Consider the following 72089-nt stretch of genomic DNA (forward strand, 5'->3'; position numbering starts at 1 on the left):
ATCAATGCGATGTAGGATGTTTAGCTTCAAATCCATGCGATGCACAAGATTTTGCTTATAATCAATGCGATGTAGAATTTTTAGTTTCAAATCCATGCGAAACACAAGATTTAGGTTCAAATCAATGCGATGTAGACGGTTTATATCCAAATAAAAGCGAAACACATGATTTAGCTTCAAATGAATGCGATGTAGAATGATTAGCTTCAAATCAAAGGAGAAACACATGTTTTAGCTTCAAATGAATGGGATGTAGAAGTTTTAGCTTCAAATCTATGCGATGCACAATATTTAGCTTCAAATCAACGCGATGTAGAAGGTTTAGCTTCAAATCCATGCGATGCACAAGATTTAGCTTCAAATCAACGCGATGTAGAAGGTTTGGCTTTAAATAAGAGCGGAACACATGCTCTAGCTTCAAATCAATGCGATGTAGAATGAATAGCTTCAAATCCAAAGGAGAAACACATGATTTAGCTTCAAATCAATGGGATGTAGAAGGTTTAGCTTCAAATCCATGCGAAACACATGATTTAGGTTCAAATCAATGCGATGTAGAATGATTAGCTTCAAATCCATACGACACAAATGATTTAGCTACAGATACTTGAGATATAAGTGATATAGCTTCAACTGCTCGCGACACAAACGAGTTAGCTTCAAATCCACGCGAAACACATGATTTAGCTTCAAATCTATGCGATGTAGGATGTTTAGCTTCAAATCCATGCGATGCACAAGATTTTGCTTATAATCAATGCGATGTAGAATTTTTAGTTTCAAATCCATGCGAAACACAAGATTTAGGTTCAAATCAATGCGATGTAGACGGTTTAGCTCCAAATAAAAGCGAAACACATGATTTAGCTTCAAATGAATGCGATGTAGAATGATTAGCTTCAAATCCAAAGGAGAAACACATGATTTAGCTTCAAATGAATGGGATGTAGAAGTTTTAGCTTCAAATCTATGCGATGCACAAGATTTAGCTTCAAATCAACGCAATGTAGAAGGTTTAGCTTCAAATCCATGCGATGCACAAGATTTAGCTTCAAATCAACGCGATGTAGAAGGTTTGGCTTTAAATAAGAGCGGAACACATGCTTTAGCTTCAAATCAATGCGATGTAGAATGATTAGCTACAAATCCAAAGGAGAAACACATGATTTAGCTTCAAATCAATGCGATGTAGAAGGTTTAGCTTCAAATCCATGCGAAACACATGATTTAGGTTTAAATCAATGCGATGTAGAAGGTTTAGCTTCAAATCCAAGCGAAACACATGATTTGGCTCCAAATACATGCGACACAAATGATTTAGCTTCAAATACTTGCGATATAAAAGGCATAGCTTCAAATTCAGGCGAAACAAACGAGTCAGCTTCCAATCCATGCGTAACTCATGATTTAGCTTCAAATCAATGCGACGTAGAAGTTTTAGCTACAAATCCATGCGAAACAAATGATATAGCTTCAGATACTTGCTATATAAGTGATACAGCTTCAAATGTAGGAGAAACAGACGAGTCAGCTTCAAATCCATGCAAATCAGATTATTTAGCTTCAAATTAATGCAATGTGGAAGGTTCAGCTTCAAATCCATGCGAAACACAAGATTTAACTTCAAATCAATTCGAAGTACACGGCTTAAATTCGAATACATGCGAAACAAATGGTTTAGCTACAAATACTTGTGATATACGTTATTTAGATTCAGCTGCATGCGAAAAAAACGAGTTAGCTTCAAATCTAAGCGAAACACATGATTTAGCCTCAAATCAATGCGATGTAGAAGGTTTAGATTCAAATAAAAGCAAAACTCATGATTTAGCTTCAAATCAATGCGATGTAGAATGAGTAGCTTCAAATCCAAAGGAGAAACACTTGATTTAGCTTCAAATCAAAGGGATGTAGAAGGTTTAGCTTCAAATCCATGCGAAACACATGATTTAGCTTCAAATCAATGCGATGCAGAATGTTTAGATTCAAATCCATGCGACACAAATGATTTAGATACAGATACTTGAGATATAAGTGATATAGCTTCAAATGCAGACGAAACAAACGAGTTAGCACCAAATCCATGCGAACAAATGATTTAGCTTCAGATACTGGCGATATAAGTGATATAGGATCAAATGCAGTCGGAACGCACGACTTATCTTCACATCCATTCGGAACACAAGATTTAGCTGCAAATCAATGCGATGTAGAAGGTTTAGCATCAAATCCATGAGAAACAAATGATTTAGCATCAGATACTTGCGATATGTGATATAGCTTCGAATGCAGAGGAAACAAACGAGTTAGCTTCAAATACAAGCGAAACAAACGATTTAGCTTAAAATCAATGCGATGTAGAAGGTTTAGCTTCAAATAAAAGCGAAACACATGCTTTAGCTTCAAATCAATGCGATGTAGAATGATTAGCTACAAATCCAAAGGAGAAACACATGATTTAGCTTCAAATCAATGCGATGTAGAAGGTTTAGCTTCAAATCCATGCGTAACACATGATTTAGGTTTAAATCAATGCGATGTAGAAGGTTTAGCTTCAAATCCAAGCGAAACACATGATTTGGCTCCAAATACATGCGACACAAATGATTTAGCTTCAAATACTTGCGATATAAAAGGCATAGCTTCAAATTCAGGCGAAACAAACGAGTCAGCTTCCAATCCATGCGTTACTCATGATTTAGCTTAAAATCAATGCGATGTAGAAGGTTTAGCTTCAAATAAAAGCGAAACACATGCTTTAGCTTCAAATCAATGCGATGTAGGATGATTAGCTTCAAATGCAAACGACAAACACATGATTTAGCTTCAAATCAATGGGATGTAGAAAGTTTAGCTTCAAATCCATGCGAAACACATGATTTAGCTTCAAATCAATGCGATGTAGAATGATTAGATTCAAATCCATGCGACACAAATGATTTAGCTACAGATACTTGAGATATAAGTGATATAGCTTCAAATGCAGACGAAACAAACGAGTTAGAACCAAATCCATGCGAAACAAGTGATTTATCTTCAGATACTTGCGATATAAGCGATATAGCTTCGAATGCAGAGGAAACAAACGAGTTAGCTTCAAATCTAAGCGAAACACATGATTTAGCTTAAAATCAATGCGGTGTAGAAGGTTTAGCTTCAAATGAAAGCGAAACACATGCTTTAGCTTCAAATCAATGCGATGTAGAATGATTAGCATCAAATCCAAGTGAGAAACACATGATTTAGCTTCAAATCAATGGGATGTAGAAGGTTTAGCTTCAAATCCATGCGAAACACATGACTTAGGATCAAATCAATGCGATGTAGAATGTTTAGATTCAAATCCATACGACACAAATGATTTAGCATCAGATACTTGGGATAAGTGATATAGCTTCGAATGCAGATGAAACTAACGAGTTAGCTTCAAATCCAAGCGAAACACATGATTTAGCTTCAAATCAATGCGATGTAGACGGTTTAGCTTTAAATAAGAGCGGAACACATGCTTTAGCTTCAAATCAATGCGACGTAAAATGTTTAGCTTCAAATCTATTCGACACAAATGTTTTAGCTTCAAATACTTGCGATATAAATGATATAGCTTCAAATGCAGGCGATACAAACGAGAAATCTTTAAATCCATGCGAAACGAACGAGTTAGCTTCAAATCCATGCGAAACACATGATTTAGCTTGAAATCAGTGCAATGTAGAATGTTTAGCTTCAAATCCAAGCGATTCGCATGATTTAGCTTCAAATCAATGCGATGTAGAAGGTTTAGCTTCAAATCGATGCGATGTAGAAGGTTTAGCTTCAAATCCATGCGAAACAAATGATTTAGCTTCAGATACTGGCGATATTAGTGACATAGCATCAAATGAAGGCGAAACGGTGGAGTTAGCTTCAAATCCAAGCGAAACACAAGATTTAGATTGAAATCAGTGCAATGTAGAATGTTTAGCTTCAAATCCAAGCGAAACACATGATTTAGCTTCAAATCAATGCGATGTAGAAGGTTTAGCATCAAATCCAAGCGAAACACATGATTTAGCTTCAGATCAATGCGATGTAGAAGGTTTAGATTCAAATCCATGCGAAACAAATAAGTTAGCATCAGATACTTGCGATATAAGTGATATAGCTTCAAATGCAGTGGAAACAAACGAGTTAGCTTCAAATCCATGCGAAACACATGATTAAGCTGCAAATTAATGCGATGTAGAAGGTTTAGCCTCAAATCCATGCGACACAAATGACTTAACTTCAAATACTTGCGATATGAGTGATATAGCATCAAATTCAGGCGAAAGGAACGAGTTAGCTACAAATCCATGCGAAACACATGATTTAGCTTCAAATACTTGCGGTATAAGTGACATAGCATCAAATGCAGGCGAAAAGGTCGAGTTAGCTTCAAATACAAGCGAAACACATGATTTAGCTTCAAATCAATACGATGTAGAAGGTTTAGCTTAAAATCCAAGCGAAACACATGATTTAACCTCAAATCCAAGCGAAACACATGATTTAGCTTCAAATCCATGCGAAACACATGATTTAGCTTCAAATACTTGTGGTATAAGTGACATAGCATCAAATGCAGGCGAAACGGTCGAGTTAGCTTCAAATCCAAGCGAAACACATGATTTAGCTTGAAATCAGTGCAATGTGGAATGTTTAGCTTCAAATCCAAGCGATACGCATGATTTAGCTTCAAATCAATGCGATGTAGAAGGTTTAGCTTCAAATCCATGCGAAACAAATGATTTAGCTTCAGATACTGGCGATATTAGTGACATAGCTTCAAATGAAGGCGAAACGGTGGAGTTAGCTTCAAATCCATGCGAAACACATGATTAAGCTGCAAATTAATGCGATGTAGAAGGTTTAGCCTCAAATCCATGCGACACAAAAGACTTAACTTCAAATACTTGCGATATGAGTGATATAGCATCAAACTCAGGCGAAAGGAACGAGTTAGCTACAAATCCATGCAAAACATATGATTTGGCAGCAAATCAATGCGATGTAGAAGGTTTAGCTTAAAATCCATGCGAAACAATAGATTTAGCATCAGATACTTGCGAAATAAGTCATATAGCTTCAACTACATGCGAAACAAACGAGTTAGCTTCAAATCCATGCGATACACAAGATTTAGCTTCAAATCAATGCGACGTAAAATGTTTAGCTTCAAATCTATTCGACACAAATGATTTAGCTTCAAATACTTGCGATATAAATGATATAGCTTCAAATGCAGGCGATACAAACGAGAAATCTTTAAATCCATGCGAAACGAACGAGTTAGCCTCAAATCCATGCGAAACACATGATTTAGCTTCAAATCAATACGATGTAGAAGGTTTAGCTTCAAATCAATACGATGTAGAAGGTTTAGCTTCAAATCCAAGCGAAACACAAGATTTAGCTTAAAATCATTACGATTTAGAAGGTATAGCTTCAATTCCATGCGGAACATATGGTTTCGCTTCATATACTTGTGATATACATGATTTAGCTTCAACTACATGCGAAACAAACGAGTTAGCTTCAAATTCAAGCGATACACGTGATTTAGCTTCAAATCAGTGCGAATTAGAATGCTTAGCTTCAAATCCATGCGAAACGTATGATTTGGCTGCAAATCAATGCGATGTATAAGGTTTAGCTTAAAATCCATGCGAAACAATAGATTTAGCATCAGATACTTACGATATAAGTCATATAGCTTCAACTACATGCGAAACAAACGAGTTAGCTTCAAATCAATGCGACGTAAAATGTTTAGCTTCAAATGTATTCGACACAAATGATTTAGCTTCAAATACTTGCGATATAAATGATATAGCTTCAAATGCAGGCGATACAAACGAGAAATCTTTAAATCCATGCGAAACGAACGAGTTAGCTTCAAATCCATGCGAAACACATGATTAAGCTTCAAATCAATGCGATGTAGAAGGTTTAGCTACAAATACATGCGCCACAAATCATTTAGCTTCACATACGTGCGATATAAAACTGATTTGGCTTCAAATGCAGACGAAACAAACCAGTTAGCTCCAAGTCGATGCATGATTAAGCTTCAAATGCATAAGGAAGACAAGATCTAGGTTCAAATTCATGCAAAACACATGATTTAGATGCAATTTCACGCGAAACAAATGGTTTAGCTTCAGATACTTGTGAAATACATGATTTAGCATCAACTCCATGCGAAACAACCAAGTTAGCTTCAAATCCGCGCGAAACATATGATTTTGCTTCAAATCAAGGTGTAGTAGAAGGCTTAGCTTCAAATTCAAGCGAAACACATGATTTAGCTACAAATCAGTGCGATGTAGAAGGCTTAGCTTCAAATCCATGCGAATCAAATGGATTAGCTACAAATACTTGTGATATACATTATTTAGATACAACTGAATGCGAAACAAATGAGTCAGCTTCAAATCCATGCGAAACACATGATTTAGCTTCAAATCAACGCGAAGTAGAAGAGGCTTAGCTTCAAATCCATGCGAATCAAATGGATTAGCTACAAATACTTGTGATATACATTATTTAGATACAACTGAATGCGAAACAAATGAGTCAGCTTCAAATCCATGCGAAACACATGATTTAGCTGCAAATCAATGCTATGTAGAAGGCTTAGCTTCAAATCCATGCGAAACAAATGAATTAGCTTCAGATACTTGTGATATACATTATTTAGATACAACTGAATGCGAAACAAATGAGTTAGCTTCAAATCCATGCGAAACACATGATTTAGCTACAAATCAATGCGATGTAGAAGGCTTAGCTTCAAATCCATGCGAAACAAATGAATTAGCTTCAGATACTTGCAATATAAGTGATATAGCCTCAAATGCAGACGAAACAAACGATATAGCATCTAATCCATGCGAAACTAATGATTTAGCTTCAAATTAATGCGAACTAGATGCCTTAGCTTCAAATCCATGCGAAACAAATGATTTAGCTTCAAATGAATTCGATGTAGATGGTTTACCTTCAAAGCCATGAGAAACAATTGGTTTATTACTTGTGATATACATGATTTAGCTTCAACTGCATGCGCAACAAACGAGTTAGCTTCAAATCCATGTGAAACACATGATTTAGCAGCAAATAATTGCGATATGAATGATGTAGCTTCAAATACTGGCGAAACAAACGACTTAGCTTCTAATCCAAGCGAAACACATGATTTAACCTCAAATCCAAGCGAAACACATGATTTAGCTTCAAATCCATGCGAAACACATGATTTAGCTTCAAATACTTGTGGTATAAGTGACATAGCATCAAATGCAGGCGAAACGGTCGAGTTAGCTTCAAATCCAAGCGAAACACATGATTTAGCTTGAAATCAGTGCAATGTGGAATGTTTAGCTTCAAATCCAAGCGATACGCATGATTTAGCTTCAAATCAATGCGATGTAGAAGGTTTAGCTTCAAATCCATGCGAAACAAATGATTTAGCTTCAGATACTGGCGATATTAGTGACATAGCTTCAAATGAAGGCGAAACGGTGGAGTTAGCTTCAAATCCATGCGAAACACATGATTAAGCTGCAAATTAATGCGATGTAGAAGGTTTAGCCTCAAATCCATGCGACACAAAAGACTTAACTTCAAATACTTGCGATATGAGTGATATAGCATCAAACTCAGGCGAAAGGAACGAGTTAGCTACAAATCCATGCAAAACATATGATTTGGCAGCAAATCAATGCGATGTAGAAGGTTTAGCTTAAAATCCATGCGAAACAATAGATTTAGCATCAGATACTTGCGATATAAGTCATATAGCTTCAACTACATGCGAAACAAACGAGTTAGCTTCAAATCCATGCGATACACAAGATTTAGCTTCAAATCAATGCGACGTAAAATGTTTAGCTTCAAATCTATTCGACACAAATGATTTAGCTTCAAATACTTGCGATATAAATGATATAGCTTCAAATGCAGGCGATACAAACGAGAAATCTTTAAATCCATGCGAAACGAACGAGTTAGCCTCAAATCCATGCGAAACACATGATTTAGCTTCAAATCAATACGATGTAGAAGGTTTAGCTTCAAATCAATACGATGTAGAAGGTTTAGCTTCAAATCCAAGCGAAACACAAGATTTAGCTTAAAATCATTACGATGTAGAAGGTATAGCTTCAATTCCATGCGGAACATATGGTTTCGCTTCATATACTTGTGATATACATGATTTAGCTTCAACTACATGCGAAACAAACGAGTTAGCTTCAAATTCAAGCGATACACGTGATTTAGCTTCAAATCAGTGCGAATTAGAATGCTTAGCTTCAAATCCATGCGAAACGTATGATTTGGCTGCAAATCAATGCGATGTAGAAGGTTTAGCTTAAAATCCATGCGAAACAATAGATTTAGCATCAGATACTTACGATATAAGTCATATAGCTTCAACTACATGCGAAACAAACGAGTTAGCTTCAAATCAATGCGACGTAAAATGTTTAGCTTCAAATGTATTCGACACAAATGATTTAGCTTCAAATACTTGCGATATAAATGATATAGCTTCAAATGCAGGCGATACAAACGAGAAATCTTTAAATCCATGCGAAACGAACGAGTTAGCTTCAAATCCATGCGAAACACATGATTAAGCTTCAAATCAATGCGATGTAGAAGGTTTAGCTACAAATACATGCGCCACAAATCATTTAGCTTCACATACGTGCGATATAAAACTGATTTGGCTTCAAATGCAGACGAAACAAACCAGTTAGCTCCAAGTCGATGCATGATTAAGCTTCAAATGCATAAGGAAGACAAGATCTAGGTTCAAATTCATGCAAAACACATGATTTAGATGCAATTTCACGCGAAACAAATGGTTTAGCTTCAGATACTTGTGAAATACATGATTTAGCATCAACTCCATGCGAAACAACCAAGTTAGCTTCAAATCCGCGCGAAACATATGATTTTGCTTCAAATCAAGGTGTAGTAGAAGGCTTAGCTTCAAATTCAAGCGAAACACATGATTTAGCTACAAATCAGTGCGATGTAGAAGGCTTAGCTTCAAATCCATGCGAATCAAATGGATTAGCTACAAATACTTGTGATATACATTATTTAGATACAACTGAATGCGAAACAAATGAGTCAGCTTCAAATCCATGCGAAACACATGATTTAGCTTCAAATCAACGCGAAGTAGAAGAGGCTTAGCTTCAAATCCATGCGAATCAAATGGATTAGCTACAAATACTTGTGATATACATTATTTAGATACAACTGAATGCGAAACAAATGAGTCAGCTTCAAATCCATGCGAAACACATGATTTAGCTGCAAATCAATGCTATGTAGAAGGCTTAGCTTCAAATCCATGCGAAACAAATGAATTAGCTTCAGATACTTGTGATATACATTATTTAGATACAACTGAATGCGAAACAAATGAGTTAGCTTCAAATCCATGCGAAACACATGATTTAGCTACAAATCAATGCGATGTAGAAGGCTTAGCTTCAAATCCATGCGAAACAAATGAATTAGCTTCAGATACTTGCAATATAAGTGATATAGCCTCAAATGCAGACGAAACAAACGATATAGCATCTAATCCATGCGAAACTAATGATTTAGCTTCAAATTAATGCGAACTAGATGCCTTAGCTTCAAATCCATGCGAAACAAATGATTTAGCTTCAAATGAATTCGATGTAGATGGTTTACCTTCAAAGCCATGAGAAACAATTGGTTTATTACTTGTGATATACATGATTTAGCTTCAACTGCATGCGCAACAAACGAGTTAGCTTCAAATCCATGTGAAACACATGATTTAGCAGCAAATAATTGCGATATGAATGATGTAGCTTCAAATACTGGCGAAACAAACGACTTAGCTTCTAATCCAAGCGAAACACATGATTTAACCTCAAATCCAAGCGAAACACATGATTTAGCTTCAAATCCATGCGAAACACATGATTTAGCTTCAAATACTTGTGGTATAAGTGACATAGCATCAAATGCAGGCGAAACGGTCGAGTTAGCTTCAAATCCAAGCGAAACACATGATTTAGCTTGAAATCAGTGCAATGTGGAATGTTTAGCTTCAAATCCAAGCGATACGCATGATTTAGCTTCAAATCAATGCGATGTAGAAGGTTTAGCTTCAAATCCATGCGAAACAAATGATTTAGCTTCAGATACTGGCGATATTAGTGACATAGCTTCAAATGAAGGCGAAACGGTGGAGTTAGCTTCAAATCCATGCGAAACACATGATTAAGCTGCAAATTAATGCGATGCAGAAGGTTTAGCCTCAAATCCATGCGACACAAAAGACTTAACTTCAAATACTTGCGATATGAGTGATATAGCATCAAACTCAGGCGAAAGGAACGAGTTAGCTACAAATCCATGCAAAACATATGATTTGGCAGCAAATCAATGCGATGTAGAAGGTTTAGCTTAAAATCCATGCGAAACAATAGATTTAGCATCAGATACTTGCGATATAAGTCATATAGCTTCAACTACATGCGAAACAAACGAGTTAGCTTCAAATCCATGCGATACACAAGATTTAGCTTCAAATCAATGCGACGTAAAATGTTTAGCTTCAAATCTATTCGACACAAATGATTTAGCTTCAAATACTTGCGATATAAATGATATAGCTTCAAATGCAGGCGATACAAACGAGAAATCTTTAAATCCATGCGAAACGAACGAGTTAGCCTCAAATCCATGCGAAACACATGATTTAGCTTCAAATCAATACGATGTAGAAGGTTTAGCTTCAAATCCAAGCGAAACACAAGATTTAGCTTAAAATCATTACGATGTAGAAGGTATAGCTTCAATTCCATGCGGAACATATGGTTTCGCTTCATATACTTGTGATATACATGATTTAGCTTCAACTACATGCGAAACAAACGAGTTAGCTTCAAATTCAAGCGATACACGTGATTTAGCTTCAAATCAGTGCGAATTAGAATGCTTAGCTTCAAATCCATGCGAAACGTATGATTTGGCTGCAAATCAATGCGATGTAGAAGGTTTAGCTTAAAATCCATGCGAAACAATAGATTTAGCATCAGATACTTGCGATATAAGTCATATAGCTTCAACTACATGCGAAACAAACGAGTTAGCTTCAAATCAATGCGACGTAAAATGTTTAGCTTCAAATGTATTCGACACAAATGATTTAGCTTCAAATACTTGCGATATAAATGATATAGCTTCAAATGCAGGCGATACAAACGAGAAATCTTTAAATCCATGCGAAACGAACGAGTTAGCTTCAAATCCATGCGAAACACATGATTAAGCTTCAAATCAATGCGATGTAGAAGGTTTAGCTACAAATACATGCGCCACAAATCATTTAGCTTCACATACGTGCGATATAAAACTGATTTGGCTTCAAATGCAGACGAAACAAACCAGTTAGCTCCAAGTCGATGCATGATTAAGCTTCAAATGCATAAGGAAGACAAGATCTAGGTTCAAATTCATGCAAAACACATGATTTAGATGCAATTTCACGCGAAACAAATGGTTTAGCTTCAGATACTTGTGAAATACATGATTTAGCATCAACTCCATGCGAAACAACCAAGTTAGCTTCAAATCCGCGCGAAACATATGATTTTGCTTCAAATCAAGGTGTAGTAGAAGGCTTAGCTTCAAATTCAAGCGAAACACATGATTTAGCTACAAATCAGTGCGATGTAGAAGGCTTAGCTTCAAATCCATGCGAATCAAATGGATTAGCTACAAATACTTGTGATATACATTATTTAGATACAACTGAATGCGAAACAAATGAGTCAGCTTCAAATCCATGCGAAACACATGATTTAGCTTCAAATCAACGCGAAGTAGAAGAGGCTTAGCTTCAAATCCATGCGAATCAAATGGATTAGCTACAAATACTTGTGATATACATTATTTAGATACAACTGAATGCGAAACAAATGAGTCAGCTTCAAATCCATGCGAAACACATGATTTAGCTGCAAATCAATGCTATGTAGAAGGCTTAGCTTCAAATCCATGCGAAACAAATGAATTAGCTTCAGATACTTGTGATATACATTATTTAGATACAACTGAATGCGAAACAAATGAGTTAGCTTCAAATCCATGCGAAACACATGATTTAGCTACAAATCAATGCGATGTAGAAGGCTTAGCTTCAAATCCATGCGAAACAAATGAATTAGCTTCAGATACTTGCAATATAAGTGATATAGCCTCAAATGCAGACGAAACAAACGATATAGCATCTAATCCATGCGAAACTAATGATTTAGCTTCAAATTAATGCGAACTAGATGTCTTAGCTTCAAACCCATGCGAAACAAATGATTTAGCTTCAAATGAATTCGATGTAGATGGTTTACCTTCAAAGCCATGAGAAACAATTGGTTTATTACTTGTGATATACATGATTTAGCTTCAACTGCATGCGCAACAAACGAGTTAGCTTCAAATCCATGCGAAACACATGATTTAGCAGCAAATAATTGCGATATGAATGATGTAGCTTCAAATACTGGCGAAACAAACGACTTAGCTTCTAATCCAAGTGAAACACATGATTTAACCTCAAATCCAAGCGAAACACATGATTTAGCTTCAAATCCATGCGAAACACATGATTTAGCTTCAAATACTTGTGGTATAAGTGGCATAGCATCAAATGCAGGCGAAACGGTCGAGTTAGCTTCAAATCCAAGCGAAACACATGATTTAGCTTGAAATCAGTGCAATGTGGAATGTTTAGCTTCAAATCCAAGCGATACGCATGATTTAGCTTCAAATCAATGCGATGTAGAAGGTTTAGCTTCAAATCCATGCGAAACAAATGATTTAGCTTCAGATACTGGCGATATTAGTGACATAGCTTCAAATGAAGGCGAAACGGTGGAGTTAGCTTCAAATCCATGCGAAACACATGATTAAGCTGCAAATTAATGCGATGTAGAAGGTTTAGCCTCAAATCCATGCGACACAAAAGACTTAACTTCAAATACTTGCGATATGAGTGATATAGCATCAAACTCAGGCGAAAGGAACGAGTTAGCTACAAATCCATGCAAAACATATGATTTGGCAGCAAATCAATGCGATGTAGAAGGTTTAGCATAAAATCCATGCGAAACAATAGATTTAGCATCAGATACTTGCGATATAAGTCATATAGCTTCAACTACATGCGAAACAAACGAGTTAGCTTCAAATCCATGCGATACACAAGATTTAGCTTCAAATCAATGCGACGTAAAATGTTTAGCTTCAAATCTATTCGACACAAATGATTTAGCTTCAAATACTTGCGATATAAATGATATAGCTTCAAATGCAGGCGATACAAACGAGAAATCTTTAAATCCATGCGAAACGAACGAGTTAGCCTCAAATCCATGCGAAACACATGATTTAGCTTCAAATCAATACGATGTAGAAGGTTTAGCTTCAAATCCAAGCGAAACACAAGATTTAGCTTAAAATCATTACGATGTAGAAGGTATAGCATCAAATCCATGCGGAACATATGGTTTCGCTTCATATACTTGTGATATACATGATTTAGCTTCAACTGCATGCGCAACAAACGAGTTAGCTTCAAATCCATGCGAAACACATGATTTAGCAGCAAATAATTGCGATATGAATGATGTAGCTTCAAATACTGGCGAAACAAACGACTTAGCTTCTAATCCAAGCGAAACACATGATTTAACCTCAAATCCAAGCGAAACACATGATTTAGCTTCAAATCCATGCGAAACACATGATTTAGCTTCAAATACTTGTGGTATAAGTGACATAGCATCAAATGCAGGCGAAACGGTCGAGTTAGCTTCAAATCCAAGCGAAACACATGATTTAGCTTGAAATCAGTGCAATGTGGAATGTTTAGCTTCAAATCCAAGCGATACGCATGATTTAGCTTCAAATCAATGCGATGTAGAAGGTTTAGCTTCAAATCCATGCGAAACAAATGATTTAGCTTCAGATACTGGCGATATTAGTGACATAGCTTCAAATGAAGGCGAAACGGTGGAGTTAGCTTCAAATCCATGCGAAACACATGATTAAGCTGCAAATTAATGCGATGTAGAAGGTTTAGCTTAAAATCCATGCGAAACAATAGATTTAGCATCAGATACTTGCGATATAAGTCATATAGCTTCAACTACATGCGAAACAAACGAGTTAGCTTCAAATCCATGCGATACACAAGATTTAGCTTCAAATCAATGCGACGTAAAATGTTTAGCTTCAAATCTATTCGACACAAATGATTTAGCTTCAAATACTTGCGATATAAATGATATAGCTTCAAATGCAGGCGATACAAACGAGAAATCTTTAAATCCATGCGAAACGAACGAGTTAGCCTCAAATCCATGCGAAACACATGATTTAGCTTCAAATCAATACGATGTAGGAGGTTTAGCTTCAAATCCAAGCGAAACACAAGATTTAGCTTAAAATCATTACGATGTAGAAGGTATAGCTTCAAATCCATGCGGAACATATGGTTTCGCTTCGTATACTTGTGATATACATGATTTAGCTTCAACTACATGCGAAACAAACGAGTTAGCTTCAAATTCAAGCGATACACGTGATTTAGCTTCAAATCAGTGCGAATTAGAATGCTTAGCTTCAAATCCATGCGAAACGTATGATTTGGCTGCAAATCAATGCGATGTAGAAGGTTTAGCTTAAAATCCATGCGAAACAATAGATTTAGCATCAGATACTTGCGATATAAGTCATATAGCTTCAACTACATGCGAAACAAACGAGTTAGCTTCAAATCAATGCGACGTAAAATGTTTAGCTTCAAATGTATTCGACACAAATGATTTAGCTTCAAATACTTGCGATATAAATGATATAGCTTCAAATGCAGGCGATACAAACGAGAAATCTTTAAATCCATGCGAAACGAACGAGTTAGCTTCAAATCCATGCGAAACACATGATTAAGCTTCAAATCAATACGATGTAGAAGGTTTAGCTACAAATACATGCGCCACAAATCATTTAGCTTCACATACGTGCGATATAAAACTGATTTGGCTTCAAATGCAGACGAAACAAACCAGTTAGCTCCAAGTCGATGCATGATTAAGCTTCAAATGCATAAGGAAGAGAAGATCTAGGTTCAAATTCATGCAAAACACATGATTTAGATGCAATTTCACGCGAAACAAATGGTTTAGCTTCAGATATTTGTGAAATACATGATTTAGCATCAACTCCATGCGAAACAACCAAGTTAGCTTCAAATCCGCGCGAAACATATGATTTTGCATCAAATCAAGGTGTAGTAGAAGGCTTAGCTTCAAATTCAAGCGAAACACATGATTTAGCTACAAATCAGTGCGATGTAGAAGGCTTAGCTTGAAATCCATGCGAATCAAATGGATTAGCTACAAGTACTTGTGATATACATTATTTAGATACAACTGAATGCGAAACAAATGAGTCAGCTTCAAATCCATGCGAAACAAATGATTTAGCTTCAAATCAACGCGAAGTAGAAGAGGCTTAGCTTCAAATCCATGCGAATCAAATGGATTAGCTACAAATACTTGTGATATACATTATTTAGATACAACTGAATGCGAAACAAATGAGTCAGCTTCAAATCCATGCGAAACACATGATTTAGCTGCAAATCAATGCTATGTAGAAGGCTTAGCTTCAAATCCATGCGAAACAAATGAATTAGCTTCAGATACTTGTGATATACATTATTTAGATACAACTGAATGCGAAACAAATGAGTTAGCTTCAAATCCATGCGAAACACATGATTTAGCTACAAATCAATGCGATGTAGAAGGCTTAGCTTCAAATCCATGCGAAACAAATGAATTAGCTTCAGATACTTGCAATATAAGTGATATAGCCTCAAATGCAGACGAAACAAACGATATAGCATCTAATCCATGCGAAACTAATGATTTAGCTTCAAATTAATGCGAACTAGATGTCTTAGCTTCAAATCCATGCGAAACAAATGATTTAGCTTCAAATGAATTCGATGTAGATGGTTTACCTTCAAAGCCATGAGAAACAATTGGTTTATTACTTGTGATATACATGATTTAGCTTCAACTGCATGCGCAACAAACGAGTTAGCTTCAAATCCATGCGAAACACATGATTTAGCAGCAAATAATTGCGATATGAATGATGTAGCTTCAAATACTGGCGAAACAAACGACTTAGCTTCTAATCCAAGCGAAACACATGATTTAACCTCAAATCCAAGCGAAACACATGATTTAGCTTCAAATCCATGCGAAACACATGATTTAGCTTCAAATACTTGTGGTATAAGTGACATAGCATCAAATGCAGGCGAAACGGTCGAGTTAGCTTCAAATCCAAGCGAAGCACATGATTTAGCTTGAAATCAGTGCAATGTGGAATGTTTAGCTTCAAATCCAAGCGATACGCATGATTTAGCTTCAAATCAATGCGATGTAGAAGGTTTAGCTTCAAATCCATGCGAAACAAATGATTTAGCTTCAGATGCTGGCGATATTAGTGACATAGCTTCAAATGAAGGCGAAACGGTGGAGTTAGCTTCAAATCCATGCGAAACACATGATTAAGCTGCAAATTAATGCGATGTAGAAGGTTTAGCCTCAAATCCATGCGACACATAAGACTTAACTTCAAATACTTGCGATATGAGTGATATAGCATCAAACTCAGGCGAAAGGAACGAGTTAGCTACAAATCCATGCAAAACATATGATTTGGCAGCAAATCAATGCGATGTAGAAGGTTTAGCTTAAAATCCATGCGATACAATAGATTTAGCATCAGATACTTGCGATATAAGTCATATAGCTTCAACTACATGCGAAACAAACGAGTTAGCTTCAAATCAATGCGACGTTAAATGTTTAGCTTCAAATGTATTCGACACAAATGATTTAGCTTCAAATACTTGCGATATAAATGATATAGCTTCAAATGCAGGCGATACAAACGAGAAATCTTTAAATCCATGCGAAACGAACGAGTTAGCTTCAAATCCATGCGAAACACATGATTAAGCTTCAAATCAATGCGATGTAGAAGGTTTAGCTACAAATACATGCGCCACAAATCATTTAGCTTCACATACGTGCGATATAAAACTGATTTGGCTTCAAATGCAGACGAAACAAACCAGTTAGCTCCAAGTCGATGCATGATTAAGCTTCAAATGCATAAGGAAGACAAGATCTAGGTTCAAATTCATGCAAAACACATGATTTAGATGCAATTTCACGCGAAACAAATGGTTTAGCTTCAGATACTTGTGAAATACATGATTTAGCATCAACTCCATGCGAAACAACCGAGTTAGCTTCAAATCCGCGCGAAACATATGATTTTGCTTCAAATCAAGGTGTAGTAGAATGCTTAGCTTCAAATCCATGCGAAACGTATGATTTGGCTGCAAATCAATGCGATGTAGAAGGTTTAGCTTAAAATCCATGCGAAACAATAGATTTAGCATCAGATACTTGCGATATAAGTCATATAGCTTCAACTACATGCGAAACAAACGAGTTAGCTTCAAATCAATGCGACGTAAAATGTTTAGCTTCATATGTATTCGACACAAATGATTTAGCTTCAAATACTTGCGATATAAATGATATAGCTTCAAATGCAGGCGATACAAACGAGAAATCTTTAAATCCATGCGAAACGAACGAGTTAGCTTCAAATCCATGCGAAACACATGATTAAGCTTCAAATCAATGCGATGTAGAAGGTTTAGCTACAAATACATGCGCCACAAATCATTTAGCTTCACATACGTGCGATATAAAACTGATTTGGCTTCAAATGCAGACGAAACAAACCAGTTAGCTCCAAGTCGATGCATGATTAAGCTTCAAATGCATAAGGAAGACAAGATCTAGGTTCAAATTCATGCAAAACACATGATTTAGATGCAATTTCACGCGAAACAAATGGTTTAGCTTCAGATACTTGTGAAATACATGATTTAGCATCAACTCCATGCGAAACAACCGAGTTAGCTTCAAATCCGCGCGAAACATATGATTTTGCTTCAAATCAAGGTGTAGTAGAAGGCTTAGCTTCAAATTCAAGCGAAACACATGATTTAGCTACAAATCAGTGCGATGTAGAAGGCTTAGCTTCAAATCCATGCGAATCAAATTGATTAGCTACAAATACTTGTGATATACATTATTTAGATACAACTGAATGCGAAACAAATGAGTTAGCTTCAAATCCATGCGAAACACATGATTTAGCTTCAAATCAACGCGAAGTAGAAGAGGCTTAGCTTCAAATCCATGCGAATCAAATGGATTAGCTACAAATACTTGTGATATACATTATTTAGATACAACTGAATGCGAAACAAATGAGTCAGCTTCAAATCCATGCGACGTAAAATGTTTAGCTTCAAATGTATTCGACACAAATGATTTAGCTTCAAATACTTGCGATATAAATGATATAGCTTCAAATGCAGGCGATACAAACGAGAAATCTTTAAATCCATGCGAAACGAACGAGTTAGCCTCAAATCCAAGCGAAACACATGATTTAGCTTCAAATCAATACGATGTAGAAGGTTTAGCTTCAAATCCAAGCGAAACACAAGATTTAGCTTAAAATCATTACGATGTAGAAGGTATAGCTTCAAATCCATGCGGAACATATGGTTTCGCTTCATATACTTGTGATATACATGATTTAGCTTCAACTACATGCGAAACAAACGAGTTAGCTTCAAATTCAAGCGATACACGTGATTTAGCTTCAAATCAGTGCGAATTAGAATGCTTAGCTTCAAATCCATGCGAAACGTATGATTTGGCTGCAAATCAATGCGATGTAGAAGGTTTAGCTTAAAATCCATGCGAAACAATAGATTTAGCATCAGATACTTGCGATATAAGTCATATAGCTTCAACTACATGCGAAACAAACGAGTTAGCTTCAAATCAATGCGACGTAAAATGTTTAGCTTCAAATGTATTCGACACAAATGATTTAGCTTCAAATACTTGCGATATAAATGATATAGCTTCAAATGCAGGCGATACAAACGAGAAATCTTTAAATCCATGCGAAACGAACGAGTTAGCTTCAAATCCATGCGAAACACATGATTGAGCTTCAAATGAATGCGATGTAGAAGGTTTAGCTACAAATACATGCGCCACAAATCATTTAGCTTCACATACGTGCGATATAAAACTGATTTGGCTTCAAATGCTGACGAAACAAACCAGTTAGCTCCAAGTCGATGCATGATTAAGCTTCAAATGCATAAGGAAGAGAAGATCTAGGTTCAAATTCATGCAAAACACATGATTTAGATGCAATTTCACGCGAAACAAATGGTTTAGCTTCAGATACTTGTGAAATACATGATTTAGCATCAACTCCATGCGAAACAACCGAGTTAGCTTCAAATCCGCGCGAAACATATGATTTTGCTTCAAATCAAGGTGTAGTAGAATGCTTAGCTTCAAATCCATGCGAAACGTATGATTTGGCTGCAAATCAATGCGATGTAGAAGGTTTAGCTTAAAATCCATGCGAAACAATAGATTTAGCATCAGATACTTGCGATATAAGTCATATAGCTTCAACTACATGCGAAACAAACGAGTTAGCTTCAAATCAATGCGACGTAAAATGTTTAGCTTCAAATGTATTCGACACAAATGATTTAGCTTCAAATACTTGCGATATAAATGATATAGCTTCAAATGCAGGCGATACAAACGAGAAATCTTTAAATCCATGCGAAACACATGATTAAGCTTCAAATCAATGCGATGTAGAAGGTTTAGCTACAAATACATGCGCCACAAATCATTTAGCTTCACATACTTGCGATATAAAACTGATTTGGCTTCAAATGCAGACGAAACAAACCAGTTAGCTCCAAGTCGATGCATGATTAAGCTTCAAATGCATAAGGAAGACAAGATCTAGGTTCAAATTCATGCAAAACACATGATTTAGATGCAATTTCACGCGAAACAAATGGTTTAGCTTCAGATACTTGTGAAATACATGATTTAGCATCAACTTCATGCGAAACAACCGAGTTAGCTTCAAATCCGCGCGAAACATATGATTTTGCTTCAAATCAAGGTGTAGTAGAAGGCTTAGCTTCAAATTCAAGCGAAACACATGATTTAGCTACAAATCAGTGCGATGTAGAAGGCTTAGCTTCAAATCCATGCGAATCAAATGGATTAGCTACAAATACTTGTGATATACATTATTTAGATACAACTGAATGCGAAACAAATGAGTCAGCTTCAAATCCATGCGAAACACATGATTTAGCTTCAAATCAACGCGAAGTAGAAGAGGCTTAGCTTCAAATCCATGCGAATCAAATGGATTAGCTACAAATACTTGTGATATACATTATTTAGAAACAACTGAATGCGAAACAAATGAGTCAGCTTCAAATCCATGCGAAACACATGATTTAGCTGCAAATCAATGCTATGTAGAAGGCTTAGCTTCAAATCCATGCGAAACAAATGAATTAGCTTCAGATACTTGTGATATACATTATTTAGATACAACTGAATGCGAAACAAATGAGTTAGCTTCAAATCCATGCGAAACACATGATTTAGCTACAAATCAATGCGATGTAGAAGACTTAGCTTCAAATCCATGCGAAACAAATGAATTAGCTTCAGATACTTGCAATATAAGTGATATAGCCTCAAATGCAGACGAAACAAACGATATAGCATCTAATCCATGCGAAAGTAATGATTTAGCTTCAAATTAATGCGAACTAGATGTCTTAGCTTCAAATCCATGCGAAACAAATGATTTAGCTTCAAATGAATTCGATGTAGATGGTTTACCTTCAAAGCCATGAGAAACAATTGGTTTATTACTTGTGATATACATGATTTAGCTTCAACTGCATGCGCAACAAACGAGTTAGCTTCAAATCCATGCGAAACACATGATTTAGCAGCAAACAATTGCGATATGAATGATGTAGCTTCAAATACTGGCGAAACAAACGACTTAGCTTCTAATCCAAGCGAAACACATGATTTAGCTTCAAATCAATTCGAAGTACACGGCATAGAGTCAAATCCATGCGAAACCAATGATTTAGCTACGGATACTTGCGATATAAGTGATTTAGCTTGGCGATGTATGTGGATTAGCATCAAATGCTGGCCAAACGAACGAGTTAGCTTGAAATCCATGCGAAACACATGATTTAGGTTCAAATGAATTCGATGTAGATGGTTTACCTTCAAAGCCATGAGAAACAATTGGTTTATTACTTGTGATATTCATGATTTAGCTTCAACTTCATGCGCAACAAACGAGTTAGCTTCAAATCCATGCGAAACACATGATTTAGCAGCAAATACTTGCGATGTGAATGATGTAGCTTCAAATGCTGGCGAAACAAACGACTTAGCTTCAAATCCAAGCGAAACACATGATTCAGCTTCAAATCAATTCGAAGTACACGGCATAGAGTCAAATCCATGCGAAACCAATGATTTAGCTACGGATACTTGCGATATAAGTGATTTAACTTCAAATGCAGGCGAAAGAAAAGAGTTAGCTTCAATTCCAAGCGAATCACATGATTTATATTCAAATCAATGCGATGTAAAAGGTTTAGCTTCAAATCCAAGCGAAACATATGATTTTGATTCAAATCAATGCGAAGTAGAAGGCTTAGCTTCAAATCCATGCGGAACAAATGGTTTAGCTTCAAATACTTGTGATATACATGATTTAGGTTCAACTGCATGCGAAACAAACGAGTTAGCTTCCAATACATGCTATACACATGATTTAGCTTCAAATCAATGCGAAGTAGAAGGCTTAGCTATAAATCCATGCAAAACAAATGATTTAGCTTCAGATACCTGCGATATAAGTGATACAGCTTCAAATGCAGACGATACAAAAGAGTTAACATCAAATCTAAGCGAAACACATGATTTAGCTTCATATCAATGCGATGTAGAAGGTTCAGATTCAAATCCATGCGAAACAAATGATTTAGCTTCAGATACCTGCGATATAAGTGATTTAGCTTCAAACACATGATTTAGTTGCAAGTCAATGCGACGTAGAAGGTTTAGCTTAAAATCCATGCGAAAAACACGATTTACTTGCAAATCAATGCGACGTAGAAGGTTTAGCTTCAAATGCATGCGAAACAAATGATTTAGCTTCAGATACTGGCGATGTAAGTGATATAGCATCAAATGCAGACGAAACAAAAGAGTTAGCTTCAAATCCAAGCGAAACATATGATTTAGCTTCAAATCAATGCGCTGTAGAAGGTTTAGCTTCAAATCCAAGCGACACAAATGATTTAGCTTCAGATACCGGCGATATAAGTGATATAGCTTCAAATGCAGGCGAAACGTACGAGCTAGCTTTAAATCCATGCGAAACAAATGAATTAACTTAAGATACTTACGATATAAGCGATATAGCTTCAATTGCAGGGGAAACAAACGAGTTAGCTCCAAATCCAAGCGATACAGATGATATAGCTTCAAATAAATACGATATAGAAGGTTTAGCTTCAAATCCATGCGAAACAAATGATTCAGCTTCAAACACTTGGGATATAAGTCATGTAGCTTCAAGTGCAGACGAATCAAACGAGTTAGCTTCAAAATTCACACGATACATATGATTTAACTTCAAATCAATGCGAAGTAGGATTCGTAGCTCCAAATCCATGCGAAACGAATGACTTAGCTTCAAATACTTGCGATATAAATGATATAGCTTCAAATGCAGGAGATACAAACGAGTTAGCTTCGAATTCATGCGAGACACATGACTTATCTTAAAATCAATACGAAGTAGTTGGCTGAGCTTCAAATCCATGCGAAACGAATGATTTAAATTCAAATACTTGCGGTATAAATGAATCAGCTACAAATGCATGCGAAACAAACGAGTTAGCTTCAAATCAAATGCAAAATACATGATTAAGCTTCAAATGCATGCGAAACATATGATTTAGCTTCAAATTCATGAAAAAGCACACGGTTTAGATTCAAATCAATGCGAAGTAGAATTCTTAGCTTCAAACCCATGCGAAAGACATGATTTAGCTTCAACTCAGTGCGAAGTAGGAGGCTTAGCTCCAAATCCATGCGAAACAAATGATATAGCATCAGATACTTGCGATATTAGTGATACTGCTTCTAATGCAGGGGAAACAATCGAGTTAGCTTCAAATAGATGCGAAACATATGATTAAGCATCAACTCAATGCAAAGAAGAAGGCTCGGCTTCAAATCCATGCGAAGTAGAAGTCTTAGCTTCAAATCCATTCGAAACAAATGGTTTAGCTACAAATACTTGTGAAATAAATTACTTAGCTACAACTACTTAGCTACTAACTATAGAGTTAGCTTCAAATACAAGCCAAACAAATAATTTCACTTCAAATCAATGCGATGTAGAAGGTTTAGCTTCAAATCCAAGCGAAACACATGATTTAGCTTCAAATCAATGCGATATAGATGGTTTAACTTCAAATCCATATGAAACAAATGATTCAGCATCAGATACTTGCGATAGAAGTGACAAAGCTTCAAATGCAGGAGAAACAAACGAGTTAGCTTCAAATCCATTCGAAACAAATGAATTAGCTTCAAACACTTGCGGTATAAGTGATATAGCTTCAAATGCAGACGAATCAAAAGAGTTAACAACAAATCCAAGCGAAACACATGACTTAGCTTCAAATCAATGCAATGTAGAAGGTTTAGCTTCAAATCCATGCGACACAAATAATTTAGCTTCAGATACTTGCGGTATAAGTGATATAGCTTCAAACGCAGACGACACAAACGAGTTAACATCAAATCCATGCGAAACACATGATTTAGCTGCAAATCAATGCGATGTAGAAGGTGTAGCTTCAAATCCATGCGAAACTCATGATTTAGCTTCAAATCAATGCGAACTAGATGTCTTAGCTTCAAATACATGCGAAACAAATGATTTTACTTCAGATACCTGAGTTATACGTGATATAGCATCAAGTGCAGGCGAAACGAACGAGTTAGCTTCAAATCCAAGCGAAACACATGATTTAGCTGCAAATCAATGCGATGTAGAAGGCTTAGCTTCAAATCCATGCGAAAAAAATGAATTAGCTTCAGATACTTGAGATATAAGTGACATAGCCTCAAATGCAGACGAAACAAAAGCGTTAACTTCAAATCCAAGAAAACATATGATTTAGCTTCAAATCAATGCGATGTAGAAGGTTTAGCTTCAAATCCATGCGAAACACATGATTTAGCTGCAAATCAATTCGATGTAAAAGGATTAGCTTCAAATCCATGCGAAACAAATGATTTAGCTTCAAACACTTGGGATATAAGTGGTATAGCTTCAAATGCAGACGAATCAAAAGAGTTAACATCAAATCCATGCGAAACACACGATTTAGCTTCAAATCAATGCGATGTAGAAGGTTTAGCTTCAAATCCATGCGAAACTCATGACTTAGCTTCAAATTAATGCGAACTAGATGTATTAGCTTCAAATCCGTGCGACACAAATGATTTAGCTTCAGATACGTTTAGCTGTATTTTCATGCAAAACATATGATTTAGCAACAAACACTTGGGATATAGTTGATATAGCTTCAACTGCATGCGAAACAAACGAGTTAGCTTCATATCAAAGCGAAACAAATGATTGAGCTTCAAACACTTGTGATATAGGTGATATAGCTTCAGTTGAATGCGAAACAAACGAGTTAGCTTCAAGTCCATGCGAAACACATGATTTAGCTGCAAATCAATGCGATGTAGAAGGTTTAGCTTCAAATCCATGCGAAACAAATCAATTAGCTTCAAATACTTGCGATATAAGTGATATAGCAACAAATGCAGGCGAAACAAACGAGTTTGCTTCAAGTCCACTCGAAACACATGGTTTAGCTGCAAATCAAAGCGATGTAGAAGGTTTAGCTTCAACTCCAAGCGAAACACATGATTTAGCTGCAAATCAATGCGATGTAGAAGGTTTAGCTTCAAATCCATGCGAAACAAATCAATTAGCTTGAAATACTTGCGATATAAGTGATATAGCAACAAATGCAGGCGAAACAAACGAGTTTGCTTCAAGTCCATTCGAAACACATGATTTAGCTGCAAATCAATGCAATGTAGAAGGTTTAGCTTCAAATCTATGCGAAACAAATGATTTAGCTGCAAACACTTAGGATATAAGTGATATAGCTTCAAATGCAGACGAATCAAACGAGTTAGCTTCAAAATACTTGCGATTCACTTCATTTAGTTTCAAATCAACGCGAAGTAGAAGTCTTAGCTTCAAATCCATGCGCAACAAATGGTTTAGCTACAAATACTTGTGAAATATATTACTAAGCTACAATTGGATGCGAAACATATGAGTTAGCTTCAAATCCATGCGAAACACATGATTTAGCTGCAAATCAATGCGATGTAGAAGGTTTAGCTTCAAATTAATGCGATGTACAAGATTTGGCTTCAAATCAATGAGATGTAGAAGGTTTAGCTTCAAATCCATGCGACACAAATGACTTAGCTTCAAATACTTGCGATGTAAACGATATAGCTCCAAATGCATGTGAAACAAACGAGTAAGCTTCAAATCCATGCGAAACTCATGATTCAGCTTACAATCAATGCGATGTAGAAGGTTTAGCTTTAAACCCATGCGAAACAAATGATTTTGCTTCAAATCAATGCTATGTAGAAGGTTTAGCTTCAAATCCATGCCACACAAATGATTTTTGCTTCAGATACTTGCGATATAAGTGATATAGCTTCAAATGCAGAGGAAACAAAAGAGATAACTTCAAATCCAAGCGAAACACATGATTTAGGTTCAAATCAATGCGATGTAGATGGTTTCGCTTCAAATCCAAGCGAAACACATGATTTAGCTTCAGATACCTGCGATGTAGAAGGTTAGCTTCAAATCCATGCGAAACATATGGTTTAGCTACAAATAATTGTGATATACATTACTTAGCTACAACTTTATGCGAAACAAATGAGTTAGCTTCAAATCCAAGCGAAACGCATGATTTAGCTTCAAATCAATGCGATGTAGAAGGTTTAGCTTCAAATCCATTCGAAACGCATGATTTAGCTTCAAATCAATTGGATGTAGAAGGTTTAGCTACAAATCCATGCGAAACAAAAGGTTTAGCTTCAAGCACTTGGGATATAGGTGATATAGATTCAACTGCACGCGAAACAAACGAGTTAGCTTCAAATACAAGCCAAACAAATAATTTCACTTCAAATCAATGCGATGTAGAAGGTTTAGCTTCAAATCCAAGCGAAACACATGATTTAGCTTCAAATCAATGCGATATAGGTGGTTTAACTTCAAATCCATATGAAACAAATGATTCAGCATCAGATACTTGCGATAGAAGTGACAAAGCTTCAAATGCAGGAGAAACAAACGAGTTAGCTTCAAATCCAAGCGATGCATAACCTTTAGCTTCAAATCAATGCGATGTAGAATGTTTAGCTTCAAATCCACGCTACACAGATGTTTTAGCTTCAAATCAATGCGATGTAGAAGGATCAGCTTCAAATCCATGAGACACAAATGATTTGGCTTCAAATACTTGCGATATAAATGATATAGCTTCAAATGCAGGAGAAACAAACGAGATAGCTTCAAATCCGTGCGAACAAATGATTTTTTTTCAAATACTTGCGATGTAAGTGATACAGCATCAAATCCAGGCGAAACAAACGAGTTAGCTTCAAGTCCAAGCGAAACACATGATTTAGCTATAAATCAATGCGATGTAGATGGTTGAGCTTCAAATCCATGCGAAACAAGTCATTTAGCTTCAAATACTTGCGATATAAGTGATATAGATACAAATTCAGATGACACAAACGAGTTAGCTTCAAATCCATGCGATACACAAGCTTTAGCTTCAAATCAATGCGATGTAGAAGGTTTAGCTTCAAATCCATGCGACACAAATGATTTAGCTACAAATAATTGCGATATAAATGATATAGCTTCAAATGCAGGCGAAACAAACGAGATAGCTTCAAATCCGTGCGAACAAATATTTTTCTTCAAATACTTGCGATACAAGTGATATAGCTTCAAATGCAGGCGAAACAAACCAGTTAGCTTCAATTCCATGCCAAACACATGATTTAGCTTAAAATTCATGCGAAACACATGATTTAGCTTCAAATCAATGCGATGTAGAAGCTTTAGCTACAAATCCAAGCGAAACACATGATTTAGCGTCAAATCAATGCGATCTAGAAGGTTTAGCTTCAAATCCATGCGAAAGATAAGATTTAGCTTCAAACGCTAGGGATATGGGTGATACATCTTCAACTGCATGCGAAACAAACGACTTAGCTTCAAATCCAACGAAACACATACTTTAGCTTCAAATCAATGCAATATAGAAGGTTTAGCTTCCAATCCAAGAGAAACACATGATTTAACTTCAACTCAGTGCGAAGTAGAAGGTTTATCTTCCAATCCATGCGAATCGAATGATTTAGCTTCAAATACCTGCGGTGTATATGAAATAGCTTCAAATGCAGTCGAAACAAACGAGTTAGCTTCAAACCCATGCGAAACACATGATTGAGCTTCAAATCAATGCGAAGTAGAAGGCTCAGCTTCAAATCAATCCGGAACAAATGGTTTAGCTTCAAATACTTGTGATATACACTATTTAGCTTCAACTGCATGCGCAACAAACGAGTTAGCTTCAAATCCATGCGATACACAAGCTTTAGCTTCAAATCAATGCGATGGTGAAGTTTTAGCTTCAAATCCATGCGACACAAATGATTTAGCTTCAAATACTTGCGATATAAATGATATAGCTTCAAATGCAGGCGAAACAAACGAGATAGCTTCAAATCCTTGCGAAACAAATGATTTCTTTTCAAATACTTGCGATACAAGTGATATAGCTTCAAATGCAGGCGAAACAAACCAGTTAGCTTCAATTCCATGCCAAACACATGATTTAGCTTAAAATTCATGCGAAACATATGATTTAGCTTCAAATCAATGCGATGTAGAAGGTTTAGCTTCAAATCCAAGCGAAACACATGATTTAGAGTCAAATCAATGCCATGTAGAAGGTTTAGCTTCAAATCCATGCGGAACTATTGGTTTAGCTTCAAATACTTGTGATGTACTAGATTTAGATTCAACTGTATGCGAAACAAACGAGTTAGCTTCAAATCCAAGTGATACACACGATTTAGCTTCAATTCAATTCAAAGTAGAAGGCTTAGCTTCAAATCCAAGCGAACAAATGATTTAGCTTCAAATACTCTCGATATTAGTGATATAGCTTCAAATGCAGACGAAACAAACGAGTTAGCTTCAAATCCAAGCGATGCATAACCTTTAGCTTCAAATCAATGCGATGTAGAATGTTTAGCTTCAAATCCACGCTACACAGATGTTTTAGCTTCAAATCAATGCGATGTAGAAGGATCAGTTTCAAATCCATGAGACACAAATGATTTGGCTTCAAATACTTGCGATGTAAGTGATACAGCATCAAATCCAGGCGAAACAAACGAGTTAGCTTCAAGTCCAAGCGAAACACATGATTTAGCTATAAATCAATGCGATGTAGAAGGTTGAGCTTCAAATCCATGCGAAATAACTAATTTAGCTTCAAATACTTGCGATATAAGTGATATAGATACAGATGCAGACGAAACAAACGAGTTAGCTTCAAATCCATGCGATACACACGCTTTAGCTTCAAATCAAGGCGATGTAGAAGGTTTAGCTTCAAATCCATGCGACACAAATGATTTAGCTTCAAATACTTGCGATATAAATGATATAGCTTCAAATGCAGGAGAAACAAACGAGATAGCTTCAAATCCGTGCGAACAAATGATTTTTCTTCAAATACTTGCGATACAAGTGATATAGCTTCAAATGCAGGCGAAACAAACGAGTTCGCTTCAAATCCATGCGAAACACATGATTGAGCTTCAAATCAATGCGAAGTAGAAGGTTTAGCTTCAAATAAAAGCGAAACACATGATTTAGCTTCAAATCAATGCGACGTAGAAGGCTTAGCTTCAAATCCATGCGAAACAAATGATTTACGTTCAGATACTTGCGATATAAGTGATCTAACTTCAAATGCAGGAGAAACAAAAGAGTTAACTTCAAATCCATGCGAAACATATGATTTAGCTTCAAATCAATGCGATGTAGAAGGTTTCTCTTCAAATCCATGCGACACAAATGACTTAGCTTCAAATACTTGCGATGTAAACGATATAGCTCCAAATGCATGTGAAACAAACGAGTAAGCTTCAAATCCATGCGAAACTCATGATTCAGCTTACAATCAATGCGATGTAGAAGGTTTAGCTTTAAACCCATGCGAAACAAATGATTTTGCTTCAAATCAATGCTATGTAGAAGGTTTAGCTTCAAATCCATGCCACACAAATGATTTTTGCTTCAGATACTTGCGATATAAGTGATATAGCTTCAAATGCAGAGGAAACAAAAGAGATAACTTCAAATCCAAGCGAAACACATGATATAGGTTCAAATCAATGCGATGTAGATGGTTTCGCTTCAAATCCAAGCGAAACACATGATTTAGCTTCAGATACCTGCGATGTAGAAGGTTAGCTTCAAATCCATGCGAAACAAATGGTTTAGCTACAAATAATTGTGATATACATTACTTAGCTACAACTTTATGCGAAACAAATGAGTTAGCTTCAAATCCAAGCGAAACGCATGATTTAGCTTCAAATCAATGCGATGTAGAAGGTTTAGCTTCAAATCCATTCGAAACGCATGATTTAGCTTCAAATCAATTGGATGTAGAAGGTTTAGCTACAAATCCATGCGAAACAAAAGGTTTAGCTTCAAGCACTTGGGATATAGGTGATATAGATTCAACTGCACGCGAAACAAACGAGTTAGCTTCAAATACAAGCCAAACAAATAATTTCACTTCAAATCAATGCGATGTAGAAGGTTTAGCTTCAAATCCAAGCGAAACACATGATTTAGCTTCAAATCAATGCGATATAGATGGTTTAACTTCAAATCCATATGAAACAAATGATTCAGCATCAGATACTTGCGATAGAAGTGACAAAGCTTCAAATGCAGGAGAAACAAACGAGTTAGCTTCAAATCCAAGCGATGCATAACCTTTAGCTTCAAATCAATGCGATGTAGAATGTTTAGCTTCAAATCCACGCTACACAGATGTTTTAGCTTCAAATCAATGCGATGTAGAAGGATCAGCTTCAAATCCATGAGACACAAATGATTTGGCTTCAAATACTTGCGATATAAATGATATAGCTTCAAATGCAGGAGAAACAAACGAGATAGCTTCAAATCCGTGCGAACAAATGATTTTTTTTCAAATACTTGCGATGTAAGTGATACAGCATCAAATCCAGGCGAAACAAACGAGTTAGCTTCAAGTCCAAGCGAAACACATGATTTAGCTATAAATCAATGCGATGTAGATGGTTGAGCTTCAAATCCATGCGAAACAAGTCATTTAGCTTCAAATACTTGCGATATAAGTGATATAGATACAAATTCAGATGACACAAACGAGTTAGCTTCAAATCCATGCGATACACAAGCTTTAGCTTCAAATCAATGCGATGTAGAAGGTTTAGCTTCAAATCCATGCGACACAAATGATTTAGCTACAAATAATTGCGATATAAATGATATAGCTTCAAATGCAGGCGAAACAAACGAGATAGCTTCAAATCCGTGCGAACAAATATTTTTCTTCAAATACTTGCGATACAAGTGATATAGCTTCAAATGCAGGCGAAACAAACCAGTTAGCTTCAATTCCATGCCAAACACATGATTTAGCTTAAAATTCATGCGAAACACATGATTTAGCTTCAAATCAATGCGATGTAGAAGGTTTAGCTACAAATCCAAGCGAAACACATGATTTAGCGTCAAATCAATGCGATCTAGAAGGTTTAGCTTCAAATCCATGCGAAAGATAAGATTTAGCTTCAAACGCTAGGGATATGAGTGATACATCTTCAACTGCATGCGAAACAAACGACTTAGCTTCAAATCCAACGAAACACATACTTTAGCTTCAAATCAATGCAATATACAAGGTTTAGCTTCCAATCCAAGAGAAACACATGATTTAACTTCAACTCAGTGCGAAGTAGAAGGTTTATCTTCCAATCCATGCGAATCGAATGATTTAGCTTCAAATACCTGCGGTGTATATGAAATAGCTTCAAATGCAGTCGAAACAAACGAGTTAGCTTCAAACCCATGCGAAACACATGATTGAGCTTCAAATCAATGCGAAGTAGAAGGCTCAGCTTCAAATCAATCCGGAACAAATGGTTTAGCTTCAAATACTTGTGATATACACTATTTAGCTTCAACTGCATGCGCAACAAACGAGTTAGCTTCAAATCCATGCGATACACAAGCTTTAGCTTCAAATCAATGCGATGGTGAAGTTTTAGCTTCAAATCCATGCGACACAAATGATTTAGCTTCAAATACTTGCGATATAAATGATATAGCTTCAAATGCAGGCGAAACAAACGAGATAGCTTCAAATCCATGCGAAACAAATGATTTCTTTTCAAATACTTGCGATACAAGTGATATAGCTTCAAATGCAGGCGAAACAAACCAGTTAGCTTCAATTCCATGCCAAACACATGATTTAGCTTAAAATTCATGCGAAACATATGATTTAGCTTCAAATCAATGCGATGTAGATGGTTTCGCTTCAAATCCAAGCGAAACACATGATTTAGCTTCAGATACCTGCGATGTAGAAGGTTAGCTTCAAATCCATGCGAAACAAATGGTTTAGCTACAAATAATTGTGATATACATTACTTAGCTACAACTTTATGCGAAACAAATGAGTTAGCTTCAAATCCAAGCGAAACGCATGATTTAGCTTCAAATCAATGCGATGTAGAAGGTTTAGCTTCAAATCCATTCGAAACGCATGATTTAGCTTCAAATCAATTGGATGTAGAAGGTTTAGCTACAAATCCATGCGAAACAAAAGGTTTAGCTTCAAGCACTTGGGATATAGGTGATATAGATTCAACTGCACGCGAAACAAACGAGTTAGCTTCAAATACAAGCCAAACAAATAATTTCACTTCAAATCAATGCGATGTAGAAGGTTTAGCTTCAAATCCAAGCGAAACACATGATTTAGCTTCAAATCAATGCGATATAGATGGTTTAACTTCAAATCCATATGAAACAAATGATTCAGCATCAGATACTTGCGATAGAAGTGACAAAGCTTCAAATGCAGGAGAAACAAACGAGTTAGCTTCAAATCCATTCGAAACAAATGATTTAGCTTCAAATACTCTCGATATTAGTGATATAGCTTCAAATGCAGACGAAACAAACGAGTTAGCTTCAAATCCAAGCGATGCATAACCTTTAGCTTCAAATCAATGCGATGTAGAATGTTTAGCTCCAAATCCATGCCAAACTCATGATTTAGCTTCAAATTAATGCGAACTAGATGTATTAGCTTCAAATCCATGCGACACAAATGATTTAGCTTCAGATACGTTTAGCTGTATTTTCATGCAAAACATATGATTTAGCATCAAACACTTGGGATATAGTTGATATAGCTTCAACTGCATGCGAAACAAACGAGTTAGCTTCATATCAAAGCGAAACAAATGATTGAGCTTCAAACACTTGTGATATAGGTGATATAGCTTCAGTTGAATGCGAAACAAACGAGTTAGCTTCAAGTCCATGCGAAACACATGATTTAGCTGTAAATCAATGCGATGTAGAAGGTTTAGCTTCAAATCCATGCGAAACACATGATTTAGCTTCAGATACCTGCGATGTAGAAGGTTAGCTTCAAATCCATGCGAAACAAATGGTTTAGCTACAAATAATTGTGATATACATTACTTAGCTACAACTTTATGCGAAACAAATGAGTTAGCTTCAAATCCAAGCGAAACGCATGATTTAGCTTCAAATCAATGCGATGTAGAAGGTTTAGCTTCAAATCCATTCGAAACGCATGATTTAGCTTCAAATCAATTGGATGTAGAAGGTTTAGCTACAAATCCATGCGAAACAAAAGGTTTAGCTTCAAGCACTTGGGATATAGGTGATATAGATTCAACTGCACGCGAAACAAACGAGTTAGCTTCAAATACAAGCCAAACAAATAATTTCACTTCAAATCAATGCGATGTAGAAGGTTTAGCTTCAAATCCAAGCGAAACACATGATTTAGCTTCAAATCAATGCGATATAGATGGTTTAACTTCAAATCCATATGAAACAAATGATTCAGCATCAGATACTTGCGATAGAAGTGACAAAGCTTCAAATGCAGGAGAAACAAACGAGTTAGCTTCAAATCCAAGCGATGCATAACCTTTAGCTTCAAATCAATGCGATGTAGAATGTTTAGCTTCAAATCCACGCTACACAGATGTTTTAGCTTCAAATCAATGCGATGTAGAAGGATCAGCTTCAAATCCATGAGACACAAATGATTTGGCTTCAAATACTTGCGATATAAATGATATAGCTTCAAATGCAGGAGAAACAAACGAGATAGCTTCAAATCCGTGCGAACAAATGATTTTTTTTCAAATACTTGCGATGTAAGTGATACAGCATCAAATCCAGGCGAAACAAACGAGTTAGCTTCAAGTCCAAGCGAAACACATGATTTAGCTATAAATCAATGCGATGTAGATGGTTGAGCTTCAAATCCATGCGAAACAAGTCATTTAGCTTCAAATACTTGCGATATAAGTGATATAGATACAAATTCAGATGACACAAACGAGTTAGCTTCAAATCCATGCGATACACAAGCTTTAGCTTCAAATCAATGCGATGTAGAAGGTTTAGCTTCAAATCCAAGCGACACAAATGATTTAGCTACAAATAATTGCGATATAAATGATATAGCTTCAAATGCAGGCGAGACAAACGAGATAGCTTCAAATCCGTGCGAACAAATATTTTTCTTCAAATACTTGCGATACAAGTGATATAGCTTCAAATGCAGGCGAAACAAACCAGTTAGCTTCAATTCCATGCCAAACACATGATTTAGCTTAAAATTCATGCGAAACACATGATTTAGCTTCAAATCAATGCGATGTAGAAGGTTTAGCTACAAATCCAAGCGAAACACATGATTTAGCGTCAAATCAATGCGATCTAGAAGGTTTAGCTTCAAATCCATGCGAAAGATAAGATTTAGCTTCAAACGCTAGGGATATGGGTGATACATCTTCAACTGCATGCGAAACAAACGACTTAGCTTCAAATCCAACGAAACACATACTTTAGCTTCAAATCAATGCAATATAGAAGGTTTAGCTTCCAATCCAAGAGAAACACATGATTTAACTTCAACTCAGTGCGAAGTAGAAGGTTTATCTTCCAATCCATGCGAATCGAATGATTTAGCTTCAAATACCTGCGGTGTATATGAAATAGCTTCAAATGCAGTCGAAACAAACGAGTTAGCTTCAAACCCATGCGAAACACATGATTGAGCTTCAAATCAATGCGAAGTAGAAGGCTCAGCTTCAAATCAATCCGGAACAAATGGTTTAGCTTCAAATACTTGTGATATACACTATTTAGCTTCAACTGCATGCGCAACAAACGAGTTAGCTTCAAATCCATGCGATACACAAGCTTTAGCTTCAAATCAATGCGATGGTGAAGTTTTAGCTTCAAATCCATGCGACACAAATGATTTAGCTTCAAATACTTGCGATATAAATGATATAGCTTCAAATGCAGGCGAAACAAACGAGATAGCTTCAAATCCATGCGAAACAAATGATTTCTTTTCAAATACTTGCGATACAAGTGATATAGCTTCAAATGCAGGCGAAACAAACCAGTTAGCTTCAATTCCATGCCAAACACATGATTTAGCTTAAAATTCATGCGAAACATATGATTTAGCTTCAAATCAATGCGATGTAGAAGGTTTAGCTTCAAATCCAAGCGAAACACATGATTTAGAGTCAAATCAATGCCATGTAGAAGGTTTAGCTTCAAATCCATGCGGAACTATTGGTTTAGCTTCAAATACTTGTGATGTACTAGATTTAGATTCAACTGTATGCGAAACAAACGAGTTAGCTTCAAATCCAAGTGATACACACGATTTAGCTTCAATTCAATTCAAAGTAGAAGGCTTAGCTTCAAATCCAAGCGAACAAATGATTTAGCTTCAAATACTCTCGATATTAGTGATATAGCTTCAAATGCAGACGAAACAAACGAGTTAGCTTCAAATCCAAGCGATGCATAACCTTTAGCTTCAAATCAATGCGATGTAGAATGTTTAGCTTCAAATCCACGCTATACAGATGTTTTAGCTTCAAATCAATGCGATGTAGAAGGATCAGCTTCAAATCCATGAGACACAAATGATTTGGCTTCAAATACTTGCGATGTAAGTGATACAGCATCAAATCCAGGCGAAACAAACGAGTTAGCTTCAAGTCCAAGCGAAACACATGATTTAGCTATAAATCAATGCGATGTAGAAGGTTGAGCTTCAAATCCATGCGAAATAAGTAATTTAGCTTCAAATACTTGCGATATAAGTGATATAGATACAGATGCAGACGAAACAAACGAGTTAGCTTCAAATCCATGCGATACACACGCTTTAGCTTCAAATCAAGGCGATGTAGAAGGTTTAGCTTCAAATCCATGCGACACAAATGATTTAGCTTCAAATACTTGCGATATAAATGATATAGCTTCAAATGCAGGAGAAACAAACGAGATAGCTTCAAATCCGTGCGAACAAATGATTTTTCTTCAAATACTTGCGATACAAGTGATATAGCTTCAAATGCAGGCGAAACAAACGAGTTCGCTTCAAATCCATGCGAAACACATGATTGAGCTTCAAATCAATGCGAAGTAGAAGGTTTAGCTTCAAATAAAAGCGAAACACATGATTTAGCTTCAAATCAATGCGACGTAGAAGGCTTAGCTTCAAATCCATGCGAAACAAATGATTTACGTTCAGATACTTGCGATATAAGTGATCTAGCTTCAAATGCAGGAGAAACAAAAGAGTTAACTTCAAATCCATGCGAAACATATGATTTAGCTTCAAATCAATGCGATGTAGAAGGTTTCTCTTCAAATCCAAGCGAAACACATGATTTAGCTTCAGATAACTGCAATGTAGAAAGTTTAGCTTCAAATCCATGCGAAACAAATGATTTAGCTTCAAAAACTTGGGATATAGGTGATATAGCCTCAAATGCAGGCGAATCAAACGAGTTAGCTACAAAATCCACGCGATTCACATGATTTAGCTTCAAATCAACGCGAAGTAGACGGCTTAGCTTCAAATCCATGGGAAACAAATGGTTTAGCTACACATAATTGTGATATAAATTACTTAGCTACAACTTTATGCGGAACAAATGAGTTAGCTTCAAATCCATGCGAATCACATGATTTAGCTGCAAATCAATCCGATGTAGAAGGTCTAGCTTCAATTACATGCGAAACATATCATTTAGCATCAGATACTTGCTATATAAGTGATATAGCTTCAAATGCAGGCGAAACAATCGAGTTAGCTTAAAGTCCAAGCGATACACATGATTTAGCTACAAATCAATGCGATTTAGAAGGTTTAGCTTCAAATCCATGCGAAACACATGATTTAACTGTAAATCAGTGCGATGTAGAAGGTTTAGCTTCAAATCCATGCGAAACAAATGATTTAGCTTCAAATCAATGCTATGTAGAAGGGTTAGCTTCAAATCCATGCGACAGAAATAATTTATCTTCAGATACTTGCGATATAAGTGATATAGCCTCAACTGCATACGACACAAAAGAGTTAACATCAAATCCATGCGAAACACATGATTTAGCTGCTAATCAATGCGATGTAGAAGGCTTAGCTTCAAATCCATGCGATACAAATGAATTAGTTTCAGATGCTTGCAATATAAGTGATATAGCCTCAAATGCAGACAAAACAAACGAGTTAGCTTCTAATCCATGCGAAAATCATGATTTAGCTTCAAATCAATGCGAACTAGATGTCTTAGCATCAAATCCAAGCGAAACAGATGATTTAGCTTCAGATACTTGCGATATAAGTGATATAGCTTCAAATGCAGACGAATCAAAAGAGTTAACTTCAAATCCATGCGAAACATATGGTTTAGCTTCAAATCAATGCGATGTAGAAGGTTTATCTTCAAATCCAAGCGAAACACATGATTAAGCTTCAGATACCTGCGATGTAGAAGGTTTAGCTTCAAATCCATGCGAAGCAAATGATTTAGCTTCAAACACTTGGGATATAAGTGATATAGCCTCAAATGCAGACGAATCAAACGAGTTAGCTTCGCAATCCATGCGATACACATGATTCAGCTTCAAATCAATGCGAAGTAGAAAGCTTAGCTTCAAATCCATGCGACAGAAATAATTTATCTTCAGATACTTGCGATATAAGTGATATAGCCTCAACTGCATACGACACAAAAGAGTTAACATCAAATCCATGCGAAACACATGATTTAGCTGCTAATCAATGCGATGTAGAAGGTTTAGCTTCAAATCCATGCGATACAAATGAATTAGCTTCAGATGCTTGCAATATAAGTGATATAGCCTCAAATGCAGACAAAACAAACGAGTTAGCTTCTAATCCATGCGAAAATCATGATTTAGCTTCAAATCAATGCGAACTAGATGTCTTAGCATCAAATCCAAGCGAAACAAATGATTTAGCTTCAGATACTTGCGATATAAGTGATATAGCGTCCAAATGCAGGGCGAAACGTACGAGTTAGCTTCAACTCCATGCGAAACACATGATTTAGTTGCAAATTAATGCGATGTAGAAGGTTTAGCTTCAAATCCATGCGAAACAAATCATTTAGCTTCAGATAGTTGCGATATAAGTGATATAGCATCAAATGCAGGCGAAACAAGCGAGTTAGCTTCAAGTCCATTCGAAACACATGGTTAGCAACAAATCAATGCGATGTAGAAGGTTTAGCTTTAAATCCATGAGAAACAAATGATTTAGATTTAGATACTTGCGATATAAGTGATATAGCTTCAAATGCAGACGAAACAAAAGAGTTAACTTCAAATCCATGAGAAACATATGGTTTAGCTTCAAATCAATGCGATGTAGAAGGTTTATCTTCAAATCCTAGCGAAACACATGATTTAGCTGCAAATCAATGCGACGTAGAAGGTTTAGCTTCAAATCCATGCGATACATATCATTTAGCATCAGATACTTGCGATATAAGTAATATAGCTTCAAATGCAGGCGAAACAATCGAGTTAGCTTAAAGTCCAAGCGATACACATGATTTTGCTACAAATCAATGCGATTTAGAAGGTTTAGCTTTCAAATCAATGCGATGTAGAAGGTTTATCTTCAAATCCAAGCGAAACACATGATTAAGCTTCAGATACCTGCGATGTAGAAGGTTTAGCTTCAAATCCATGCGAAACAAATGATTTAGCTTAAATCACTTGGGATATAAGTGATATAGCCTCAAATTCAGACGAATCAAACGAGTTAGCTTCACAATCCATGCGATACACATGATTCAGCTTCAAATCAATGCGAAGTAGAAAGCTTAGCTTCAAATCCATGTGAAGCAAATAATTTCGCTTCAGATACTTGCGATATAAAGTGATATAGCTACAAATGCAGACGACACAAAAGAGTTAACATCGAATCCATGCGAAACACATGATTTAGCTTCAAATCAATGCGATGTAGAAGGTTTAGCTTCAAATCCATGCGAAACAAATGATTTAGCAGCAAACACTTAGGATATAAGTGGTATGGCTTCAAATGCAGGCGAATCAAACGAGTTAGCTACAAAATCCATGCGATTCACATGATTTAGCTTCAAATCAACGCGAAGTAGAAGGCTTAGCTTCAAATCCATGGGAAACAAATGGTTTAGCTACAAATAATTGTGATACAAATTACTTAGCTACAACTTTATGCGAAACAAATGAGTTAGCTTCAAATCCATGCGAAGCACATGAATTTAGCTGCAAATCAATGCGACGTAGAAGGTTTAGCCTCAAATCCAATCGAAACACATGACTTAGCTTCAAATCAATACGTTGTAGAAGGTTTAGCTTCAAATCCATGCGAAACAAATGATTTTACTTTCAAATCAATGCTATGTAGAAGGTTTAGCTTCTAATCCATGCCACACAAATGATTTAGCTTTAGATACTTGCGATATAAATGATATAGCTTGAAATGCAGACGAAACAAACGAGTTAGTTTCAAATTCAAGAGAAAAACATGATTCAGCTTCAAATCAATGCGATGTAGAAGGTATAGCTTCTAATGCATGCGAAACAAATGATTTAGGATCAGATAATTGCGATATAAGTGATATAGCTTCAAATGCAGGCGAAACAACGAGTTAGCTTCTAATCAATGCGAAACTCACGGCTTAGTTTCAAATCAATGCGAACTAGATGTCTTAGCATCAAATTCATGCGAAACTAATGATTTAGCTTCAGATACTGGCGATATAAGTGATATAGCATCTAATGCAGGCGAAACGCTCGAGTTAGCTTCACATCCATGCGGAACACGTGATTTAGCTGCAAATCAATACGATGTACAAGGTTTAGCTTCAAATCCATGCGAAACACATGATTTAGCTGCAAATCAATGCGATTGTAGAATGTTTAGCTTCAAATCCAAGCGAAACACATGATTTAGGTTCAAAATCAATGCGATGTAGAAGGTTACGCATCAAATCCAAGCGAAACACATGATTTAGCTTCAAATCAATTCAATGTAGAAGGCTTAGCTTCAAATCCATGCGAAACAAATCCTTTAGACTTCAAATACTTTGGGACTATAGCTGATATAGCTACAACTGCATGCGAAACAAACGAGTTAGCTTAAAATCCAAGCGAAATATATAATTTAGCTTCAAATCAATGCGATGTAGAAGGTTTAGCTTCGAATCCATGCGACACAAATGATTTAGCTTCAGATACTTGCGATATAAGTGATATAGCTTCAAATGCAGGGGGAAACAAACGAGTTAGCTTCAAATCCATGCAAAACGCACGATTAAGCATCAAATCAATGCTATGTAGAAGATTTAGATTCAAATCCATGCGACACAAATGATTTAGCTTCAGATGCTTACGATGTAAGTGATATAGCTTCAACTGCATGCGAAACAAACGAGTTAGCTTCAAATCGAAGCGAAACACATAATTTATCTTCAAATCAATGCGATGTAGAAGGTTTAGCCTCAAATCCAATCGAAACACATGACTTAGCTTCAAATCAATACGTTGTAGAAGGTTTAGCTTCAAATCCATGCGAAACAAATGATTTTACTTCAAATCAATGCTATGTAGAAGGTTTAGCTTCTAAACCATGCCACACAAATGATTTAGCTTTAGATACTTGCGATATAAGTGATATAGCTTGAAATGCAGACGAAACAAACGAGTTAGTTTCAAATTCAAGCGAAAAACATGATTTAGCTTCAAATCAATGCGATGTAGAAGGTATAGCTTCTAATGCATGCGAAACAAATGATTTAGGATCAGATACTTGCGATATAAGTGATATAGCTTCAAATGCAGGAGAAACAACGAGTTAGCTTCTAATCAATGCGAAACTCACGGCTTAGTTTCAAATCAATGCGAACTAGATGTCTTAGCTTCAAATCCATGCGAAACTAATGATTTAGCTTCAGATACTGGCGATATAAGTGATATAGCATCTAATGCAGGCGAAACGCTCGAGTTAGCTTCACATCAATGCGGAACACGTGATTTAGCTGCAAATCAATACGATGTACAAGGTTTAGCTTCAAATCCATGCGAAACACATGATTTAGCTGCAAATCAATGCGATGTAGAATGTTTAGCTTCAAATCCAAGCGAAACACATGATTTAGGTTCAAATCAATGCGATGTAGAAGGTTTCGCATCAAATCCAAGCGAAACACATGATTTAGCTTCAAAATCAATGCGATGTAGAAGGTTTAGCTTCAAATCAATGCGATGTAGAAGGTTTAGCTTCAAATCCATGCGAAACACATGATTTAGCTTCAAATCAATGCGATGTAGAAGGTTTAGCTTCAAATCAATGCGATGTAGATGGCTTAGCTGCAAATCCATGCGAAACAAATGAATTAGCATCAGATACTTGCGATATACTTGAAATAGCCTCAAATGCAGACGAAACAAACGAGTTAGCTTCTAATCCATGCGAAACTCATGATTTATCTTCAAATCAATGCGATGTAGAACGTTTAGCATCAAATACATGCGAAAGATATGATTTAGCTTCAGATACCTGCGATCTAAGTGATATATCTTCAAATGCTGGCGAAACATACGAGTTAGCTTCAAATCTATGCAAAATACATGATTAAGCTTCAAATGCATGCGGAACATATGATTTAGCTTCAAATGCATATGGAAGACAAGATTTAGGTTCAAATTCATGCGAAACACATGGTTTAGATGCAAATTCATGTGAAACAAATGGTTTGGCTTCAGATACTTGTGTTATACATGATTTAGCATCAATTGCATGCGAAACAAACGAGTTAGCTTCTAATCCATGCGAAACACATGATTTAGCTGCAAATCAATGCGATGTAGAAGGCTTAGCTTCAAAACCATGCGAAAAAATGAATTAACTTCAGATACTTGAGATATAAGTGATATAGCCACAAATGCAGACGAAACAAAAGCGTTGACTTCAAATCCAAGCAAAACATATGATTTAGCTTCAAATCAATGCGATGTAGAAGGCTTAGCTTCAAATCCAAGCGATGTACAAGATTTGGCTTCAAATAAATGAGATGTAGAAGGTTTAGCTTCAAATCCACGCGACACAAATGATTTAGCTTCAAATACTTGCGATATAAATGATATAGCTTCAAATGCATGCGAAACAAATGAGTAAGCTTCAAATCCATGCGAAACACATGATTTAGCTGCAAATCAAAGCGAACTAGATGTCTTAGCTTCAAATCCAAGCGAAACAAATAATTTTGCTTCAAATCAATGCTACATACATGGTTTAGCTTCAAATCCATGCCAACACAAATGATTTTTGCTTCAGATACTTGCGATATAAGTAATATAGCTTCAAATGCAGAGGAAACAAAAGAGATAACTTCAAATCCATGCGAAACACATGATTTAGGTTCAAATCAATGCGATGTAGAAGGTTTCGCTTCAAATCCAAGCGAAACACATGATTTAGCTTCAAATCAATGCGATGTAGAAGGTTTAGCTTCAAATCCATGCGAAACACATGATTTAGCTGCAAATCAATGCGATGTAAAAGGATTAGCTTCAAATCCATGCGAAATAAATGATTTAGCTTCAAACACTTGGGATATAAGTGGTATAGCTTCAAATGCAGACGAATCAAAAGAGTTAACATCAAATCCATGCAAAACACATGATTTAGCTTCAAATCAATGCGATGTAGAAGGTTTAGCTTCAAATCCTTGCGAAACAAATGATTTTTCTTCAAATACTTGCGATACAAGTGATATAGCTTCAAATGCAGGCGAAACAAACCAGTTAGCTTCAATTCCATGCCAAACACATGATATAGCTTAAAATTCATGCGAAACACATGATTTAGCTTCAAATCAATGCGATGTGGAAGGTTTAGCTTCAAATCCAAGCGAAACACATGATTTAGAGTCAAATCAATGCGATGTAGAAGGTTTAGCTTCAAATCCATGCGGAACAAATGATTTAGCTTCAAATACTCTCGACATTAGTGATATAGCTTCAAATGCAGACGAAACAAACGAGTTAGCATTCAAAATCCCAAGCGATACATAAGCTTTAGCTTCAAAGAGAAACACATGATTTAACTTCAAATCAGTGCGAAGTAGAAGGTTTATCTTCCAATCCATGCGAATCGAATGATTTAGCTTCAAATACCTGCGGTATAAATGAAATAGCTTCAAATGCAGGCGAAACAAACGAGTTAGCTTCAAATCCATGCGAAACACATGATTGAGCTTCAAATCAATGCGAAGTAGAAGGCTCAGCTTCAAATCAATCCGAAACAAATGGTTTAGCTTCAAATACTTGTGATATACACGATTTAGCTTCAACTGCGTGCGAAACAAACGAATTAGCTTCAAATCAATGCGAAAGATAGGATTTAGCTTCTAATGAATTCGATGTAGATGGTTTAGCCTTAAAGCCATGAGAAACAATTGGTTTAGCTTCCATTAATTGTGATATACATGATTTAGCTTCAACTGCAAGAGAAGCAATCGAGTTAGCTTCAAATACATTCGGAACACATGATTTAGCTTCAAATCAATTCGAAGTACGCGGCTTAGATTCAAATCCATGGGAAACCAAATGGTTTAGCTACAGATACTTGTGATATACGTTATTTAGATTCAACTGCATGAGCAACAAACGAGTTAGCTTCCAATCCATGCGAAACACATGATTTCGCAGCAAATACTTGCGATATAAATGATATAGCTTCAAATGCAGGAGAAACAACGAGTTAGCTTCAAATCCAAGCGAAACACATGATTTAGCTTCAAATCAATGCGAAGTACACGGCTTAGAGTCAAATCCATGCGAGACAAATGGTTTAGCTACAAATACTTGTGATATACGTTATTTAGATTCAACTGCATGCGCAACAAACGAGTTAGCTTCAAATCCAAGCGACACAAATGATTTAGCTTCAGATACTTGCGATATAAGTGAAATAGCTGCAAATGCAGACGAAACAAACGAGTTAGTTTCAAATCCAAGCGAAACACATGATTTAGCTTCAAATCAATGCGATGTAGAAGGTTTAGCTTCAAATCCAAGCGAAATACATGATTTAGCTTCAGATACTTGCGATATAATTGATATAGCATCAACTGCATGCGAAACAAACGATTTGGCTTCAAATCCATCTCGAAACACATGATTTAGCTTCAAATCAATGCGATGTAGAAGGTTTAGCTTCAAATCCATGCGAAACAAATGATTTAGCATCAAACAATTGGGATATAAGAGATATAGCTTCAAATGCAGACGAGTCCAAAGAGTTAGATTCAAAATCCATGCGATACACATGATTTAGCTTAAATTCCATGCAAAGTGGAAGGTTCAGCTTCAAATCCATGCGAACAAGTGATTGGTGCTTCAAACAGTTGGGATATAGGTGATATAGCATCAACTGCATGCGAATCAAACGAGTTCGCTTCAAATCCATGCCAAACACATGATTTAGCTTCAAATCCATGCGAAACACATGATTTGTCTACAAATCAATGCGATGTAGAATGTTTAGCTTCAAATCTATGCGAAACAATTGATATAGATGCAAATCAATGGCATGTAGAAGGTTTAGCTTCAAATCGATGGGAAACATATGATTTTGCATCAGACACTTGCTTTTATAAGTGAAATAGATTCAAATGCGGACGATACAAACGAGTCAGCTTCAAATCCAAGCGAAACACACGATTTAGCTTCAAATCAATGCGATGTAGAAGGTTTAGCTTCAAATCCATGCGATGTAGAAGGTTTAGCTTCAAATCCATGCGAAATACATGATTTAGCTTCAGATACTTGCGATTTAATGATATAGCTTCAAATGCAGACGAATCAACGAGATACCTTCAAAATCCATGCGATACACATGATTTAGCTTCAAATCAATGCGAAGTAGAAGGCTTAGCTTCAAATCCGTGCGAAACAAATGATTTAGGTTCAGATACTTGCGATATAAGTGATCAAGCTTCAAATATAGGAGAAACAAACGAGTTAGCTCCAAATCCATGAGAAACACATGATTTGGCTTCAAATCAATGCGATGTAGTATGTTTAGCTTCAAATCCAAGCGGACCACATGATTTATCTTCAAATCAATGCGATGTAGAAGGTTTTCCTTCAAATCCATTAGAATCAAATGATATAGCATCAGATACTTGCGGTATAAGTGATACAGCTTCAAATGCAGGCGAAACAAACGTGTTAGCTTCTAATCCATGCAAAACTCACGACTTAGCTTTAAATCAATGCGATGTAGAAGGTTTAGCTTCAAATAAAAGCGAAACACATTATTTAGCTTCAAATCAATGCGACGTAGAAGGCTTAGCTTCAAATCCATGCGAAACAAATGATTTGGCTTCAGATACTTGCGATATAAGTGATATAGTTTCACATGCAGATGAAACAATCGAGTTAGCTTCAAATCCAAGCGAAACACATGATGTAGCTTCAAATCAATGCGATGTAGAAGGTTTAGCTTCAAATCCATGCGAAACACATGATTTAAATGCAAGTCAATGCGATGTAGAAGGTTTAGCTTCAAATCCATGCGAAACAAATGATTGAGATTCAAACACTTAGAATATAGATGATATAGCTGGAACAGCATTCGAAACAAACGAGTTAGCTTCAAATCCAAGCGAAGCACATGATCTAGCTTCAAATCAATTGGATGTAGAAGGTTTAGCTTCAAATCCAAGCGATACAAATGAATTAGCTTCAGATGCTTGCAATGTAAGGGATATAGCCTCAAATGCAGACGAAACAAACGAGTTAGCTTCTAATCCATGCGAAACACATGATTTAGCTGCAAATCAATGCGATGTAGAAGGTTTAGCTTCAAATCCATGCGATAAACAAGATTTAGCTTCAAATCGATGCGGTGTAGAAGGCTTAGCTTCAAATCCATGCAAAACAAATGATTTAGCTTCAAATCAATGCTATGTAGAAGGGTTAGCTTCAAATCCATGCGACACAAATAATTTATCTTCAGATACTTGCGATATAAGTGATATAGCCTCAAATGCAGACGACACAAAAGAGTTAACATCAAATCAATGCGAAACACATGATTTAGCAGCAAATCAACGCGACGTAGAAGTTTACGTTTCAAATCCATGTGAAGCAAATGATTTAACTTCAAATTCTTGCGATATAAGTGATATTGCTTCAAATGCAGACGAAACAAAAAGTTAACATCAAATCCATGCGCAACACAAGATTTAACTGCAAATCAATGCGGTGTAGAAGGCTTAGCTTCAAATCCATGCGAAACAAATGATTTAGCTTCAAATCAATGCTATGTAGAAGGGTTAGCTTCAAATCCATGCGACACAAATAATTTATCTTCAGATACTTGCGATATAAGTGATATAGCCTCAAATGCAGACGACACAAAAGAGTTAACATCAAATCAATGCGAAACACATGATTTAGCTGCTAATCAATGCGATGTAGAAGGCTTAGCTTCGAATTCATGCGATACAAATGAATTAGCTTCAGATGCTTGCTATATAAGTGATATAGTCTCAATTGCATACGAAACAGAAGAGTTAGCTTCTAATCCATGCGATACAAATGAATTAGCTTCAGATGCTTGCTATATAAGTGATATAGCCTCAAATGCAGACGAAACAAACGAGTTAGCTTCTAATCCATGCGAAAGTCATGATTTAGCTTCAAATCAATGCGAACTAGATGTCTTAGCGTCAAATCCAAGCGAAACAAATGATTTAGCTTCAGATACCTGCGATATAAGTGATATAGCTTCAAATGCAGGCGAAACGTACGAGATAGCTTCAAATCCATGCGAAACACATGATTTAGTTGCAAATCAATGCGATGTAGAAGGTTTAGCTTCAAATCCACGCGAAACGAATGATTATGCTTCAAATATTTGCCTTATAAATGAAATAGCTTCAACTTCTTGCGGAACAAACGAGTTAGCTTCAAATCCAAGCGATGCACATGATGTAGCTTCAAATCAATGCGAAGTAGAAGGCTTAGCGACAAATCCATGCTTAACTAATGGTTTAGCTTCAAATACTTGTGATATACATGTTTTAGCTTCAACTGCATGGGAAACAAACGAGGTAGCTTCAAATCCAAGCGATACACATGATTTAGCTTCAAATCAATGCGAAGTAGAAGTCTTAGATTCAAATCCATGCGGCACAAATGATTTAGCTTCAAATACTAGCGATATAAATGAAATAGCTTCAAATGCAAGCGAAACAAACGAGTTAGTGATATAGCTTCAAATGCAGGAGAAACAAACCAGATTTCTTAAAATCCAAGCGAAACACATAATTTTGCTTCAAATCAATGCGATGTAGAAGGTTTAGCTTCAACTCCATGCGAAACAGATGATTTAGCCACAAATTCATCCGAAACAAATGGTTTAGCTTCATATACTTGCGATATACATGATTTAACTCCAACTGCATGCGAATCAAACGTGATAGCTTCCAATCCAAGAGAAACACATGATTTAGGTTCAAATCAGTGCGAAGTAGAAGATTTAGCTTCAAATCCATGCGAAACAAATAGTTTAGCTACAAACATTTGTGGTATACAAGATTTAGCTTCAACTGCGTGCGGAACAAACGAGCTAACCTCAAATCCAAGCGAATCACATGATTTAGCTTCAAATTAATGCCAAGTATAAGGCTTAGCTTCCAATCCAAGCGAAACACATAATTTAGATTCAAATCAGTGTGAAGTGGATGGCTTAGCTTCAAATCCATGCGAATCAATTGGTTCAGCTTCAAATACTTGTGATATACATGATTTAGTTTCAACTGCATGCGAAACAAACGAGTTAGCTTCAAATCCAAGCGATACACATGATTTAGCTTCCAATCAATGCGAAGTAGAAGGCTTAGCTTCAAATCCATGCGGAACAAATGGTTTAGCTGCAAATCAAAGCGATGTAGAAGGTTTAGCTTCCAAACCAAGAGAAACACATGATTTGACTTCAAATCAGTTCAGAGTAGAAGGCTTAGCTTCCAATCCATGCGAAACAAATGGTTTAGCTTCAAATACTTGTGATATACATGATTTAGCTTCAACTGCATGCGAAACAATCGAGCTAGCCTCAAATCCAAGCGAAACACATGATCTAGCTTCAAATCAATGCGAAGTAGAAGGCTTAGCTTCAAAACCATGTGAACCAAATTGTTTAGCTTCAAATCCATGCGAAACATATGATTTTGCTTCAAATCAGTGCGAAGTAGGAGGCTTAGCTTCAAAACCCATGCGAAACACATGGTTTATCTTCAAATTCATGCGAATCACATGATTTAGCTTCAAATCAATGCGATGTAGGAGGTTTAGCTTCAAATCCATGCGATGCACAAGATTTAGCTTCAAATCAATGCGAAACACATGATTTAGCTTCAAATCCAAGCGGAACACATGATTTAGCTTCAAATCAATGCGATGTAGAAAGATTAGCTTCAAATCCAAGCGAAACACATGATTTAGCTTCAAATCAATGCGATGTAGAAGTTTTAGCTTCATATCCATGCGACACAAGTGATTTTGCTTCAAATACTTGCGATATAAATGATATAGCTTCAAATGCAGGCGGAACGATCGAGTTAGCTTCTAATCCATGCAAAACACACGATTAAGCTTCAAATCAATGTTACGTAGAAGGTTTAGCTTCATATCCATGCGACACAAATGATTTAATTTCAGATAAATAGCTTCAAATGCAGACGAAACAAACGAGTTAGCTTCAAATTCAAGCGAAACATTATATTTAGCTTTAAATCAGAGCGATGTAGAAGGTTTAGCTTGAAATCCATGCGAAACACATGATTTAGCTTCAAATCAATGCGATGTAGTAGGATTAGATTCAAATGCAGGCGAAACAAACGAGTTAGCTTCTAATCCATGCAAAACTCACGACTTAGCCTCAAATCAATGCGATGTAGAATGTTTAGCATCAAATCCATGCGAAGCAAACGATATAGCATCAGATACTTGCGATATAAGTGATACAGCTTCAAATGCAGGGGAAACAAACGAGTTAGCTTCAAATCCCTGCAAAAAAAAATGATTATGCTTCAAATCAATGCGATGTAGAAGGATTAGCTTCAAATCCATGCGAAACACATGATTTAGCTTCAAATCAATGTGATGTAGAAGTTTTAGCTTCAAATCCATGCAACACAAATGATTTTGCTTCTAATACTTGCGATATAAATGATATATCTTCAAATGCAGGCGGAACGATCGAGTTAGATTCTAATCCATGCAAAACACATGATTAAGCTTCAAATCAATGTTACGTAGAAGGTTTAGCTTCATATTCATGCGACACAAATGATTTAGCTTCAGATAAATAGCTTCAAATGCAGGCGAAACAAACGAGTTAGCTTCAAATTCAAGCGAAACACTAGATTTAGCTTCAAATCAGAGCGATGAAGAAGGTTTAGCTTGAAATACATGCGAAACACATGATTTAGCTTCAAATCAATGCGATGTAGTGGGATTAGATTCAAATCCAAGAGGAACACATGATTTGGCTTCAAATCAAAGCGATGTAGAATGTTTAGCTTCAAATCCATGCGATATAAATGATATGGCTTTTTCATGCAAGCGAATCAGACGAGTTAGCTTCAAATTCAAGCGAAACACTAGATTTAGCTTCAAATCAGTGCGATGTAGGAGGTTTAGCTTGAAATCCGATCGAAACACATGATTTAGCTTCAAATCAATGCGATGTAGAATGATTAGCTTCAAATCCAAGCGAAACACATGATTTAGCTACAAATCAATGCGATGTAGAAGGTTTAGCTTCAAATCAATGCGATGTAGAAGGTTTAGCTTCAAATCCATGCGAAACCCAAGATTTAGCTTCAAATCAATTCGAAGTACACGGCTTAGATTCAAAGCCATGCGAAACAAATGGTTTAGCTACAAATACTAGTGATATACGTTATTTAGATTTAGCTGCTTGCGAAACAAACGAGTTAGCTTCAAGTCCATGCGAATCACATGATTTAGCTTCAAATCAATGCGATGTAGAATGTTTCGCTTCAAATCCATGCGAAACAAATAATTTAGCCTCAAATCAATGCGATGTAGGAGGTTTATCTTCAAATCCATGCGATGCACAAGATTTAGCTTCAAATCAATGCGAAGTAGAAGGCTTAGCTTCAAATCGATGCGAAACAAATGATTTAGTTTCAGATACTTGCGATATAAGTGATCTAGCTTCAAATGCAGGAGAGACAAACGAGTTAGATCCAAATCTATGCGAAACAAATGATTGAGCTTCAAACACTTGGGATATAGGTGATATAGCTTGAACTGCGCGCGTAACAGACGAGTTAGCTTCTAATCCAAGCGAAACACATGATTTAGCTTCAAATCCAAGCGAAACACATGATTTGGCTTCAAATCAATGCGATGTGGAATGTTTAGCTTCAAATCCATGCGAAACACATGATTTGGCTTCAAATCAATGCGATGTAGAAGGATTAACTTCAAATCCATGCGAAACAAATGGTTTAGCTACAAATACTTGTGATATATGTTATTTAGATTTAGCTGCATGCAAAACAAACGAGTTAGCTTCAAGTCCATGCGAAACACATGATTTAGCTTCAAATCAATGCGATGTAGGAGGTTTAGCTTCAAATCCATGCGATGCACAAGATTTAGCTTCAAATCAATGCGAAGTAGAAGGCTTAGCTTCAAATCCAAGCGACACAAATGATTTAGCTTCAAATACTTACGATATAAATGACATAGCTTCAAATGCAGACGAAACAAACGAGTTAGCTTCAAATCCAAGCGAAACATATGATTTGGCTTCAAATCAATGCGATGTAGAATGTTTAGCTTCAAATCCATGCGATGCACAAGATTTAGCTTCAAATCAATGCGAAGTAGAAGGCTTAGCTTCAAATCCAAGCGACACAAATGATTTAGCTTCAACTACTTACGATATAAATGACATAGCTTCAAATGCAGACGAAACAAACGAGTTAGCTTCAAATCCAAGCGAAACATATGATTTGGCTTCAAATCAATGCGATGTAGAATGTTTAGCTTCAAATCCATGCGATGCACAAGATTTAGCTTCAAATCAATGCGAAGTAGAAGGCTTAGCTTCAAATCCAAGCGACACAAATGATTTAGCTTCAAATACTTACGATATAAATGACATAGCTTCAAATGCTGACGAAACACAACGAGTTAGCTTCAAATCCAAGCGAAACACATGATTTGGCTTCAAATCAATGCGATGTAGAATGTTTAGCTTCAAATCCATGCGAAACACATGATTTAGCTTCGAATCAATGCGATGTAGAAGGTTTAGCTTCAAATCCAAGTGAAACACATGATTTGGCTTCAAATCAATGCGATGTAGAAGGATTAAGTTCAAATCCATGCGAAACAAATGGTTTAGCTACAAATACTTGTGATATATGTTATTTAGATTTCGCTGCATGCGAAACAAACGAGTTAGCTTCAAATCCAAGCGACACAAATTATTTAGCTTCAAATACAAGCGAAACACATGATTTGGCTTCAAATCAATGCGATGTAGAATGTTTAGCTTCAAATCCATGCGAAACACATGATTTAGCTTCGAATCAATGCGATGTAGAAGGTTTAGCTACAAATCCAAGTGAAACACATGATTTGGCTTCAAATCAATGCGATGTAGAAGGATTAGCTTCAAATCCATGTGAAACAAATGATTTTGCTTCAAACACTTGGGATATATGTGATATAGCATCAACTGCATGCGAAACAAACGAGTTAGCTTCAAATCCATGCGAAACACATGATTTATCTTCAAATCAATGCGATGTAGAAGGTTTAGCTTCAATTCCAAGCGAAACATATGATTTAGCTGCAAACAAATGCGATGTAGAAGGTTTAGCTTCAAATCAATGCGATGTAGAAGGTTTAGCTTCAAATCCAAGCGACACAAATGATTTAGCTTCGAATCAATGCGATGTAGAAGGTTTAGCTTCAAATCCAAGCGAAACACATGATTTAGCTTCAAATCAATGCGATGTAGAAGGTTTAGCTTCAAATCCATGCGAAACACAAGATTTAGTTTCAAATCAATTCGAAGTACACGACTTAGATTCAAATCCATGCGAAACAAATGGTTTAGCTACAAATACTTGTGATATACGTTATTTAGATTTTGCTGCATGCGAAACAAACGAGTTAGCTTCAAGTCCATGCGAAACACATGATTTAGCTTCAAATCCAAGCGAAGCACTTGATCTAGCTTCAAATCAATTGGATGTAGAAGGTTTAGCTTCAAATCCAAGCGAAACGCATGATTCAGCTTCAAATCAAAGCGATGTAGAAGGTTTAGCTTCAAATCCAATTGAAACACATGATCTAGCTTCAAATCAATGCGATGTAGAAGGTTTAACTTCAAATCCAAGCGAAACAAACGAGTTAGCTACAGATCCATGCGAAACAAATGGTTTAGATACAAATACTTGTGATATACATTATTTAGCTACAACTGCATGCGAAACAAACGAGTTAGCTTCAAATCCATGCGAAACACATGATTTAGCTTCAAATCAATGCGAAGTAGAAGGCTTTACTTCAAATCCAAGCGTAACAAATGATTTAGGTTCAGATAGTTGCGATATAAGTGATCTCGCTTCAAAAGCAGGAGAAACGAACGAGTTAGCTCCAAATCCATGCGAAACAAATGATTTAGCCTCAAATCAATGCGATGTAGAAGGTTTAGCTTCTAATCCTTGCGATACAAATGATTTAGGTTCAGATACTTGCGATATAAGTGATATAGCATCAAATGCAGGCGAAACAAACGAGTTAGCTTCAAATCCAAGCGAAACATATGATTTGGCTTCAAATCAATGCGGTGTAGTATGTTTAGCTTCAAATCCATGCGATGCAAAAGATTTAGCTTCAAATCAATGCGAAGTAGAAGGCTTAGCTTCAAATCGATGCGAAACAAATGATTTAGGTTCAGATACTTGCGATAAAAGTGATCTAGCATCAAATGCAGGGGAAACAAAACGAGTTAGCTCCAAATCCATGCGAAACAAATGATTGAGGTTCAAACACTTGGCATATAGGTGATATAGCTTGAACTGCGCGCGAAACAGCGAGTTAGCTACAAATCCAAGCGAAATAACTTATCTAGCGTCAAATCAATGCGATGTAGAAGGTTTAGATTCAAATCTAAGCGAAACACATAATCTAGCTACAAATCAATGCGATGTAGAAGGTTTAGCTTCAGATCCTTGCGACACAAATGGTTTAGCTACAGATACTTGTGATATAAGAGATATAGCTTCAAATGCAGAGGAAACAAACGAGGTAACTTCAAATCAAGCGAATCACATGATTTAGCATCAACTTAATGCGATGTAGAATGTTTAGCTTCAAATCCATGCGAAACACATGATTTAGCTTCGAATCAATGCGATGTTTAAGGTTTAGCTTCAAATCCAAGTGAAACACATGATTTGGCTTCAAAACAATGCGATGTAGAAGGTTTAGCTTCAAATCCATGCGAAACACAAGATTTAGTTTCAAATCAATTCGAAGTACACGACTTAGATTCAAATCCATGCGAAACAAATGGTTTAGCTACAAATACTTGTGATATACGTTATTTAGATTTTGCTGCATGCGAAACAAACGAGTTAGCTTCAAGTCCATGCGAAACACATGATTTAGCTTCAAATCCAAGCGAAGCACATGATCTAGCTTCAAATCAATTGGATGTAGAAGGTTTAGCTTCAAATCCAAGCGAAACGCATGATTCAGCTTCAAATCAAAGCGATGTAGAAGGTTTAGCTTCAAATCCAATTGAAACACATGATCTAGCTTCAAATCAATGCGATGTAGAAGCTTTAACTTCAAATCCAAGCGAAACAAACGAGTTAGCTACAGATCCATGCGAAACAAATGGTTTAGATACAAATACTTGTGATATACATTATTTAGCTACAACTGCATGCGAAACAAACGAGTTAGCTTCAAATCCAAGCGAAACATATGATTTAGCTTCAAATCAATGCGATGTAGAATGTTTAGCTTCAAATCCATGCGATGCACAAGATTTAGCTTCAAATCAATGCGAAGTAGAAGGCTTAGCTTCAAATCCAAGCGACACAAATGATTTAGCTTCAAATCAATGCGGTGTAGTATGTTTAGCTTCAAATCCATGCGATGCAAAAGATTTAGCTTCAAATCAATGCGAAGTAGAAGGCTTAGCTTCAAATCGATGCGAAACAAATGATTTAGGTTCAGATACTTGCGATAAAAGTGATCTAGCATCAAATGCAGGAGAAACAAAACGAGTTAGCTCCAAATCCATGCGAAACAAATGATTGAGGTTCAAACACTTGGCATATAGGTGATATAGCTTGAACTGCGCGCGAAACAGCGAGTTAGCTACAAATCCAAGCGAAATAACTTATCTAGCGTCAAATCAATGCGATGTAGAAGGTTTAGATTCAAATCCAAGCGAAACACATAATCTAGCTACAAATCAATGCGATGTAGAAGGTTTAGCTTCAAATCAATACGATGTAGAAGGTTTAGCTTCAAATCCAAGCGACACAAATGGTTTAGCTACAGATACTTGAGATATAAGAGATATAGCTTCAAATGCAGAGGAAACAAACGAGGTAACTTCAAATCAAGCGAATCGCATGATTTAGCATCAACTCAATGCGATGTAGAATGTTTAGCTTCAAATCCATGCGAAACACATGATTTAGCTTCAAACACTTGGGATATAAGAGATATAGCTTCAAATGCACACGAATCCAACGAGTTAGACTCAAAATCCATGCGATACACATGATTTAGCTTCAAATCAACACGATGTAGAAGGTTTAGCTTCAGATCCATGCGAAACAAATGATTTTGCTAGAAACACTTGGGATATATGTGATATAGCATCAACTACATGCGAAACAAACGAGTTAGCTTCAAATCCATGCGAAACACATGATTTAGCTTCAGATCAATGCGATGTAGAAGGTTTAGCTTCAATTCCAAGCGAAACACATTATTTAGCTACAAATCAATGCGATGTAGAAGGTTTAGCTTCAAATCAAGGCGATGTAGAAGGTTTAGCTTCAAATCCAAGCGACACCAATGATTTAGCATCGAATCAATGCGATGTAGAAGGTTTAGCTTCAAATCCAAGGGAAACACATGATTTAGCTTCAAATCAATGCGATGTAGAAGGTTTAGCTTCAAATCCATGCGAGACACAAGATTTAGCTTCAAATCAATGTGATGCAGAAGGTTTAGCTTCAAATCCATGCGAAACACAAGATTTAGTTTCAAATCAATTCGAAGTACACGACTTAGATTCAAATCCATGCGAAACAAATGGTTTAGCTACAAATACTTGTGATATACGTTATTTAGATTTTGCTGCATGCGAAACAAACGAGTTAGCTTCAAGTCCATGCGAAACACATGATTTAGCTTCAAATCAATGCGATGTATGAGGTTTATCTTCAAATCCATGCGATGCACAAGATTTAGCTTCAAATCAATGCGAAGTAGAAGGCTTAGCTTCAAATCGATGCGAAACAAATGATTTAGTTTCAGATACTTGCGATATAAGTGATCTAGCTTCAAATGCAGACGAAACAAACGAGTTAGATTCAAATCAAAGCGAAACACATGATTTAGCTCCCAATCAATGTGATGTAGAGGTTTAGCTTCTAATCCATGCGTTACAAATGATTTAGGTTCAGATACTTGCGATATAAGTGATATAGCATCAAATGCAGGCGAAACGATCGAGTTAGCTTCAAGTCCATGCGGAACACATGACTTAGCTTCAAATCAATGCGAAGTAGAAGGCTTTACTTCAAATCCAAGCGTAACAAATGATTTAAAGTCAGATACTTGCGTTATAAGTGATCTCGCTTCAAAAGCAGGAGAAACAAACGAGTTAGCTCCAAATCCATGCGAAACAAATTATTGAGCTTCAATCACTTGGGATATAGGTGATATAGCTTGAACTGCGCGCGTAACAAACGAGTTAGCTTCTAATCTAAGCGAAACACATGATTTAGCTTCAAATCCAAGCGAAACACATGATTTGGCTTCAAATCAATGCGATGTAGAATGTTTAGCTTCAAATCCATGCGAAACACATGATTTAGCTTCGAATCAATGCGATGAAGATGGTTTAGCTTCAAATCCAAGTGAAACACATGATTTGGCTTCAAATCAATGCGATGTAGAAGGATTAACTTCAAATCCATGCGAAACACATGATTTAGCTTCAAATCAATGCGATGTAGAATGTTTAGCTTCATATCCATGCGATGCACAAGATTTAGCTTCAAATCAATGCGAAGTAGAAGGCTTAGCTTCAAATCCAAGCGACACAAATGATTTAGCTTCAAATACTTACGATATAAATGACATAGCTTCAAATGCAGACGAAACACAACGAGTTAGCTTCAAATCCAAGCGAAACACATGATTTGGCTTCAAATCAATGCGATGTAGAATGTTTAGCTTCAAATCCATGCGAAACACATGATTTAGCTTCGAATCAATGCGATGTAGAAGGTTTAGCTTCAAATCCAAGTGAAACACATGATTTGGCTTCAAATCAATGCGATGTAGAAGGATTAGCTTCAAATCCATGTGAAACAAATGATTTTGCTTCAAACACTTGGGATATAGGTGATATAGCATCAAATGCATGCGAAACAAACGAGTTCGCTTCAAATCCATGCGAAACACATAATTTAGCTTCAAAACAATGCGAGGTAGAAGGTTTAGCTTCAATTCCAAGCGAAACACATGATTTAGCTACAAATCAATGCGATGTAGAAGGTTTAGCTTCAAATCAATGCGATGTAGAAGGTTTAGCTTCAAATCTAAGCGACACAAATGATTTAGCTTCGATTCAATGTGATGTAGAAGGTATAGCTTCAAATCCAAGCGAAACACATGATTTAGCTTCAAATCAATGCGATGTAGAAGGTTTAGCCTCAAATCCATGCGAAACAAAAGCTTTAGTTTCAAATCAATTCGAAGTACACGACTTAGATTCAAATCCATTCAAATCCATTCAAATCAATGCGAAGTAGAAGGCTTAGCTTCAAATCGATGCGAAACAAATGATTTAGTTTCAGATACTTGCGATATAAGTGATCTAGCTTCAAATGCAGGAGAGACAAACGAGTTAGCTTCAAATCCAAGCGAAACATATGATTTGGCTTCAAATCAATGCGATGTAGAATGTTTAGCTTCAAATCCATGCGATGTACAAGATTTAGCTTCAAATCAATGCGAAGTAGAAGGCTTAGCTTCAAATCCAAGCGACACAAATGATTTAGCTTCAAATACTTACGATATAAATGACATAGCTTCAAATGCAGACGAAACACAACGAGTTAGCTTCAAATCCAAGCGAAACACATGATTTAGCTTCAAATCCAAGCGAAACACATGATTTGGCTTCAAATCAAGGCGATGTAGAAGGCTTAGCTTCAAATCGATGCGAAACAAATGATTTAGGTTTAGATACTTGCGATATGAGTGATCTCGCTTCAAAAGCAGGACAAACAAACGAGTTAGCTCAAAATCCATGCGAAACAATTGATTTAGCTTTGAATCAATGCGATGTAGAAGGTTTAGCTTCAAATCCAAGCGAAACACATGATTTAGCTTCAAATCAGTGCGATGTAGAAGGTTTAGCTTCAAATCCATGCGAAACACAAGATTTAGTTTCAAATCAATTCGAAGTACACGACTTAGATTCAAATCCATGCGAAACAAATGGTTTAGCTACAAATACTTGTGATATACGTTATTTAGATTTTGCTGCATGCGAAACAAACGAGTTAGCTTCAAGTCCATGCGAAACACATGATTTAGCTTCAAATCAATGCGATGTAGGAGGTATATCTTCAAATCCATGCGATGCACAAGATTTAGCTACAAATCAATGCGAAGTAGAAGGCTTAGCTTCAAATCAATGCGAAATGGAAGCCATAGCTTGATATCAATGTGAAACAAATGATATAGCTTCAGATACATGCGATATAATTGATATAGCTTCAAATGCAGACGAAACAAACGAGCTAGATTCAAATCAAAGCGAAACACATGATTTAGCTCCAAATCAAAGCGATGTAGAGGTTTAGCTTCTAATCCATGCGATACAAATGATTTAGGTTCAGATACTTGCGATATAAGTGATATAGCATCAAATGCAGGCGAAACGATCGAGTTAACTTCAAGTCCATGCGGAACACATGACTTAGCTTCAAATCAATGCGAAGTAGAAGGCTTAACTTAAAATCCATGCGTAACAAATGATTTAGTTTCAGATACTTGCGATATAAGTGATCTCGCTTCAAAAGCAGGAGAAACAAACGAGTTAGCTCCAAATCCATGCGAAACAAATGGTTTAGCTTCAAATCAATGCGATGTAGAAGGTTTAGCTTAAAATCCATGTGATGCACAAGATTTAGCTTCAAATCAATTCGAAGTACACGCCTTAGATTCAAATCCATGCGAAACAAATGGTTTAGCTACAAATACTTGTGATATACGTTATTTAGATTTAGCTGCATGCGAAACAAACGAGTTAGCTTCAAGTCCATGCGAATCACATGATCTAGCTTCAAATCAATGTGATGTAGGAGGTTTAGCTTCAAATCCATGCGATGCACAAGATTTAGCTTTAAATCAATTCGAAGTAGAAGGCTTAGCTTCAAATCGATGCGAAACAAATGATTTTGGTTCAAACACTTGGGATATATGTGATATAGCATCAACTGCATGCGAAACAAACGAGTTAGCTCCAAATCCATGCGAAACACATGATTTGGATTCAAATCAATGCGATGTAGAAGGTATAGCTTCAACTCCATGCGAAACAAATGATTTAGCTTCAAACACTTGGGATATAATAGATATAGTTTCAAATGCAGACGAATCCAACGAGTTGGATTCAACATCCATGCGAAACACATGATTTAGCTTCAAATCAATGCGATACACATGATTTAGCTTCAAATCAATTCGATGTAGAAGGTTTAGCTTCAAATCCATGAGAAACAAATGATTTTGCTTCAAACACTTGGTATATAAGAGATATAGCTTCAAATGCAGACGAATCCAACGAGTTAGATTCAAAATCCATGCGATACACATGATTTAGCTTCAAATCAATATGATGTAGAATGTTTAGCTTCAAATCCATGCGAAACACATGATTTAGCTTCGAATCAATGCGATGTAGAAGGTTTAGCTTCAAATCCAAGTGAAACACATGATTTGGCTTCAAATCAATGCGATGTAGAAGGATTAGCTTCAAATCCATGTGAAACAAATGATTTTGCTTCAAACACTTGGGATATAGGTGATATAGCATCAAATGCATGCGAAACAAACGAGTTAGCTTCAAATCCATGCGAAACACATAATTTAGCTTCAAATCAATGCGATGTAGAAGGTTTAGCTACAAATCAATGCGATGTAGAAGGTTTAGCTTCAAATCAATGCGATGTAGAAGGTTTAGCTTCAAATCCAAGCGACACAAATGATTTAGCTTCGATTCAATGTGATGTAGAAGGTTTAGCTTCAAATCCAAGCGAAACACATGGTTTAGCTTCAAATCAATGCGAAGTAGAAGGCTTAGCTTCAAATCCAAGCGACACAAATGATTTAGCTTCGAATCAATGCGATGTAGAAGGTTTAGCTTCAAATCCAAGTGAAACACACGATTTGGCTTCAAAACAATGCGATGTAGAAGGATTAGCTTCAAATCCATCTGAAACAAATGATTTAGCTTCTAACACTTGGGATATAAGAGATATAGCTTCAATTGCACACGAATCCAACGAGTTAGACTCATAATCCATTCGATACACATGATTTAGCTTCAAATCAACACGATGTAGAAGGTTTAGCTTCAGATCCATGCGAAACAAATGATTTTGCTTGAAACACTTGGGATATATGTGATATAGCATCAACTACATGCGAAACAAACGAGTTAGCTTCAAATCCATGCGAAACACATGATTTAGCTTCAAATCAATGCGATGTAGAAGGTTTAGCTTCAATTCCAAGCGAAATAAATGATATAGCTACAAATCAATGCGATGTAGAAGGTTTAGCTTCAAATCAATGCGATGTAGAAGGTTTAGCTTCAAATCCATGCGATGCACAAGATTTAACTTCAAATCAATGCGAAGTAGAAGGCTTAGCTTCAAATCGATGCGAAACAAATGATTTAGGTTCAGATACTAGCGATATAAGTGATCTAGATTCAAATGCAGGAGAAACAAACGAGTTAGCCACAAATCCAAGCGAAACAACTTATCTAGCTTCAAATCAATGCGATGTAGAAGGTTTAGATTCAAATCCAAGCGACACAAATGATTTAGCTTCAGATACCGGCGATATAAGTGATATAGCTTCAAATGCAGGCGAAACGTACGAGCTAGCTGCAAATCCATGCGATACAAATGAATTAACTTCAGATACTTGCGATATAAGTGAAATAGCCTCAAATGCAGACGAATCAAACGAGTTAGCTTCAAAATCCATGCGATACACATGATTTAGCATCAAATCAAAGCGAAGTAGATGGCTCAGCTTCAAATCCATGCGAAACAAATGATTTAGGTTCAGATACTTGCAATATAAGTGATTTAGCTTCAAATGCAGGAGAAACAAACGAGTTAGCTTCATATCCATGCGAAACAAATGGTTTAGCTGCAAATCAATGCGATGTAGAAGGTTTAGCTTCAAAGCCATGCGAAACAAGTGATTTAGCATCAGATACTTGCGATATAAGTCATATAGCTTCAAGTGCAGGGGAAACAAACGAGTTAACTTCAAATCCATGCTAAACACATGCTTAAACTTCAAATCAATGCGATGTAGAAGGTTTAGCTTCAAATCCATGCGACACAAATGATTTAGCTTCAAATACTTGCGATATAAATGATATATCTTCAAATGCAGATGATAAAAACGAGTTAGCGTCTTATCCATGCGAAACTCATGACACACCTTCAAATCAATGCGAACTAGATGTCTTAGATTCAAATCCATGGGTAAGAAATGATTTAGCTTCAGATACTGGCGATATAGGTGATATAGCTTCAAATGCAGACGAAACAAACGAGTTAACTTCAAATACAAGCGAAACATATGAATTAGCTTCAAATCAATGCGATGTAGAAGGTTTAGCTTCCAATCCAAGCGAAACACATGATTTAGCTTCAAATCAATGCGATGTAGAAGGTTTAGTTTCAAAGCCATGCGAAACAAATGATTTTGCATCAGATACTTGCGATATAAATGATATAGCTTCAAGTGCAGGGGAAACAAAAGAGTTAGCTTCAAATCCAAGCGAAACATATGATTTAGCTTCAAATCAATGCGCTGTAGAAGGTTTAGCTTCAAATCCAAGCGACACAAATGATTTAGCTTCAGATTCCGACGATATAAGTGATATAGCTTCTAATGCAGGCGAAACGTACGAGCTAGCTTTAAATCCATGCGAAACAAATGAATTAACTTAAGATACTTGCGATATAAGTGATATAGCCACAAATGCAGACGAATCAAACGAGTTAGCTTCAAATTCATACTAAACACATGATTAAGCTTCAAATCAATGCTATGTAGAAGGATTAGCTTCAAATCCATGCGACACAAATGATTTAGCTTCAGATACTTGCGATATAAGTGATATAGTTTTAAATGCAAACGAAACAAAAGAGTTAACTGCTAATCCAAGCGAAACATATGATATAGCTTCAAATCAATGCGATGTAGAAGGTTTAGCTTCAAATCCAAGCGAAACACATAATTTAGCTTCAAATCAATGCGATGTAGATGGTTTAGCTTCAAATCCATGCGAAACAAATGACTTAGTTTCAAACACTTGGGATATAAGTGATATAGCTTCAAATGGAGACGAATCAAACGAGTTAGCTTCAAATTCATACTAAACACATGATTAAGCTTCAAATCAATGCTATGTAGAAGGATTAGCTTCAAATCCATGCGACACAAATGATTTAGCTTCAGATACTTGCGATATAAGTGATATAGTTTTAAATGCAAACGAAACAAAAGAGTTAACTGCTAATCCAAGCGAAACATATGATATAGCTTCAAATCAATGCGATGTAGAAGGTTTAGCTTCAAATCCAAGCGAAACACATAATTTAGCTTCAAATCAATGCGATGTAGATGGTTTAGCTTCAAATCCATGCGAAACAAATGACTTAGTTTCAAACACTTGGGATATAAGTGATATAGCTTCAAATGGAGACGAATCAAACGAGTTAGCTTCAAAATCCATGCGATACTCATGATTTAGGTTCAAATCAATGCGAAGTAGAAGGTTTAGCTTCAAATCCACGCGAAACAAATGAATTAACTTCAGATACTTGCGATATAAGTGATATAGCCTCAAATGCAGACGAAACGTACGAGCTAGCTTCAAAGCCATGCGAAACAAATGAATTAACTTCAGATACTTGCGGTATTAGTGATATAGCCTCAAATGCAGACGAATCAAAAGAGTTAGCTTCAAAATCCATGCGATACACATGATTTAGCTTCAAATCAATGTGAAGTAGAAGGCTTAGCTTCAAATCCATGGGACACAATTGATTTAGCTTCAGATATTTGCGATATAAGTGATATAGCTTCAAATGCGGGTTAAACAAACGAGTTAGCTTCATATCCATGCGAAACAAATGGTTTAGCTGCAAATCAATGCGATGTAGAAGGTTTAGCTTCAAAGCCATGCGAAACAAGTGATTTAGCATCAGATACTTGCGATATAAGTCATATAGCTTCAAGTGCAGGGGAAACAAACGAGTTAGCTTCAAATCCATGCTAAACACATGCTTAAACTTCAAATCAATGCGATGTAGAAGGTTTAGCTTCAAATCCATGGGAAACAAATGATTTAGCATCAGATACTTGCGATATAAATGATCTGGCTTCAAATGCGGGGGAAACAAACGAGTTAGCTTCAAATCCATGCGAAACACATGATTAAGATTCAAATCAATGCTATGTAGAAGGTTTAGCTTCAAATCAATGCGACACAAATGATTTAGCTTCAGATACTTGCGATATAGGTGATATAGCTTCAAATGCAAACGAAACAAAAGAGTTAACTTCAAATCCAAGCGAAACATATGAATTAGCTTCAAATCAATGCGATGTAGAAGGTTTAGCTTCAAATCCAAGCGAAACACATGATTTTGCTTCAAATCAATGCGATGTAGAAGGTTTAGCTTCAAATCCATGCAAAACAAATGATTTAGCTTCAGATACCGGCGATATAAATGATATAGCTTCAAGTGCAGGGGAAACAAAAGAGTTAGCTTCAAATCCATGCTAAACAAATGATTAAGCTTCAAATCAATGCTATGTAGAAGGTTTAGCTTCAAATCCATGCAACTGAAATGATTTAGCTTCAGATACTTGCGATGTAAGTGATATAGCTACAAATGCAGACGAAACAAACGAGTTTGCTTCAAATCCATGCGTAACGCATGATTTGGCTTCAAATCAATGCGATGTAGATGCTTTACCTTGAAATCTATGCTAATCAAATGATTGGCTTCAAACGCTTGGGATGTAGGTGATACACCATCAACTGCATGCGAAACAAACGAGTTAGCTTCAAATCCATGCGATGCACAGAATTTAGCTTCAAATCAATGCGATGTAGAAGGTTTACCTTCAAATCCATGCGAAACACATGATTTAGCTTCAAATCAATGCGAACTAGATGTCTTAGCTTCAAATCCATGCAAAACAAATGATTTTGCTTCAGATAGTTGCTATATAAGTGATATAGCTACGAATGCAGGGGAACAAACAAGTTTGCTTCAAATCCATGCAAAACACATGATTAAGCATCAAATCAATGTTATGTAGAAGATTTAGCTTCAAATCCATGCGACACAAATGATTTAGCATCAGATACTTCCGATATAATTGATATAGCTTCAACTGCTAGCGAAACAAACGAGATAGTTTCAAATCCAAGCGAAACACATAATGTAGCTTCAAATCAATGCGATGTAGAAGGTTTAGCTTCAAATCCATGCGAAACAAATGAATTAGCTTCAGATACTTGAAATATAAGTGGCATAGCCTCTAATGCAGACGAAACAAACGAGTTAGCTTCTAATCCATGCGAAACTCATGATTTAGCTTTAAATCAATTCGATGTAGAAGGTTTAGCTTCAAATCCAAGCGATACAAATGGTTTAGCATAAAACACTTGGGGTATAAGAGATATAGCTTCAACTGCAGACGAATCAACGAGATAGCTTCAAAATCCAGACGATACACATGATTTAGCTTCAAATCAAAGCGAAGTAGAAGGCTCAGCTTCAAATCCATGTGAAACAAATAATTTTGCTTCTGATACTTGCGATATAAGTGATATAGCTACAAGTGCAGGGGAAACAAACGAGTTAGCTTCAAATCCAGGCTACACAAATGATTTAGCGTCAGATATTTACGATATAAGTGATATAGCCTCAAATGCAGACGAATCAAACGAGTTAGCTTCAAAATCCATGCGAAACACATGATTTAGCTTCAAATCAAAGCGAAGTAGAAGGCTCAGCTTCAAATCCATGTGAAACAAATGATTTAGCTTCAGATACTGGCGATATAGGTGATATAGCATCAAATGCAGGCGAAACAATCGAGTTAGATTCAATTGCATGCGGAACACATGATTTAGCTTCAAATGAATACGGTGTAGAAGGTTTAGCTTCAAAATCCATACGATACACATGATTTAGGTTCAAATCATTGCAATGTAGAAGGTTCAGCTTCAAATCCATGCGAAACACATGATTTAGCTTCAAATCAATTCGATGTAGAAGGTTTAGCTTCAAATCCAAGCGATACAAATGGTTTAGCATAAAACACTTGGGGTATAAGAGATATAGCTTCAACTGCAGACGAATCAACGAGATAGCTTCAAAATCCAGACGATACACATGATTTAGCTTCAAATCAATGCGAAGTAGAAGGCTTAGCTTCAAATCCATGCGACGCAAATGATTTAGCTTCAGATATTTGCGATATTTGTGATATAGCTTCAAATGAAGACGACACAAAAGAGTTAACATCAAGTCCAAGCGAAACACATGATTTAGCTGCAAATCAATGCGATGTAGAAGGATTAGCTTCAAATCCATGCGATACACATGATTTAGGTTCAAATCAATGCGAAGTGGAAGGTTTAGCTTCAAATCCATGCGAAAGAAATGAATTAGCTTCAGATACTTGCAATATAAGTGATATAGCCACAAATGCAGACGAAACAAACGAGTTAGCTTCTAATCCATGCGAAACTCATGATTTAGCTTTAAATCAATGAGAACTAGATGTCTTAGCATCAAACCCATGCGAAACAAATGATTTAGCTACATATACCTGTGATATAAGTGATATATCTTCAAATGCAGGCGAAACGTACGAGCTAGCTTCAAATCCATGCGATACACATGATTTAGCTGCAAATCAATGCGATGTAGAAGGTTTAGCTTCAAACTCATGCGAAACAAATGATTTAGCATCAGATACTTGCGATATAAATGATATAGCTTCAAGTGCAGGGGAAACAAACGAGTTAGCTTCAAATCCATGCAAAACACATGATTAAGATTCAAATCAATGCTATGTAGAAGGTTTAGCTTCAAATCCAAGCGAAACATATGATTTAGCTTCAAATCAATGCGATGTAGAAGGTTTAGCTTCAAATCCAAGCGAAACAGATGATTTAGCTTCAAATCAATATGATGTTGAAGGTTTAGCTTCAAAGCCATGCGAAACAAATGATTTAGCATCAGATACTTGCGATATAAACGATGTAGCTTCAACTGCAGGGGAAACAAAAGAGTTAGCTTCAAATCCAAGCTAAACACATGATTAAGCTTCAAATCAATGCTATGTAGAAGGTTTAGCTTCAAATCCATGCGACACATATGTTTTAGCTTCAGATACTTGCGATATAAGTGATATAGCTTCAAATCCAGACGAAACAAAAGAGTTAGCTTCAAATCCAAGCGAAACATATGATTTAGCTTCAAATCAATGCGCTGTAGAAGGTTTAGCTTCAAATCCAAGCGAAACACATGATCTAGCTTCAAATCAATGCGATGTAGAAGGTTTAGCTTCAAATCCATGCAAAGCAAATGATTTAGCATCAGATACTTGCGATATAAATGATATAGCTTCAAATGCGGGGGAAACAAACGAGTTAGCTTCAAATCCATGCGAAACACATGATTAAGATTCAAATCAATGCTATGTAGAAGGTTTAGCTTCAAATCCATGCGACACAAATGATTTAGCTTCAGATACTTGCGATTTAAGTGATATAGCTTCGAATCCAGACGAAACAATGAGTTAACTTCAAATCCAAGCGAAACATATGAATTAGCTTCAAATCAATGCGATGTAGAAGGTTTAGTTTCAAATCCAAGCGAAACACATGATTTAGCTTCAAATCAATGCGATGTAGAGGGTTTAGCTTCAAATCCAAGCGATTCGCATGATTTAGCTTCAAATCAATTCGATGTAGAAGGTTTAGCTTCAAATCCAAGCGATACAAATGGTTTAGCATAAAACACTTGGGGTATAAGAGATATAGCTTCAACTGCAGACGAATCAACGAGATAGCTTCAAAATCCAGACGATACACATGATTTAGCTTCAAATCAATGCGAAGTAGAAGGCTTAGCTTCAAATCCATGCGACGCAAATGATTTAGCTTCAGATATTTGCGATATTTGTGATATAGCTTCAAATGCAGACGACACAAAAGAGTTAAAAACAAATCCAAGCGAAACATATGATTTAGCTTCAAATCAATACGATGTAGAAGGCTTAGCTTCATGTCCATGCGAATCAAATGATTTAGGTTTAGATACTTGCGATATAACTGATATAGCTTCAAATGCAGGGGAAACAAACGAGGTAGCTCCAGATCCTTGCGATACAAATGATTTAGCTTCAAATCAGTGCTATGTAGAAGGTTTAGCTTCAAATCCATGCGACGCAAATAATTTTGATTCAGATACTTGCGATATAAGTGATATAGCTTCAAATGAAGACGACACAAAAGAGTTAACATCAAGTCCAAGCGAAACACATGATTTAGCTGCAAATCAATGCGATGTAGAAGGATTAGCTTCAAATCCATGCGATACACATGATTTAGGTTCAAATCAATGCGAAGTGGAAGGTTTAGCTTCAAATCCATGCGAAAGAAATGAATTAGCTTCAGATACTTGCAATATAAGTGATATAGCCACAAATGCAGACGAAACAAACGAGTTAGCTTCTAATCCATGCGAAACTCATGATTTAGCTTTAGATCAATGAGAACTAGATGTCTTAGCATCAAACCCATGCGAAACAGATGATTTAGCTACATATACCTGTGATATAAGTGATATATATTAAAATGCAGGCGAAACGTACAAGCTAGCTTCAAATCCATGCGATACAAATGATTTAGCTGCAAATCAATGCGATGTAGAAGGTTTAGCTTCAAAGCCATGCGAAACAAATGATTTAGCATCAGATACTTGCGATATAAATGATATAGCTTCAAGTGCAGGGGAAACAAACGAGTTAGCTTCAAATCCATGCAAAACACATGATTAAGATTCAAAACAATGCTATGTAGAAGGTTTAGATTCAAATCCAAGCGAAACATATGATTTAGCTTCAAATCAATGCGATGTAGAAGGTTTAGCTTCAAATCCAAGCGAAATACATAATTTAGCTTTAAATCAATGCGATGTAGAAGGTTTAGCTTCAAAGCCATGCGAAACAAATGATTTAGCATCAGATACTTGCGATATAAATGATATAGCTTCAAGTGCAGGGGAAAAAAAAGAGTTAGCATCAAATCCATGCTAAACACATGATTAAGCTTCAAATCAATGCTATGTAGAAAGGTTTAGCTTCAAATCCATGCGACACAAATGATTTAGCTTCAGTTACTTGCGATATAAGTGATATAGCTTCAAATCCAGACGAAACAAAAGAGTTAGCTTCAAATCCAAGCGAAACATATGATTTAGCTTCAAATCAATGCGCTGTAGAAGGTTTAGCTTCAAATCCAAGCGAAACACATGATTTAGCTTCAAATCCATGCAAAACAAATGATTTAGCATCAGATACTTGCGATATAAATGATATAGCTTCAAATGCGGGGGAAACAAACGAGTTAGCTTCAAATCCATGCGAAACACATGATTAAGATTCAAATCAATGCTATGTAGAAGGTTTAGCTTCAAATCCATGCGACGCAAATAATTTAGATCCAGATACTTGCGAAATACACGATTTAACTTCAACTGCATGCGAAACAAACGAGGTAGCTTCCAATCCATACGAAAAACATTATTTAGCTTCAAATCAATGCGAAGTAAAAGACTTTGCTTCAAATCCAAGCGAAACACACGATTTAGCTTCAAATCAATACGATGTAGAAGGTTTAGCTTCAAATCCAAGCGATTCGCATGATTTAGCTTCAAATCAATGCGATGTAGAAGGTTTAGCTTCAAATCCATGCGACACAAATGATTTAGCTTCAGATACTTGCGATATAAGTGATATAGCTTCAAATGCAATCGAAACAAAAGAGTTAACTTCAAATCCAAGCGAAACATATGATTTGGGTTCAAATCAATGCGATGTAGAAGGTTTAGCTTCAAATCCATGCGAAAGAAATGACTTAGATTCAAACACTTGGGATATAAGTGATATAGCTTCAAATCACACGAATCAAACGAGTTAGCTTCAAAATCCATGCGGAACACATGATTTAGCTGCAAATCAATGCGATGTAGAAGGTTTAGCTTCAAAACCAAGCGAAACAAATGCTTTAGCTTCAAACACTTAGGATAAATGTGATATAGTTTCATATGCAGACGAATCAACGAGATAGCTTCAAAATCCAAGCGATACACATGATTTAGCTTCAAATCAATGCGATGTAGAAGGTTTAGCTTCAAATCCATGCGAAACAAATGATATAGCATAAGATACTTGCGATATAAGTGATACAGATTCAAATGCAGGGGAAACAAACGAGTTAGCTTCAAATCCATGCGAAACACATGATTAAGATTCAAATCAATGCTATGTAGAAGGTTTAGCTTCAAATCAATGCGACACAAATGATTTAGCTTCAGATATTTGCGATATAAGTGATATAGCTTCAAATGCAGACGACACAAAAGAGTTAACAACAAATCCAAGCGAAACATATGATTTAGCTTCAAATCAATCCGCTGAAGAAGGTTTAGCTTCAAAATCCATTCGATACACATGATTTAGGTTCAAATCAATGCGAAGTAGAAGGTTTAGCTTCAAATCCATGCGAAACAAATGAATTAGCTTCAGATACTTGCAATATAAGTGATATAGTCTCAAATGCAGACGAAACAAACGAGTTAGCTTCTAATCCATGCTAAACTCATGATCTAGCTTTAAATCAATGCGAACTAGATGTCTTGGCATCAAATCCATGCAAAACAAATGATTTAGCTTCAGATACCGGCGATGTAAGTGATATAGCTTCAAATGCAGGCGAAACGTACGGGCTAGCTCAAATCCATGCGAAACAAATGAATTAACTTCAGATACTTGCGATGTAAGTGATATTGCCTCAAATGCAGACGAATCAAACGAGTTAGCTTCAAAATCCATCCGATACACATGATTTAGCTGCAAAGCAATGCGATGTAGAAGGTTCAGCTTCAAATCCATTCGACACAAATGATTTAGCTTCAGATACTTGCGATATAAATGATATAGCTTCAAGTGCAGGGAAAACAAACGAGTTAGCATCAAATCCATGCAAAACACATCACTAAGCTTCAAATCAATGCGATGTAGAAGGTTTAGCTTCAAATTCAAGCGAAACACATGATTTACCTTCAAATCAATACGATGTAGAAGGTTTAGCTTCAAATCCATGCGAAACAAATGATTTAGCATCAGATACTTGCGATATAAACGATGTAGCTTCAACTGCAGGGGAAACAAAAGAGTTAGCTTCAAATCCAAGCTAAACACATGATTAAGCTTCAAATCAATGCTATGTAGAAGGTTTAGCTTCAAATCCATGCGACACACATGATTTAGCTTCAGATACTTGCGATATAAGTGATATAGCTTCAAATCCAGACGAAACGAAAGAGTTAGCTTCAAATCAAAGCGAAACATATGATTTAGCTTCAAATCAATGCGCTGTAGAAGGTTTAGCTTTAATTCCAAGCGAAACACATGATTTAGCTTCAAATCAATGCGACGTAAAATGTTTAGCTTCAAATCTATTCGACACAAATGTTTTAGCTTCAAATACTTGCGATATAAATGATATAGCTTCAAATGCAGGCGATACAAACGAGAAATCTTTAAATCCATGCGAAACGAACGAGTTAGCTTCAAATCCATGCGAAACACATGATTTAGCTTGAAATCAGTGCAATGTAGAATGTTTAGCTTCAAATCCAAGCGAAACACATGATTTAGCTTCAAATCAATGCGATGTAGAAGGTTTAGATTCAAATCCATGCGAAACAAATGAGTTAGCATCAGATACTTGCGATATAAGTGATATAGCTTCCAATGCAGGGGATACAAACGAGTTAGCTTCAAATCCATGCGACACATATGATTAAGACTCAAATCAATGCTATGTAGAAGGTTTAGCTTCAAATCCATGCTACTCAAATAATTTAGATCCAGATAATTGCGAAATACACGATTTAACTTCAACTGCATGCGAAACAAACGAGGTAGCTTCCAATCCATACGAAAAACATTATTTAGCTTCAAATCAATGCGAAGTAAAAGACTTTGCTTCAAATCCAAGCGAAAAACACGATTTAGCTTCAAATCAATACGATGTAGAAGGTTTAGCTTCAAATCCAAGCGAAACACATGATTTAGCTTGAAATCAGTGCAATGTAGAATGTTTAGCTTCAAATCCAAGCGATTCGCATGATTTAGCTTCAAATCAATGCGATGTAGAAGGTTTAGCTTCAAATCCATGCGAAACAAATGATTTAGCTTCAGATCCTGGCGATATTAGTGACATAGCATCAAATGAAGTCGAAACGGTGGAGTTAGCTTCAAATCCAAGCGAAACACATGATTTAGCTTGAAATCAGTGCAATGTAGAATGTTTAGCTTCAAATCCAAGCGAAACACATGATTTAGCTTCAAATCAAAGCGATGTAGAAGGTTTAGCTTCAAATCCAAGCGAAACAGATGATTTAGCTTCAAATCAATATGATGTTGAAGGTTTAGCTTCAAATCCATGCGACGCAAATGATTTAGCTTCAGATATTTGCGATATTTGTGATATAGCTTCAAATGAAGACGACACAAAAGAGTTAACATCAAGTCCAAGCGAAACACATGATTTAGCTGCAAATCAATGCGATGTAGAAGGATTAGCTTCAAATCCATGCGATACACATGATTTAGGTTCAAATCAATGCGAAGTGGAAGGTTTAGCTTCAAATCCATGCGAAAGAAATGAATTAGCTTCAGATACTTGCAATATAAGTGATATAGCCACAAATGCAGACGAAACAAACGAGTTAGCTTCTAATCCATGCGAAACTCATGATTTAGCTTTAAATCAATGAGAACTAGATGTCTTAGCATCAAACCCATGCGAAACAAATGATTTAGCTACATATACCTGTGATATAAGTGATATATCTTCAAATGCAGGCGAAACGTACGAGCTAGCTTCAAATCCATGCGATACACATGATTTAGCTGCAAATCAATGCGATGTAGAAGGTTTAGCTTCAAACTCATGCGAAACAAATGATTTAGCATCAGATACTTGCGATATAAATGATATAGCTTCAAGTGCAGGGGAAACAAACGAGTTAGCTTCAAATCCATGCAAAACACATGATTAAGATTCAAATCAATGCTATGTAGAAGGTTTAGCTTCAAATCCAAGCGAAACATATGATTTAGCTTCAAATCAATGC

This window comes from Megalopta genalis, chromosome 3, assembly GCF_051020955.1.
Source record: "Megalopta genalis isolate 19385.01 chromosome 3, iyMegGena1_principal, whole genome shotgun sequence".
Classification (NCBI taxonomy): Eukaryota; Metazoa; Arthropoda; class Insecta; order Hymenoptera; family Halictidae; genus Megalopta; species Megalopta genalis.